General features: G+C 54.6%; 2 long non-coding RNA genes across 2 annotated transcripts; both read right to left on the bottom strand.

Moving 5' to 3' along the window:
• Nucleotides 1–5,712: 5,712 nt before the first annotated feature.
• Nucleotides 5,713–32,834, bottom strand: LOC149524327 (uncharacterized). Its single transcript, XR_016349652.1, has 6 exons — nt 32,679–32,834; nt 30,729–30,801; nt 22,185–22,271; nt 7,830–7,924; nt 6,839–6,954; nt 5,713–6,067 (listed from the first exon to the last, which is right to left on the bottom strand). It is a non-coding gene; the product is annotated as an uncharacterized LOC149524327 (long non-coding RNA).
• Nucleotides 32,835–40,470: 7,636 nt separating this feature from the next.
• Nucleotides 40,471–67,596, bottom strand: LOC149524326 (uncharacterized). The gene is made up of 6 exons (XR_016349651.1): nt 67,441–67,596; nt 65,492–65,564; nt 56,945–57,031; nt 42,588–42,682; nt 41,597–41,712; nt 40,471–40,825 (listed from the first exon to the last, which is right to left on the bottom strand). It is a non-coding gene; the product is annotated as an uncharacterized LOC149524326 (long non-coding RNA).
• Between the last annotated feature and the right edge of the window lie 823 nt (nt 67,597–68,419).

Here is a 68,419-nt window from a genome sequence, read left to right as displayed (position 1 = left end):
TGGGCTACATTGCTACTCCTGACCCTGAGACATTTCTGACCCCGAGTCATTTCTGCACATAGTGCCCGTTGGGCTGTACTGCTGTCCCGCTTGCCCAGCCGTTGCTCCTCTAGTGGCCATTGGGCTGTACTGCTCTCCCGGACTCCTTGTGATTGCTGCTACTTCTTGCGCCTCTTTAGGCTGCATTGCTGTTCGTGACCGGGACTCATTTCTCCTCCCAGTGCTCATTGGACTCTAATGCTGTCTCTGACCCCCAGCCCCTAGTGGCTCTTGGGTTGAATTGCTTTTTCTGACCCCGAGTCCTTTCTCTTCCTAGTGCCCCTTGGGCTGTACTGCTGTCCCGGCCCCCCATCCCTTTGTACCCCTAGCGTCCATTGCTATTCCTGAACCCGCATCATTGCTGCTGCCCTAGTGGGCATTGGGGCTCTACTGCTGTCCCGGACCCCGAGTGATTGCCGCTCCTCGTGCCTGTTTAGCCTGCGTTGCCATTCGTGACCCCGAGCCGTTGCTCCTCCTAGTGGCCATTGGGCTCTTAACGCTGTCTCTAAACCCCAGCCGCGATACCTCCTCGTGACCCTTGGGCTGCACTGCTATTCGTGACACGGAGTCATTGCGTCTCCTAGTGCTCATTGGAGTGTACTGCTGCCCCAGCCGCTTAGCCATTGCTCCTCGTGGTTCCCATTGGTCTGCACTGCTATTCCGGACCCCGATTCGTTTCTCCTCCTACTGCCATACGGGCTCTACTGCTCTCCCGATCACCCACCCGTTGCTCCCCCTCGTGCCCATTGAGCAGCATTGCTATTCCTGATCCCGAGTCGTGCTGCACCTAGTGCCTGTTTAGGCTGCATTGCTACCCGTGAGCCGGTGTCATTGCTCCTTGTCGTGCCCATTGATCTGTACTGCCGTCCCGGCGCCCAGTCGTTGCTCCCCCTAGTGGCCATTGGGCTGCACTGTAGTCCGGGAAGTCCAGCCGTTCCTCCCCCTAGTGGCCATTGGGCTGTACTGCTGTCCCGGAGCCCGAGTGATTGCCGCTTCTCGTGTCTGTTAAGGCTGCACTGCTATTCCTGACCCGGAATCATTGCTCTTGCTAGTGGACATTGGGCTCTAACGCTGTCCCTGACCCCCAGGCGTTACACCCCGTAGTGCCCCTGGGGCCGAATTGCTATTTCTGACCCCAGGTGATTGCTACTCCTTGCGCCTGTGTAGGCTTTATTGCTGTTCGTGTCCCGGACTCGTTTCTCTTCCAAGTGCTCTTTGGGCTCGAATGCTGTCCCTGACCCCCAGCGGTTCCACCCCCTAGTGGCTCTTGGGCTGAATTGCTTTTTCTGACCCCGAGTCCCTTCTCTTCCTAGTGCCCCTTGGGCTGTACTGCTGTTTCGGACCCCCCCCCCATCCCTTTGTACCCCTAATGTCCATTCCTCTTCCTGACCCCGCATTATTGCTGCTGCCCGTAGTGCCTATTGAGCTGAACTGCTGTCCCGGACCCCGAGTGACTGCCGCTTCTTGTGCCTGTTGAGGCAGCGTTGCTATTCCTGCCCCTCGACTCATTTCTCCCTCTCGTGTCCTTTGAGCTATACTGCTGTCCCGCCGACCTGTTGTTGCTGCCCCTAGCGGCCATTGGGCCGTAGTGCTTTCGCTTTCCCCGACCCCGAGTGATTGCCGCTCCTCGTGCCTATTTAGGCTGCATTGCTATTCCTGACCCGGAGACGTTGCTCCTGCCAGTGGACATTGGGCTCTAACGCTGTCCCTGACCGCTCAGCCGTTAAACCCTGTAGTGACCCTGGGGCTGAATTGCTATTCCTGACCCCGAGTCCTTTCTCTGTCTAGCGCCCCTTGGGCTGTACTGCTGTCCCGGACGCCCAGCCGTTGCTCCCCCTCGTGGCCATTGGGCTGTACTGCTGTCCCGGACCCCGAGTGACTGCCGCTTCTCGTGCCTGTTGAGGCTGCGTTGCTATTCGTGACCCGGAGTCATTTCTCCTCCTAGTGCCCTTTGTGCTGCGTTGCTCTTCCTGACCCCGAGTCCTTTCTCCTCCTAGTGCCCCTTGGGCTGTACTGCTGTCCCGGACTCACATCCCTTTGTACCCCTAGTATCCATTGCTCTTCCTGACTCCGAATCATTGCTGCTGCCCGTTGTGCCTATTGAGCTGTACTGCTGTCCGGGACTCCCAGCCGTTGCTCCCCCTCGTGGCCATTGGGCTGTAGTGCTGTCCCGGACCCGGAGTGACTGCCGCTCTTCGTCTAGGCTGCATTGCTCTTCCTGACCCGGAGTCATTGCTCCTCCTAGTGGCCATTGGGCTCTTAACGCTGTCCCTTAACCCCAGCCGCGATACCTCCTCGTGTCCCTTGGGCTGCACTGCTATTCGTGACACGGAGTCATTGCGTCTCCTAGTGCTCATTGGAGTGTACTGCTGCCCCAGCCGCTTAGCCATTGCTCCTCGTGGTTCCCATTGGTCTGCACTGCTATTCCGGACCCCGATTCGTTTCTCCTCCTACTGCCCTATGGGCTCTACTGCTCTCCCGATCTCCCACCCGTTGCTCCCCCTCGTGCCCATTGAGCAGCATTGCTATTCCTGATCCCGAGTCGTGCTGCACCTAGTGCCTGGTTATGCTGCATTGCTACCCGTGAGCCGGTGTCATTGCTCCTTGTCGTGCCCATTGATCTGTACTGCCGTCCCGGCGCCCAGTCGTTGCTCCCCCTAGTGGCCATTGGGCTGCACTGTAGTCCGGGAAGTCCAGCCGTTCCTCCCCCTAGTGGCCATTGGGCTGTACTGCTGTCCCGGAGCCCGAGTGACTGCCGCTTCTCGTGCCTGTTTAGGCTGCACTGCTATTCCTGACCCGGAGTCATTGCTCCTGCTAGTGGACATTGGGCTCTAACGCTCTCGCCGACCCCCAGGCGTTACACCCCGTAGTGCCCCTGGGGCCGAATTGCTATTTCTGACCCCAGGTGATTGCTACTCCTTGCGCCTGTGTAGGCTTTATTGCTGTTCGTGTCCCGGACTCGTTTCTCTTCCAAGTGCTCTTTGGGCTCGAATGCTGTCCCTGACCCCCAGCGGTTCCACCCCCTAGTGGCTCTTGGGCTGAATTGCTTTTTCTGACCCCGAGTCCCTTCTCTTCCTAGTGCCCCATGGGCTGTACTGCTGTCCCGGACCCCCATCCCTTTGTACCCCTAGTGTCCATTGCTCTTCCTGACCCCGCATCATTGCTGCTGCCCGTAGTGCCTGTTGAACTGTACTGCTGTCCCGGGCTCCAAGCCGCTCCTCCCCCTAGCGGCTATTGGGCTGTACTGCTGTCCCGGCCCCCGAGTGACTGCCGCTTCTTGTGCCTGTTGAGGCTGCGTTGCTATTCGTGACCCGGAGTCATTTCTCCTCCTAGTGCCCGTCGGGCTGCACCGCTGTCCCGAAACCGCAGCCCTTTCTCCGCCTAGTGCCCAGTGGTCTCTACTGCTGTCCCTGACCCTCAGCCGTTATACCCCCTTGGGCTGCATCGGTAGTCTTGGTCCCGAGTGATTGTGCCTGTTTGGGCTGCATCGAATTGCTATTGCTGACCGGGACTCGTTTCTCCTCCTAGCGGTCACTGGGTTCTACGTCTGTCCCTGACCCCCGGCCGTTACGCCCCCTACTGCCCCTTGGGCTGCATTGCTGTTCCCGACCTCCCCCAACCGTTGTTGCCCGTCGTGCCTGTTTAGGCTGCATTGCTGTTCCTGAGGAGGAGCCGGTGCTCTCCCTTGTGGCCATTGGGCTGTACTGCCGTCCCTGACCCCCGGCCCTCGGTTGCTTAGTGCCGGTAAACCTGCGGGAATGTCTCTTCCTCACCAATCTATTGTTTCCCCTAGCGCCCGTTGACGGGGTTTACGTGCTTCTTTTCACCCTTTCACCTCCTTTTCTCATCTATTTTTCTTTGTTTCCTCGTGGGTGCTGCTGTTTAGCCCTGTCAGCCATTTTGTTTGAAGTTCTTCTCCGACGCGCCCCAGTTTTCCAGCATCGTTAATAAAATGTGGTTGCCGAAAGTGGACGTGATCATAATAATCGCTCCAGGCTACAGCAGAATGATGGCAAGGCTACAACCTTTCACGCCTTCCCTCTGCTGCCAGTCGCTCTCTTGAATAGTCCCCCACACTTTTCCCGAGCAGGTGAAAGGGAGCTACAGTGAATAACCCCCCGTGTGATGGGTAGGGGTGGAAAGGGTGAGTCATTGCTCATAGCTGGCACTAGGAGAAGAAATGTCATAACGCTCTGCTGTCCCTAGCGTTCATTAGACAGTATCTGTCCCCTTCTCACACCCTGCTGCCCCTCGTGGCCCTCCGTGTGCCCACAGTGACCCTTGTGCATTACAACTGCCTCTTTCCTCCTTTCGAGCCTCCCTTGTTCCTGGTAGTAACGAAGCAGCGTTGCCCCTTTCTCCCTTCCCTGGCTGCGTCCTCCAGTGTCTATTGCGCTTCTATTGCCCACTTTGGGTGTGCGCTTAGCTAAGGGGTTCAAATCCCGCTTTATGTCTGCTGGGAAGGGATTTGAATCGTCATCTTTCACCTCTCAAGTGAATGGCCTAAGGTGCGAGTCTGACCTGGCCCCTGCCTTGCTCTTGTCCCCTGAAGCTGCTCCACTTTCGGTACGTATCCATCCTGCCAAAGCTCGAACAAACAGCCCTCTGTAGCTTCCTGCTTGCGTTTGTGCTCGCTGACTGGGAAGTTGAGGGTCCAGGTCTGCATCTTGCCTGCTGGTCTCTTGCCTCAGAGGTATTCCAACGTGCTGGCTGGCTCCTTCAGTGTTTCCTTTCCAGGGTGGGCCACCGTCATTAACGAGAGTCACACACATTTCCCTGTTGTGCAGTGGGGCTGAGTACGGGCCCCTTGGACGGTGCAAGTGTTGGTTCAAATCTCCTTCTCGCTCCCAGAGAAGGGATTGGAATGTTGATCTCTACACCACCGAGTGCTTTTGAAAATAACTGTCAAAATAAGCTTATTCCTCTTCACAGGCAGTTTTTATTCTAAAACAACAGGCGCGGCACCGGGGCTCCTCGCCTCTGTGGTATTGGGGTTAGGATGCACACCTGAGGAGGGTGCGTGCCTAGATCAAATCCCTGCTCTACCAGGCAGCAGCGTGCGGGGTGGGAGAGTACAGCCCCTGTAGCCTATCAAGAGGCCATTTGTGGCCCCCCTTTCTCTTTTAATTAAAGACTCACTTTTGTCCACCACGATCAAGAGACCGGCCCAGCTTGGGGGCAGCCCCCAGGGCACTCCCCTACTCTTTTGAGGCGTGTGAACTGGGGGCTCCAACCTGCTGGGGCGAGTCACTGGTGAGCCATCCCTGTCACAATCCCCTCCCCGCTCCAGGAAGACAGCAGCCTCTTGACAAAGAGCTCGAGTTTGTTCAAGGATGGCCCGCTGCAAAGGACGGTCCCCTAGGAGTAGGGCACAGGAGGGCTAAAGCCGAAATAAGCTACGCAACTTGAGCTCGTCGAAATAGCTTATTTCGCCTTTTGGCGCTGGCTACGCAGCAGCCAGCCCTTGTTGGAGCACTCTTCCTCCCACTTCCCTCACTCCTCGTAAAATGAGGGTTACAGGAGTCAGAGTAAGAAGTCCTCCAGCTCGACATTATTTCGACCTTCTGTTAAAATAACTGCTTGCTGTGTAGACATAGCCTAAGGATTTCCAGCAAGCACTGCACAGGGTCAACCTCCCCACAGTCAAGTCCCAAAACAAACTAAAACAACCAATTATTTAATTAAATGTATTTCTTGTTTCATCACCATAAGATTTCATCATCTAAATTTTACAACGTAACACAGCTATTTTGTAACCATACACTTGACAGTGACAATAAACGTAAGAAAGAGAAAACCCCAAGTAACATTCGAACGGTCCATTCCACAGAAAACACAGCAAGAAGAAAGTAGGAGATCCAAAAGCTTGGGTTTAGTTCTCCTAAGTCTCAGATCTGCACCATTTGCTGAGTCTGAAACATCATCCCTCCACCGGCTCGTAGAAATCCTCAAGGGGAATCCACGCAGACTCTTCCTCTGCTGGGCATCGCTGCTAGACACTCAGCTCCTTGACTGGTCAATCAGTTAGCTACGTCACAAATATACAGATGGAAAGAAAATCCCGTTAGAATACAAGAACAGGGAACAACAAAATAGAAATGACTCTTTTCCCATTGATACATTTAAGGAAAAGCTGATGACACGCACTAGCTGAGGAAGTTAACTAGAACAGCATGGCTAAAATCCAAACAACATTCCAAGTGTACACTTAAAACAGAACAAGTTATTTTTCCCTGTGTTATAATGAGCATTGCCCACATTCCCCGCTGGAGGGTTAACAGTATCATTAAGCTGCTGCAAAGTGCTTCAGCGTGAGGGACGACAGCCTGCTCTCTGCTCCTGAGCTCAGCTTCTCCCAGCTCACACAAGACTCGTGGCCCTTAGAAAAGCAGCTGTCCTGCCAGCTTGCCCTCACCTCACGGACTGTAACCCCACCAACCAAGATTGAACCAACTGGAGCAGAGCCCCAAACTCTACACCCGGAACCTTCTGGCACTGAACGTGGTGGTGTTAAATCTGCTCAGCAACAATGATTCAGACCAGGGGTGGGGGCAAGAGAGCCCCTGCGGGCCAGATCCAGACTGCAGAGGCCCTGCCGTCCCCAGGCCAATCAGGGCCCCTTCCCTGAGCCCCCTCATACACGCCAACCCTGACTTGCGCTGCTTGTGTATGTGGGGGTGCAGAAGTCCCATTAAATAAAGTCTGAAAGGACAAGGTTTCATTTCTGCTATTAATCATCTCATCAATTATCAATAATATTAAGCTGTGTATTTTCAGTCATGCAAACGTGCTTTCTTACACGGCTCTTGGTTGACCGCTTGCTCTGAATTTTGATGTTGTTTGAAAAGGTCGCCGACCCGCCGCCGTAAGCTGTTGGAGGGCTGTTCGGCGTTTGGACGCATCTCCTGAGGGGCCCTGAAACACCATTTCAGCATTGGCAGCAATGACTCTGAAGTCCAAGACACATTTCTACGTGGAAAGCTCACTAGTGCACACATGAAGGCAGCTGCTGGGGCCAAATGTCACCCTACAGCAACAACTAGTAGCAGGTAATGTTCTGATGGCTAAAAACAAAAATGGGTTTCGTTTGCTAAAATGGCACTACTACGAGAAAACCGTGGGCCGAGAGAAGAACTTATTTCAGGCAGGAAGTCACCCATATGCCTGGCTATTGTAGCTGCTCTGACAAAACTGGTTTGTTATAAGTAATTCTTCCACTCTGCTCAGCACTTAAGGGCCTCAGCTGAAGTACCGTGTCTACTTCTGGGCAGGGATGTAAATGGTTAACTGGTAAACCAGTAAGTATCACCCTTAGCAGATGATAACTTACAGGTTACGGTTAACAGGCAGACTGGAGCACTCCCAGCCAAAAGGGAGACTACGCCGCCTAACTGCCAAAAGGGGACGTAGAGGGAGAAACGAAGCAAGAAGCCGCTATCTTTTGTGAAGGTCAGGAGTGTGGGAAAACAGAAAAGGGGCGGCATTGCCTACAACAGGGAGACAAGAGAGTGCAAAGGGGAGGAAGGGTAGCAATACTGCAAAATGGGAACTAGCAGTAACAGAGGGAAAAAGCGGGGAAGAGATAGCTACAGCAGCAAAGGACAAAAGGGGCAAGGGGAAGCTATCGTGAGGAAGGGCATGAGGGGCAGCGCACAGAGGGAAGGCGGGAAAGAAAAGCTATACTGCATAACAAGCACAGTAGCAGACACGGAGGAGTGGAGGGGGGCAGCTGTACCTCCCAAAAGGCACCAATGGCAGAAGACGTATGCAGTGAAAACCAGCAGCCTTACCATAATTCTTCTATGCTAGTCCACACCGATTGGGGCATCAATTTCATCAAAGCATGCAGTCCCGGGCACCATGTGTCCTTAAAGATCCTGGACAACTGCAGAGTGCAACCAAACAAAAAAAAAGGCTGAAAATGTTGAATCCCCCACCTACAAGGGAAGACACCCTTGCTTTTGCTCTCTGCAACCAAAGCTGGGCATTATGCAGTAAGAGCTGTACTTTCCACCACCTCTCAGTCAACAAGCACAAGGGAACGCCAGCGGTCATGTTGGGTATCAGACTGCACAGTTGACGCAAGAGGGTGAAGAGGAGGAAGTGGTTGGACACGAGGAGGACAACAGGAAAAGAGGGGAAGACGGAAGGCTTTACTACAGTGACCACTAGGGTGCGGCTTTAAGAGAAACAGAACAGGAAAAGAAAGACAGTGAGAAGAGACAGAAATAAAGACAGGGGCACCTGTAAAATACACAAGAGACTGAGGGGAAGCAGAGAATGAGGTGGGTTGCTGCCTAAAGGGGCAGCCACGTTTACAAGAGGGAGAAAAGGGGTGTTACATGGGGTTCCTACCAAATACAGGGCACTGCGGACAGACGAATAACGGAGCCTAATTTGCCTAAAGGACAGGAGGAAGACAATAATAGGAAGAGAGGGGAAGAGGGAAGGCTTTACTTCAGTGGCTACTAGGGAGCGGCTCTAGGAGAGACAGAACAGGAAAACAAAGATAGTGAGGAAAGACAAAAAGGAAGACAGGGGCACTTGTAGCAGGTAAAGGGTTTGGGCAACTTGGCTCCCTGACTATATCGCAGCTTATAGTGGCCGTTAGGGAACATGGACACCCCTGCGGCGTCATCACCCTCTGTTGCCCCTAATCCCCGTTATGCAGCAGAGCTGCCCCGCCACTCCTCCTGCGCCTTCTCTTTCCCATACCGGGCGTCATGCAGTGTAGCTACCCTTTTCCCCTCTCAGTCTGCGGCCTCATAGACTTTAAGGTCAGAAGGGACCGATATGATCATCTAGTCTGACCCCCTGCACAGTGCAGGCCACAGAGTCTCACCTACGCCTCTTAGAATAATCCTCTCACCTATATCTCAGATATTGAAGCCTTCAAATACTTTGAAGGCCCCAACATGCAGAGAATCCTCCAGCTGTGATCTGTGCCCCATGCTACAGAGGAAGGCGAAAAACCTCCAGGGTCTCTGCCAATCTACCCTGGAGGAAAATTCCTTCCCGACCCCAAATATGGCGATCAGCTAAACCCTGAGCATGTGGGCAAGACTCATCAGCCAGACACCCAGAAAGTTCTCTCTAGTAACTCCTATCATCCCTCCAATGACCTATTTCCCACTGATAATGGCTCCCTGACTATATCGCAGCTTATAGTGGCCGTTAGGGAACATGGACACCTCTGCGGCGTCATCACCCTCTGTTGCCCCTAATCCCCGTTATGCAGCAGAGCTGCCCCGCCACTCCTCCTGCGCCTTCTCTTTCCCATACCGGGCGTCATGCAGTGTAGCTACCCTTTTCCCCTCTCAGTCTGCGGCCTCATAGACTTTAAGGTCAGAAGGGACCGATATGATCATCTAGTCTGACCCCCTGCACAGTGCAGGCCACAGAGTCTCACCTACGCCTCTTAGAATAATCCTCTCACCTAGATCTCAGATATTGAAGCCTTCAAATACTTTGAAGGCCCCAACATGCAGAGAATCCTCCAGCTGTGATCTGTGCCCCATGCTACAGAGGAAGGCGAAAAACCTCCAGGGTCTCTGCCAATCTACCCTGGAGGAAAATTCCTTCCCGACCCCAAATATGGCGATCAGCTAAACCCTGAGCATGTGGGCAAGACTCATCAGCCAGACACCCAGAAAGTTCTCTCTAGTAACTCCTATCATCCCTCCAATGACCTATTTCCCACTGATAATGGCTCCCTGACTATATCGCAGCTTATAGTGGCCGTTAGGGAACATGGACACCTCTGCGGCGTCATCACCCTCTGTTGCCCCTAATCCCCGTTATGCAGCAGAGCTGCCCCGCCACTCCTCCTGCGCCTTCTCTTTCCCATACCGGGCGTCATGCAGTGTAGCTACCCTTTTCCCCTCTCAGTCTGCGGCCTCATAGACTTTAAGGTCAGAAGGGACCGATATGATCATCTAGTCTGACCCCCTGCACAGTGCAGGCCACAGAGTCTCACCTACGCCTCTTAGAATAATCCTCTCACCTAGATCTCAGATATTGAAGCCTTCAAATACTTTGAAGGCCCCAACATGCAGAGAATCCTCCAGCTGTGATCTGTGCCCCATGCTACAGAGGAAGGCGAAAAACCTCCAGGGTCTCTGCCAATCTACCCTGGAGGAAAATTCCTTCCCGACCCCAAATATGGCGATCAGCTAAACCCTGAGCATGTGGGCAAGACTCATCAGCCAGACACCCAGAAAGTTCTCTATAGTAACTCCTATCATCCCTCCAATGACCTATTTCCCACAGATAATGGCCCCTACAGCCCGTTGACTCTGAGGAAGGGAAAGGGCAGCTATCCTGCGTAAAGCCCATTACAGGAAACAGAAGGCCCAAGGGGAGCTCGGGGCGGCAACGCTGAAGAGCGGGGAACAGGGCCAGCAGAGAGAAAAGAGGGGAAGGAAGTGGCCCATCTGGTTTAAAAAAAAAAAAAAGAGCTAAGGGGCCAGAGGTGGTGGCGGAAAGGTAGAGAGGGGCAGCTAGATAATACAGAACGAGCATGAGGGGAAAGAGGGACAGAGGGAAAAGAAGGCAGCAACGCCACCAAAGGGGCCGCCCGAGTCAAAGAGGGTTAAAACGGAGACAGAGTAAAGGAAAACAAAGACAAAGACAGAAAGACAGACAGGGGCACCTGTAAAATACACAAAGGCCTGAGGGGAAGCAGAGAGGGAGATGGCTTGCTGACTAAGGGGCAGCCACGTGTACAGATGGGAGGAAAGGGGTGGTACGTGGAATTTCTAACAAATACCGGGCACTGTGGACAGACGAATAACGGAGACTACTTTGCCTAAAGGACAGGAGGGGGACCACAATAGGGAAGAGGGAAGGCTTTACTTCAGTGGCTACTAGGGAGCGGCTCTAGGAGAGACAGAACAGGAAAACAAAGAGTGAGAAGAGTCAGAAAGACCAAAAGAAAGATAGGGGCACCTGTAGCAGGTTAAGGGTTTGGGCAACGTGGCTCCCTGAGTATATCGCAGCTTCTAGTGGCCGTTAGGGAACATGGACACCCCTGTGGCCTCACCACCCTCTGTTGCCTCTAATCCCCGTTATGCAGCAGAGCTGCCCCGCAACTCCTCCTGCGCCTTCTCTTTCCCATACCGCGAGTCGCGCAGTATAGCTACCCTTTTCCCCTCTCAGTCTGCGGCCCCTACAGCCCGTTGACTCTGAGGAAGGGAAAGGGCAGCTATACTGCGTAAAGCCCATTACAGGAGACAGAAGGCCCAAGGGGAGCTCGGGGCGGCAATGCTGAAGAGCGGGGAACAGGGCCAGCAGAGGGAGAAGAGGCAAAGGAAATGGCCAATCTGGTTAAAAAAAAAAGAGCTCAGGGGCCAAAGGTGGTGGCGGAGAGGTAGAGAGGGGCACCTACATAATGCAGAAAGGGCGTGAGGGGAAGGAGGGAGAGGGGGAAAAGAAGGAAACAAGTCCATCCAAAGGGCCGCCGGAGTGAAAGCGGGTTAAAGTGGAGACAGAGAACAGGAAAAGAAAGAAAGGCCTGAGGGGAAGCAGAGAAGGAGGTGGGTTGCTGCCTGAGGGGCAGCCAAGTGTACAGGAGGGAGAAGAGACGTGTTACATGGCGTTTCTACCAAATACAGGGCACTGTGGAAAGACCAATTACGAAGCCTATTTTGCCTAAGGGACAGGAGGAGGACGAGAACAGAAAGAGAGGGGAAGACGGAAGGCTTTACTACAGTGACCACTAGGGTGCGGCTTTAGGAGAAACAGAACAAGAAAAGAAAGACGGTGAGAAGAGACAGACAGAAAGACAGGGGCACCTGTAAAATACAGCTAGGCGTGAGGGGAGCAGAGAAGGAGGTGGGTTGGTGCCTAAGGGGCAGCCACGTGTACAGGTGGGAGGAAAGGGGTGATACGTGGAATTTCTACCAAATACTGGGTACTGTGGACAGACGAATAACGGAGATTACTTTGCCTGAAGGACAGGAGGAGGACCACAAGAGGAAGAGAGGGAAGAGGGAAGGCTTTACTTCAGTGGCCACTAGGGAGCGGCTCTAGGAGAGACGGAACAGGAAAACAAAGAGAGTGAGAAGAGACAAAAGGAAAGATAGGGGCACCTGTAGCAGGTAAAGGGTTTGGGCAACGTGGCTCCCTGACTATATCGCAGCTTCTAGTGGCCGTTAGGGAACATGGACACCCCTGTGGCCTCACCACCCTCTGTTGCCTCTAATCCCCGTTATGCAGCAGAGCTGCCCCGCAACTCCTCCTGCGCCTTCTCTTTCCCATACCACGAGTCGCGCAGTATAGCTACCCTTTTCCCCTCTCAGTCTGCGGCCCCTACAGCCCGTTGACTCTGAGGAAGGGAAAGGGCAGCTATACTGCGTAAAGCCCATTACAGGAGACAGAAGACCCAAGGGGAGCTCGAGGCGGCAATGCTGAAGAGCGGGGAACAGGACCAGCAGAGGGAGAAGAGGGGAAGGAAGTGGCCAATCTGGTTAAAAAAAATAGCTCAGGGGCCAGAGGTGGTGGCGGAGAGGTAGAGAGGGGCAGCTACATAATGCAGAAAGGGCGTGAGGGGAAGGAGGGAGAGGGGGAAAAGAAGGCAACAATTCCATCCAAAGGGGCGCCAGAGTGAAAGAGGGTTAAAGCGGAGACAGAGAACAGGAAAAGAAAGAAAGGCCTGAGACGAAGCAGAGAAGGAGGTGGGTTGCTACCTGAGGGGCAGCCACGTGTACAGGAGGGAGAAGAGAGGTGTTACATGGCGTTTCTACCAAATAAAGGGCACTGTGGAAAGACGAATTACGGAGCCTATTTTGCCTAAAGGACAGAAGGAGGACGAGCATAGAAAGAGAGGGGAAGACGGAAGGCTTTACTATAGTGACCACTAGGGTGCGGCTTTAAGAGAAACAGAACAGGAAAAGAAAGACAGTGAGAAGAGACAGAAATAAAGACAGGGGCACCTGTAAAATACACAAGAGACTGAGGGGAAGCAGAGAATGAGGTGGGTTGCTGCCTAAAGGGGCAGCCACGTTTACAAGAGGGAGAAAAGGGGTGTTACATGGGGTTCCTACCAAATACAGGGCACTGCGGACAGACGAATAACGGAGCCTAATTTGCCTAAAGGACAGGAGGAAGACAATAATAGGAAGAGAGGGGAAGTGGGAAGGCTTTACTTCAGTGGCTAGTAGGGAGCGGCTCTAGGAGAGACAGAACAGGAAAACAAAGATAGTGAGGAAAGACAAAAAGAAAGACAGGGGCACTTGTAGCAGGTAAAGGGTTTGGGCAACTTGGCTCCCTGACTATATCGCAGCTTGTAGTGGCCGTTAGGGAACATGGACACCCCTGCGGCGTCATCACCCTTTGTTGCCCCTAATCCCCGTTATGCAGCAGAGCTGCCCCGCCACTCCTCCTGCGCCTTCTCTTTCCCAACCCGGGCGTCATGCAGTGTAGCTACCCTTTTCCCCTCTCAGTCTGCGGCCTCATAGACTTTAAGGTCAGAAGGGACCGATGTGATCATCTAGTCTGACCCCCTGCACAGTGCAGGCCACAGAGTCTCACCTACACCTCTTAGAATAATCCTCTCACCTATATCTCAGATATTGAAGCCTTCAAATACTTTGAAGGCCCCAACATGCAGAGAATCCTCCAGCTGTGATCTGTGCCCTATGCTACAGAGGAAGGCGAAAAACCTCCAGGGTCTCTGCCAATCTACCCTGGAGGAAAATTCCTTCCCGACCCCAAATATGGCGATCAGCTAAACCCTGAGCATGTGGGCAAGACTCATCAGCCAGACACCCAGAAAGTTCTCTCTAGTAACTCCTATCATCCCTCCAATGACCTATTTCCCACTGATAATGGCCCCTACAGCCCGTTGACTCTGAGGAAGGGAAAGGGCAGCTATCCTGCGTAAAGCCCATTACAGGAGACAGAAGGCCCAAGGGGAGCTCGGGGCGGCAACGCTGAAGAGCGGGGAACAGGGCCAGCAGAGAGAAAAGAGGGGAAGGAAGTGGCCCATCTGGTTTAAAAAAAAAAAAAGAGCTAAGGGGCCAGAGGTGGTGGCGGAAAGGTAGAGAGGGGCAGCTAGATAATACAGAACGAGCGTGAGGGGAAAGAGGGACAGAGGGAAAAGAAGGCAGCAACGCCACCAAAGGGGCCGCCCGAGTCAAAGAGGGTTAAAACGGAGACAGAGTAAAGGAAAACAAAGACAAAGACAGAAAGACAGACAGGGGCACCTGTAAAATACACAAAGGCCTGAGGGGAAGCAGAGAGGGAGATGGCTTGCTGACTAAGGGGCAGCCACGTGTACAGATGGGAGGAAAGGGGTGGTACGTGGAATTTCTAACAAATACCGGGCACTGTGGACAGACGAATAACGGAGACTACTTTGCCTAAAGGACAGGAGGGGGACCACAATAGGGAAGAGGGAAGGCTTTACTTCAGTGGCTACTAGGGAGCGGCTCTAGGAGAGACAGAACAGGAAAACAAAGAGTGAGAAGAGTCAGAAAGACCAAAAGAAAGATAGGGGCACCTGTAGCAGGTTAAGGGTTTGGGCAACGTGGCTCCCTGAGTATATCGCAGCTTCTAGTGGCCGTTAGGGAACATGGACACCCCTGTGGCCTCACCACCCTCTGTTGCCTCTAATCCCCGTTATGCAACAGAGCTGCCCCGCAACTCCTCCTGCGCCTTCTCTTTCCCATACCGCGAGTCGCGCAGTATAGCTACCCTTTTCCCCTCTCAGTCTGCGGCCCCTACAGCCCGTTGACTCTGAGGAAGGGAAAGGGCAGCTATACTGCGTAAAGCCCATTACAGGAGACAGAAGGCCCAAGGGGAGCTCGGGGCGGCAATGCTGAAGAGCGGGGAACAGGGCCAGCAGAGGGAGAAGAGGCAAAGGAAATGGCCAATCTGGTTAAAAAAAAAAGAGCTCAGGGGCCAAAGGTGGTGGCGGAGAGGTAGAGAGGGGCACCTACATAATGCAGAAAGGGCGTGAGGGGAAGGAGGGAGAGGGGGAAAAGAAGGAAACAAGTCCATCCAAAGGGCCGCCGGAGTGAAAGCGGGTTAAAGTGGAGACAGAGAACAGGAAAAGAAAGAAAGGCCTGAGGGGAAGCAGAGAAGGAGGTGGGTTGCTGCCTGAGGGGCAGCCAAGTGTACAGGAGGGAGAAGAGAGGTGTTACATGGCGTTTCTACCAAATACAGGGCACTGTGGAAAGACCAATTACGAAGCCTATTTTGCCTAAGGGACAGGAGGAGGACGAGAACAGAAAGAGAGGGGAAGACGGAAGGCTTTACTACAGTGACCACTAGGGTGCGGCTTTAGGAGAAACAGAACAAGAAAAGAAAGACGGTGAGAAGAGACAGACAGAAAGACAGGGGCACCTGTAAAATACAGCTAGGCGTGAGGGGAGCAGAGAAGGAGGTGGGTTGGTGTCTAAGGGGCAGCCAAGTGTACAGGTGGGAGGAAAGGCGTGATACGTGGAATTTCTACCAAATACTGGGTACTGTGGACAGACGAATAACGGAGATTACTTTGCCTGAAGGACAGGAGGAGGACCACAAGAGGAAGAGAGGGAAGAGGGAAGGCTTTACTTCAGTGGCCACTGGGGAGCGGCTCTAGGAGAGACGGAACAGGAAAACAAAGAGAGTGAGAAGAGACAAAAGGAAAGATAGGGGCACCTGTAGCAGGTAAAGGGTTTGGGCAACGTGGCTCCCTGACTATATCACAGCTTCTAGTGGCCGTTAGGGAACATGGACACCCCTGTGGCCTCACCACCCTCTGTTGCCTCTAATCCCCGTTATGCAGCAGAGCTGCCCCGCAACTCCTCCTGCGCCTTCTCTTTCCCATACCACGAGTCGCGCAGTATAGCTACCCTTTTCCCCTCTCAGTCTGCGGCCCCTACAGCCCGTTGACTCTGAGGAAGGGAAAGGGCAGCTATACTGCGTAAAGCCCATTACAGGAGACAGAAGACCCAAGGGGAGCTCGAGGCGGCAATGCTGAAGAGCGGGGAACAGGACCAGCAGAGGGAGAAGAGGGGAAGGAAGTGGCCAATCTGGTTAAAAAAAATAGCTCAGGGGCCAGAGGTGGTGGCGGAGAGGTAGAGAGGGGCAGCTACATAATGCAGAAAGGGCGTGAGGGGAAGGAGGGAGAGGGGGAAAAGAAGGCAACAATTCCATCCAAAGGGGCGCCAGAGTGAAAGAGGGTTAAAGCGGAGACAGAGAACAGGAAAAGAAAGAAAGGCCTGAGACGAAGCAGAGAAGGAGGTGGGTTGCTACCTGAGGGGCAGCCACGTGTACAGGAGGGAGAAGAGAGGTGTTACATGGCGTTTCTACCAAATAAAGGGCACTGTGGAAAGACGAATTACGGAGCCTATTTTGCCTAAAGGACAGAAGGAGGACGAGCATAGAAAGAGAGGGGAAGACGGAAGGCTTTACTATAGTGACCACTAGGGTGCGGCTTTAAGAGAAACAGAACAGGAAAAGAAAGACAGTGAGAAGAGACAGAAATAAAGACAGGGGCACCCGTAAAATACACAAGAGACTGAGGGGAACCAGAGTATGAGGTGGGTTGCTGCCTAAAGGGGCAGCCACGTTTACAAGAGGGAGAAAAGGGGTGTTACATGGGGTTCCTACCAAATACAGGGCACTGCGGACAGACGAATAACGGAGCCTAATTTGCCTAAAGGACAGGAGGAAGACAATAATAGGAAGAGAGGGGAAGTGGGAAGGCTTTACTTCAGTGGCTACTAGGGAGCGGCTCTAGGAGACACACAACAGGAAAACAAAGATAGTGAGGAAAGACAAAAAGAAAGACAGAGGCACTTGTAGCAGGTAAAGGGTTTGGGCAACTTGGCTCCCTGACTATATCGCAGCTTGTAGTGGCCGTTAGGGAACATGGACACCCCTGCGGCGTCATCACCCTTTGTTGCCCCTAATCCCCGTTATGCAGCAGAGCTGCCCCGCCACTCCTCCTGTGCCTTCTCTTTCCCAACCTGGGCGTCATGCAGTGTAGCTACCCTTTTCCCCTCTCAGTCTGCGGCCTCATAGACTTTAAGGTCAGAAGGGACCGATATGATCATCTAGTCTGACCCCCTGCACAGTGCAGGCCACAGAGTCTCACCTACGCCTCTTAGAATAATCCTCTCACCTAGATCTCAGATATTGAAGCCTTCAAATACTTTGAAGGCCCCAACATGCAGAGAATCCTCCAGCTGTGATCTGTGCCCTATGCTACAGAGGAAGGCGAAAAACCTCCAGGGTCTCTGCCAATCTACCCTGGAGGAAAATTCCTTCCCGACCCCAAATATGGCGATCAGCTAAACCCTGAGCATGTGGGCAAGACTCATCAGCCAGACACCCAGAAAGTTCTCTATAGTAACTCCTATCATCCCTCCAATGACCTATTTCCCACAGATAATGGCCCCTACAGCCCGTTGACTCTGAGGAAGGGAAAGGGCAGCTATCCTGCGTAAAGCCCATTACAGGAGACAGAAAGCCCAAGGGGAGCTCGGGGCGGCAACGCTGAGGAGCGGGGAACAGGGCCAGCAGAGAGAAAAGAGGGTAAGGAAGTGGCCCATCTGGTTTTTAAAAAAAAAAAAGAGCTAAGGGGCCAGAGGTGGTGGCGGAAAGGTAGAGAGGGGCAGCTAGATAATACAGAAAGGGCGTGAGGGGAAAGAGGGACAGAGGGAAAGAAGGCAGCAACGCCACCAAAGGGGCCGCCCGAGTCAAAGAGGGTTAAAACGGAGACAGAGTAAAGGAAAACAAAGACAAAGACAGAAAGACAGACAGGGGCACCTGTAAAATACACAAAGGCCTGAGGGGAAGCAGAGAGGGAGATGGCTTGCTGACTAAGGGGCAGCCACGTGTACAGATGGGAGGAAAGGGGTGGTACGTGGAATTTCTACCAAATACCGGGCACTGTGGACAGACGAATAACGGAGACTACTTTGCCTAAAGGACAGGAGGGGGACCACAATAGGGAAGAGGGAAGGCATTACTTCAGTGGCTACTAGGGAGCGGCTCTAGGAGAGACAGAACAGTAAAAGAAAGAGTGAGAAGAGTCAGAAAGACCAAAAGAAAGATAGGGGCACCTGTAGCAGGTTAAGGGTTTGGGCAACGTGGCTCCCTGAGTGGCTCCCTGAGTATATCGCAGCTTCTAGTGGCCGTTAGGGAACATGGACACCCCTGTGGCCTCACCACCCTCTGTTGCCTCTAATCCCCGTTATGCAGCAGAGCTGCCCCGCAACTCCTCCTGCGCCTTCTCTTTCCCATACCACGAGTCGCGCAGTATAGCTACCCTTTTCCCCTCTCAGTCTGCGGCCCCTACAGCCCGTTGACTCTGAGGAAGGGAAAGGGCAGCTATACTGCGTAAAGCCCATTACAGGAGACAGAAGACCCAAGGGGAGCTCGAGGCGGCAATGCTGAAGAGCGGGGAACAGGACCAGCAGAGGGAGAAGAGGGGAAGGAAGTGGCCAATCTGGTTAAAAAAAATAGCTCAGGGGCCAGAGGTGGTGGCGGAGAGGTAGAGAGGGGCAGCTACATAATGCAGAAAGGGCGTGAGGGGAAGGAGGGAGAGGGGGAAAAGAAGGCAACAATTCCATCCAAAGGGGCGCCAGAGTGAAAGAGGGTTAAAGCGGAGACAGAGAACAGGAAAAGAAAGAAAGGCCTGAGACGAAGCAGAGAAGGAGGTGGGTTGCTACCTGAGGGGCAGCCACGTGTACAGGAGGGAGAAGAGAGGTGTTACATGGCGTTTCTACCAAATAAAGGGCACTGTGGAAAGACGAATTACGGAGCCTATTTTGCCTAAAGGACAGAAGGAGGACGAGCATAGAAAGAGAGGGGAAGACGGAAGGCTTTACTATAGTGACCACTAGGGTGCGGCTTTAAGAGAAACAGAACAGGAAAAGAAAGACAGTGAGAAGAGACAGAAATAAAGACAGGGGCACCTGTAAAATACACAAGAGACTGAGGGGAAGCAGAGAATGAGGTGGGTTGCTGCCTAAAGGGGCAGCCACGTTTACAAGAGGGAGAAAAGGGGTGTTACATGGGGTTCCTACCAAATACAGGGCACTGCGGACAGACGAATAACGGAGCCTAATTTGCCTAAGGGACAGGAGGAGGACGAGAAGAGAAAGAGAGGGGAAGACGGAAGGCTTTACTACAGTGACCACTAGGGTGCGGCTTTAGGAGAAACAGAACAAGAAAAGAAAGACGGTGAGAAGAGACAGACAGAAAGACAGGGGGGCACCTGTAAAATACAGCTAGGCGTGAGGGGAGCAGAGAAGGAGGTGGGTTGGTGCCTAAGGGGCAGCCACGTGTACAGGTGGGAGGAAAGGGGTGATACGTGGAATTTCTACCAAATACTGGGTACTGTGGACAGACGAATAACGGAGATTACTTTGCCTGAAGGACAGGAGGAGGACCACAAGAGGAAGAGAGGGAAGAGGGAAGGCTTTACTTCAGTGGCCACTAGGGAGCGGCTCTAGGAGAGACGGAACAGGAAAACAAAGAGAGTGAGAAGAGACAAAAGGAAAGATGGGGCACCTGTAGCAGGTAAAGGGTTTGGGCAACGTGGCTCCCTGACTATATCGCAGCTTCTAGTGGCCGTTAGGGAACATGGACACCCCTGTGGCCTCACCACCCTCTGTTGCCTCTAATCCCCGTTATGCAGCAGAGCTGCCCCGCAACTCCTCCTGCGCCTTCTCTTTCCCGTACCGCGAGTCGCGCACTATAGCTACCCTTTTCCCCTCTCAGTCTGCGGCCCCTACAGCCCGTTGACTCTGAGGAAGGGAAAGGGCAGCTATACTGCGTAAAGCCCATTACAGGAGACAGAAGGCCCAAGGGGAGCTCAGGGCGGCAATGCTGAAGAGCGGGGAACAGGGCCAGCAGAGGGAGAAGAGGGAAAGGAAGTGGCCAATCTGGTTAAAAAAAAGAGCTCAGGGGCCAGAGGTGGTGGCGGAGAGGTAGAGAGGGGCAGCTATGCAATGCAGAAGGAGTGTGAGGGAAAGGAGGGAGAGAGGGAAAAGAAGGCAGCAACGCCGCCAAAGGGGCCGCCGTAGTCAAAGAGGGTGAAAATGGGTGTTCTGCTGCTCTGGGGGTGCCATGGGCTATAAAAAGCGAAAGCAGGGACGGGCAATGTCCAGTACCTAAGTGGCACTGTGGACAGCACAATGTCAAAGACATTTTGCCTAATGGGCACTAGGAGGAGAATAGGAAAAGAGGGGAAGAGAGAAGAAGGCTGTTCTTCACAGTAGCCACTAGGGTGTGGCAGAGCGCAGGAAGCTGAGAGGAATCCTTAAATCTCCTCACACACAGGAAGCACGGGCGAGGTCAATGCCCTAAAAGGCCGTAGGGGAAGAGAAGAGTCAAGGGGTAAACGTGCTGGCTATGCAGGCTAATAGGCAACAGAGGCAGAGGGTGGCAAAGAAAGGCCGAGCAATGTGCTGGGCATTAGGTGCCGGAGAAGATGAAATGCTCAACGCCTCAAGATCCTGAGGTGGAGGAGAGAGATCAAGGGGGAAAAGGCACCAAGGCTGCCTCAGGGGCTCCAGGGGCACAAGAGGATTCCAGGGGGTTAAGCGGCCCTGGTGGGCGCTAGGGCAGCAGAGAGATAAAGCAGGGACAGGGCACTCCTAACACCTAAGAGGCGCTGTGGATAGACCAATAATGGTGCCCACTATGCCTAATGGGCACGAGGAGCTCAATAGGAAAAGAGGGGAAGAGGGAAGGCCGTACTTCTCTGTGGCCACGACGGAGCATCTCTAGGGGACAGAGTGGAGAAAGAGAAAGACAATGGGAAAAGACCAAAAAAGATAGGGGCAACCTGTAAATTGCACAAAGACCTGCGGGGAAGCAGAGAGGGAGGTGGGAGAAAAGGGAACAAGGCTGCCTAAGGGGCAGGCAAGGTGTAGAGGAGGGATTAGGGACATCAAGGAGCTCTGGGGTGGTTAACGACCGGAAAGGTCGTAGGGGGAGGAGTGGAAGAAAGGGTTGGCTATGGAGGCTAACGGGTAATAGATACAGAAGCAGGCAAAGAAAGAGCAACCGAGTGGCTGGGCTTTCTAATGGGGTCTATAGAGTAGGGAAGAGAGAGAGAAAGAAAGAGAAAAACACTTATATAATGTACGAAGGGCCTAAGGGGAAGCAGAGAGAGGGGGAAGGCGGCAGTAAAGCCGCGTAAGACGCCGCCAGGCTCCAAAGGTTATAATGGGTTTATGCTGACCTGGGGGCACTATGGGCCATGGAGAGTGAAAGCAGCAACAGAGCATGTCTAGTACTTTATTGACATTTTGTGGAGAACACCATGTGTAAGAGAAAAGGGCGTCCATTTTCCCTAATGGACAGTAGGAGGAGAAGAGAGGCTATGCTTCACTAGGGCCACTAGAGTGAAGCTGAGAGCAACAAGGCTACTGGGGTGCTTATATCATCTCAGAAAGACTAGAGAGCTGAGGATCAAGGACGGATGTGGCAGGAGAGGAGGCAAGTGTGGAGAGGAGAGGTTATGGAGCATAATGGGCAATACGGGCAGAAGAATGCGCAGAGAGGAACAAAATCCCTGACCTGTATAATAGGCACCAGAGAAATCGAAGGTATAGGGGGGAATCTAAGTAATTCAGGAAAGGCCTGAGGGAAAGGAGAGAGCAAAGGGGGAAAAGGACGCAATCTATAATACAGAGGGAGAAAGGAGGCGGAGGGGAAACGTGGCTGCCATATTTTATGAAAGGCATCAAGGTTAGCAAACAATCAAGGGGGAGAGCGGTGGCTAAACTGCTTCACATGCAATAAGTGTAAATAGAGACGGAAAAAGGGAAAATACAGCAATACTGCAAAATGAGCACTAAGAGTAAGGAATGGGGGAAGGAAGAGACATACCGAATAATGGGTGCTACGTGCTATAGAGGGAATAAAGTGGGAACATGGGGAAAGGGATGGCAGGAGCAGCAGAGGGTGGTTAAAAGGAATAAGCGGCAGTTACGCAGTGGAAGGGTATGAGAGCCAGCAAAAAGGGAAAATGGGAAAGGAGAAGCTACACTGCATGCCTGAATAAAGGGACAAGAGAGGAAGAGGGAAAGGGTGGCAACATCCTATTACAGACACTATAGGTAGCAAATGCCATAGAGTGGAAGGGGCATCAAATGGGCACAAATGGCAGGAAGAGTGAGGAAGGATAAGGGAAGCCTTACCACAATTCTTCTGCTGTTGTCCACAGTGATTATGCGCCAATTCCATTATCGCCTTAAGTTCTGGGAATCACGTTCCATCTTAAGAAACTGCAGGAAGCCCGGAGAAGAAGAAAACTGGCTGAAAATCTAGAAATGAGCACCTATGCAGAAAGAAGGGACTACAAGCACAATGGACACAAGGAGCAACAGACAGGCAAGGGGGAAAGAGACATCTACATTTTGTAAGAGGTAGCAGGGGCACGAGAGGATCACAAGAACCAATTATGCTGCCCTGATGGGCACTAGGAGCAGTGGAAAGTGAAAGAGGGGGAAAAGGCACTTCTATTGCATGAAAGGCACCTCTGAGGGCAGGAAAGGGAAAGGGAAAGGGTCGGCTATTCCCGCATAATGGACACTAGAGGGAGGACAGGGCAGAAGGAAGGTCATGCTTCACAATGGCCAGCAGGGGACAGCACTGTTTGAGAAGGGGAGGTTTCGCTAACACTGCCTAATGGCAAAGGGAGAAAATGGCGGCTACACTGAACAAAGTCCACTGAGGCAACAGAGGGCGAGGAGCTGAAAAGTAGGCTGTGCGGAATAATGCCCACTGGAGAAAGCAAAGGAAGAAAGGGGGCGGAGAGACAGGGAGAGACAGCTACATGGAAAGAAGGATATATGAGGACAGGCACAGTGTAAAGCGGAGAAGGCTAGGCTGCAAAACATGCACTAGGGATATGCAGACAGCGAGAAGGAGAGGAAGAGCCAGCAGACGGTAAAAGTACTGCGAATCCACACAATGGGCACTAGAAGTAGCTGACTCAGGAGGGGAAAGGATGCCTAAACTGCACAGTGAGGAAGAAAATGAGGAAGGAGGGAGTATATGTTCCATGGACACTAGGGGCAAGAGAGAGGAAAGGGGGAAAAGGATGTTTACGCTTCGAAAAAGGTACCGGAGACAGGAGAGGATTACTACAGAGATTTATGGTGACTTGGAGGACACTTGGGGACAACGGGGGCATTGGAGGAAGCATAGGAAGAAAGGAGCGGAGAGGCAGGGAGAGACACCTACAAGAGACGAAGGACACGAGGACAGGCACATAACGGGGAGGAGGAGCAAAGGACTGCAGAGACAGAAAGGGACGCTTATACAGTTCAAGGGGAAATCAAGGCCACAGAGGGGAAAGTGGGGAAAAGAGTTGCCAGAGTTTTTAACGGACACTAGAGAGAGCCAAGCGTGAAAGGGAGGAGAGGCAGGTAGACTGGACGAAGCACAGGAGGGCCAGGAGTTGGCCAAGGGAGAAAAGGGCGGATACAGGGAACAACATGCCCTGGAGGCAACAGAGGGGGAGGAGGGCAAAAGCTGGCTAGGCAGAGTAACGCCCATTGGAGGAAGCATAGGAAGAAAGGAGCGGAGGGACAGTGCAAGACAACTACAAGAGACGAAGGACACGAGGACAGGCACATAACGGGGAGGAGGAGCAAAGGACTGCAGAGACAGAAAGGGACGCTTATACAGTTCAAGGGGAAATCAAGGCAACAGAGGGGAAAGCGGGGAAAAGAACCGCCAGAGTTCGCGACGGACACTAGAGAGCGCCGAGTCGTGACGCACAGGAAGAAAGGGGGGGGGGGGTGAAGGGAAGGGCAAGGAGAGTCTATAGGGACCTTTATGCTGCCTTAAGGGGGCACTTGGGGCAGCCCTACGTGAGAAGTTCTGTTTCTAATGCCTAAGAGGTACCACTGAGGGCAGAGAAGTGCAAAAGGGAGGCCTACCCTGCATAATGGACACTAAAGAGGCTGGGGCAGGGATTTGGGGGGAGAGGAAGGGTTTACCTCACTCTGGCCACTAGGTGGGGCACCGCTGGAGAAGGGACGGGTCACTTACACTCCCCAATGGACACTAGGGGCAGCAGAGAGTTAAGAAGGGGAAAGTCTCCCACAGTACGCTGCTGCTCCCAGTGCCCACTAAGCTCCATCGCCCACCGCCTAAGTCCCTCTCCAGGGCATTCTGGCTGTTAGGCAGTACATCTGCCTTTTCCCCTCCTCAGAGCCAACGAGCATTAGAGCTAGCAGAGGGAGGAGGGGAAAGAAGCCGTTCTAATGCCTAAGAGGCACCACTCAGGGCAGAAAACTGAAAGGGGAACGGGCGTCATTCCCCCACAATGGGCGCTAGCAGAAGGAGGGGGGGGGCAGAAGGCCATGCGGCACAGCGGCCAGTAGGGGGCGGCACTGGTTGGAAAAGGCAAGGGGTCACTTATGCTATCTAATGGACAATAGAGGCAGCAGAGAATTCAAGAGGGAGAAGACTCCCCCTCCCACCTGCTTCTAGTGTCCCCTGGGCACAGAGACCCCTCCCTCCTCCTCCTCCTCCTCCCTTTCACCTTCTCCATGCTGTAGTGGGCGATATGCAGTACAGCTGCCCTGTCCCCTCCTCAGAGTCAACGGGCAGTAGGGGCGGCAGACTGAGGAGGCGAACAGGCCGCTAAACTACATTAGAACACCGACTAGGGCACGCAGAGGATCAAAGGGCAGCGAGGGAGGTTAGGCTGAATAACAGGCAACAGATTCTTAAGCGAGAAAAGAGGGAAAAGGAGGGCCCATATTTCATAACGGGCACAGGGGCAAAAAGGGGGCAGCTATATTGCAAAAAGGGCAGAGGGGCAGCAGAGAGTGAAGGGGGACAAAGGACGACTATACCACGCTACACCAACTAAAGGGAGAGGGAGAGCGGGAGGGAGAGGGAGAACAAGTGGAGACAGGGGACCTTATGTTACACCTCACCAAGTCTAAGTATGGCTCAAAGCAAAGTAGAAAAAAGGGGGGTTACAGGCCTAATGGATCATGAGGGCAGGAGAGGGAGAAAGGGGTGGCTATACTGACTAAGAGGATTTAGGGGCACCAGTAGAGGGAACAGGCAGCTTTCCTACATAACGGGGAGGAGGGGCAAAAACTGAGCAGACAGAAGGGGACGCTTATACAGTTCAAGGGGAAATCAAGGCCACAGAGGGGAAAGTGGGGAAAAGAGTTGCCAGAGTTTTTAACGGACACTAGAGAGAGCCAAGCGTGAAAGGGAGGAGAGGCAGGTAGACTGGACGAAGCACAGGAGGGCCAGGAGTTGGCCAAGGGAGAAAAGGGCGGATACAGGGAACAACATGCCCTGGAGGCAACAGAGGGGGAGGAGGGCAAAAGCTGGCTAGGCAGAGTAACGCCCATTGGAGGAAGCATAGGAAGAAAGGAGCGGAGGGACAGTGCAAGACAACTACAAGAGACGAAGGACACGAGGACAGGCACATAACGGGGAGGAGGAGCAAAGGACTGCAGAGACAGAAAGGGACGCTTATACAGTTCAAGGGGAAATCAAGGCAACAGAGGGGAAAGCGGGGAAAAGAACCGCCAGAGTTCGCGACGGACACTAGAGAGCGCCGAGTCGTGACGCACAGGAAGAAAGGGGGGGTGAAGGGAAGGGCAAGGAGAGTCTATAGGGACCTTTATGCTGCCTTAAGGGGGCACTTGGGGCAGCCCTACGTGAGAAGTTCTGTTTCTAATGCCTAAGAGGTACCACTGAGGGCAGAGAAGTGCAAAAGGGAGGCCTACCCTGCATAATGGACACTAAAGAGGCTGGGGCAGGGATTTGGGGGGAGAGGAAGGGTTTACCTCACTCTGGCCACTAGGTGGGGCACCGCTGGAGAAGGGACGGGTCACTTACACTCCCCAATGGACACTAGGGGCAGCAGAGAGTTAAGAAGGGGAAAGTCTCCCACAGTACGCTGCTGCTCCCAGTGCCCACTAAGCTCCATCGCCCACCGCCTAAGTCCCTCTCCAGGGCATTCTGGCTGTTAGGCAGTACATCTGCCTTTTCCCCTCCTCAGAGCCAACGAGCATTAGAGCTAGCAGAGGGAGGAGGGGAAAGAAGCCGTTCTAATGCCTAAGAGGCACCACTCAGGGCAGAAAACTGAAAGGGGAACGGGCGTCATTCCCCCACAATGGGCGCTAGCAGAAGGAGGGGGGGGGCAGAAGGCCATGCGGCACAGCGGCCAGTAGGGGGCGGCACTGGTTGGAAAAGGCAAGGGGTCACTTATGCTATCTAATGGACAATAGAGGCAGCAGAGAATTCAAGAGGGAGAAGACTCCCCCTCCCACCTGCTTCTAGTGTCCCCTGGGCACAGAGACCCCTCCCTCCTCCTCCTCCTCCTCCCTTTCACCCTCTCCATGCTGTAGTGGGCGATATGCAGTACAGCTGCCCTGTCCCCTCCTCAGAGTCAACGGGCAGTAGGGGCGGCAGACTGAGGAGGCGAACAGGCCGCTAAACTACATTAGAACACCGACTAGGGCACGCAGAGGATCAAAGGGCAGCGAGGGAGGTTAGGCTGAATAACAGGCAACAGATTCTTAAGCGAGAAAAGAGGGAAAAAGGAGGGCCCATATTTCATAACGGGCACAGGGGCAAAAAGGGGGCAGCTATATTGCAAAAAGGGCAGAGGGGCAGCAGAGAGTGAAGGGGGACAAAGGACGACTATACCACGCTACACCAACTAAAAGGAGAGGGAGAGCGGGAGGGAGAGGGAGAACAAGTGGAGACAGGGGACCTTATGTTACACCTCACCAAGTCTAAGTATGGCTCAAAGCAAAGTAGAAAAAAGGGGGGTTACAGGCCTAATGGATCATGAGGGCAGGAGAGGGAGAAAGGGGTGGCTATACTGACTAAGAGGATTTAGGGGCACCAGTAGAGGGAACAGGCAGCTTTCCTACATAACGGGGAGGAGGGGCAAAAACTGAGCAGACACAAGGGGACGCTTATACAGTTCAAGGGGAAATCAAGGCCACAGAGGGGAAAGTGGGGAAAAGAGTTGCCAGAGTTTTTAACGGACACTAGAGAGAGCCAAGCGTGAAAGGGAGGAGAGGCAGGTAGACTGGACGAAGCACAGGAGGGCCAGGAGTTGGCCAAGGGAGAAAAGGGCGGATACAGGGAACAACATGCCCTGGAGGCAACAGAGGGGGAGGAGGGCAAAAGCAGGCTAGGCAGAGTAACGCCCATTGGAGGAAGCATAGGAAGAAAGGAGCGGAGGGACAGTGCAAGACAACTACAAGAGACGAAGGACACGAGGACAGGCACATAACGGGGAGGAGGAGCAAAGGACTGCAGACACAGAAAGGGACGCTTATACAGTTCAAGGGGAAATCAAGGCAACAGAGGGGAAAGCGGGGAAAAGAACCGCCAGAGTTCGCGACGGACATTAGAGAGCGCCGAGTCGTGACGCACAGGAACGGGGGGATGGGGGGGGTGAAGAGAAGGGCAAGGAGGGTCTATAGGGACCTTTATGCTGCCTTAAGGGGGCACTTGGGGCAGCCCTACATGAGAAGTTCTGTTTCTAATGCCTAAGAGGTACCACTGAGGGCAGAGAAGTGCAAAAGGGAGGCCTACCCTGCATAATGGACACTAAAGAGGCTGGGGCAGGGATTTGGGGGGAGAGGAAGGGTTTACCTCACTCTGGCCACTAGGTGGGGCACCGCTGGAGAAGGGACGGGTCACTTACACTCCCCAATGGACACTAGGGGCAGCAGAGAGTTAAGAAGGGGAAAGTCTCCCACAGTACGCTGCTGCTCCCAGTGCCCACTAAGCTCCATCGCCCACCGCCTAAGTCCCTCTCCAGGGCATTCTGGCTGTTAGGCAGTACATCTGCCTTTTCCCCTCCTCAGAGCCAACGAGCATTAGAGCTAGCAGAGGGAGGAGGGGAAAGAAGCCGTTCTAATGCCTAAGAGGCACCACTCAGGGCAGAAAACTGAAAGGGGAACGGGCGTCATTCCCCCACAATGGGCGCTAGCAGAAGGAGGGGGGGGGGCAGAAGGCCATGCGGCACAGCGGCCAGTAGGGGGCGGCACTGGTTGGAAAAGGCAAGGGGTCACTTATGCTATCTAATGGACAATAGAGGCAGCAGAGAATTCAAGAGGGAGAAGACTCCCCCTCCCACCTGCTTCTAGTGTCCCCTGGGCACAGAGACCCCTCCCTCCTCCTCCTCCTCCTCCCTTTCACCCTCTCCATGCTGTAGTGGGCGATATGCAGTACAGCTGCCCTGTCCCCTCCTCAGAGTCAACGGGCAGTAGGGGCGGCAGACTGAGGAGGCGAACAGGCCGCTAAACTACATTAGAACACCGACTAGGGCACGCAGAGGATCAAAGGGCAGCGAGGGAGGTTAGGCTGAATAACAGGCAACAGATTCTTAAGCGAGACAAGAGGGAAAAGGAGGGCCCATATTTCATAACGGGCACAGGGGCAAAAAGGGGGCAGCTATATTGCAAAAAGGGCAGAGGGGCAGCAGAGAGTGAAGGGGGACAAAGGACGACTATACCACGCTACACCAACTAAAGGGAGAGGGAGAGCGGGAGGGAGAGGGAGAACAAGTGGAGACAGGGGACCTTACGTTACACCTCACCAAGTCTAAGTATGGCTCAAAGCAAAGTAGAAAAAAGGGGGGTTACAGGCCTAATGGATCATGAGGGCAGGAGAGGGAGAAAGGGGTGGCTATACTGACTAAGAGGATTTAGGGGCACCAGTAGAGGAAACAGGCAGCTTTCCTACATAACGGGGAGGAGGGGCAAAAACTGAGCAGACAGAAGGGGACGCTTATACAGTTCAAGGGGAAATCAAGGCCACAGAGGGGAAAGTGGGGAAAAGAGTTGCCAGAGTTTTTAACGGACACTAGAGAGAGCCAAGCGTGAAAGGGAGGAGAGGCAGGTAGACTGGACGAAGCACAGGAGGGCCAGGAGTTGGCCAAGGGAGAAAAGGGCGGATACAGGGAACAACATGCCCTGGAGGCAACAGAGGGGGAGGAGGGCAAAAGCAGGCTAGGCAGAGTAACGCCCATTGGAGGAAGCATAGGAAGAAAGGAGCGGAGGGACAGTGCAAGACAACTACAAGAGACGAAGGACACGAGGACAGGCACATAACGGGGAGGAGGAGCAAAGGACTGCAGAGACAGAAAGGGACGCTTATACAGTTCAAGGGGAAATCAAGGCAACAGAGGGGAAAGCGGGGAAAAGAACCGCCAGAGTTCGCGACGGACACTAGAGAGCGCCGAGTCGTGACGCACAGGAAGAAGGGGGGGGGTGAAGGGAAGGGCAAGGAGAGTCTATAGGGACCTTTATGCTGCCTTAAGGGGGCACTTGGGGCAGCCCTACGTGAGAAGTTCTGTTTCTAATGCCTAAGAGGTACCACTGAGGGCAGAGAAGAGCAAAAGGGAGGCCTACCCTGCATAATGGACACTAAAGAGGCTGGGGCAGGGATTTGGGGGGAGAGGAAGGGTTTACCTCACTCTGGCCACTAGGTGGGGCACCGCTGGAGAAGGGACGGGTCACTTACACTCCCCAATGGACACTAGGGGCAGCAGAGAGTTAAGAAGGGGAAAGTCTCCCACAGTACGCTGCTGCTCCCAGTGCCCACTAAGCTCCATCGCCCACCGCCTAAGTCCCTCTCCAGGGCATTCTGGCTGTTAGGCAGTACATCTGCCTTTTCCCCTCCTCAGAGCCAACGAGCATTAGAGCTAGCAGTGGGAGGAGGGGAAAGAAGCCGTTCTAATGCCTAAGAGGCACCACTCAGGGCAGAAAACTGAAAGGGGAACGGGCGTCATTCCCCCACAATGGGCGCTAGGAGAAGGGGGGGGGGGCAGAAGGCCATGCGGCACAGCGGCCAGTAGGGGGCGGCACTGGTTGGAAAAGGCAAGGGGTCACTTATGCTACCTAATGGACACTAGAGGCAGCAGAGAGTTCAAGAGGGAGAAGACTCCCCCTCCCACCTGCTTCTAGTGTCCCCTGGGCACAGAGACCCCTCCCCTCCTCCTCCTCCCTTTCACCCTCTCCATGCTGTCGTGGGCGATATGCAGTACAGCTGCCCTGTCCCCTCCTCAGAGTCAACGGGCAGTAGGGGCGGCAGACTGAGGAGGAGAACAGGACGCTAAACTACATTAGTGAGACAAGCAGCAAATATGCTGCACAGCCTGCACTAACTAGAAAGCAGAGACTGAGGCGCTCCAAAGTCAGGCTACGCTGCCTAACACCCAATGCAGCATGAAAACGGTGAAAGGGGGGGAAGTGACAGTTAGGTTTGCGAAGAGCATGAAGATCAGCCAATGGGAACATAATAAAGGGGTTGCTAAATTGCCTAATGTGCTATAGGAAGAAGCAGAGACGGAAAAGTGCGGAAAGGGTAGCAATACTGCAAAACAGTCATAGAGTGAAAGGAAGGAAAGGTCCTACTAACAGGCACTGTAGGAGATAAATGGAAAAGGCGAGGAAAGGGGTGGCTACAGCTCCTAACGACACAAACAGTAGGAAAGGGTTAAAGGTGCAAGGGACAGCTATACTGAAGAAGGACGTGAGAAGTAGAAAGGGAAGGTGGCAAAGGAGCAGTTAAACCGCATAATGAGCGAGAGGGAATGAAAGGGGGAACAGAGTGGCTACATCCTATAACAGCGGCATCAGGGACAGCAGACATTGAGGAGCGGAAAGGAGAAGCTATACCTTCTGAAGGTCATAAATGGCAGAAGATATAAGGGAAGACAAGCAGCGCCTTACCCATAATTCTTCAGTTCGAGACCACAGTGATCCAGGGTCAGAAGATCTAGAAAACAGCACCTGGGAGAAAACACTGGGGAAAAAACTGGGTTAGTAACTCTGTAGAACAAATACTGAAAAGATGGCTAATGAGAGGTATTCTGCATTAACAGGCACTAGGAGGAGCAATGGCTAGCGGCCAGTGACACCAATATGGCTTAACAGTCACAGGCCCGCAGGGTAAGGAGGAGCAGAGGGACGCCGCAGTCTCCCCCCCCACCAACCTCCAGGCCCGCCGGGTAAGGAGGAGCAGAGGGACGCCGCAGGCCCCCCCCCCACCAACCTCCAGGCCCGCCGGGTAAGGAGGAGCAGAGGGACGCCCGCAGGCCCCCCCCCACCAACCTCCAGGCCCGCCGGGTAAGGAGGAGCAGAGGGACGCCCGCAGGCCCCCCCCCCACCAACCTCCAGGCCCGCCGGGTAAGGAGGAGCAGAGGGACGCCCGCAGGCCCCCCCCACCACCCTCCAGGCCCGCCGGGTAAGAAGGAGCAGAGGGACGCCCGCAGGCCCCCCCCCACCAACCTCCAGGCCCGCCGGGTAAGGAGGAGCAGAGGGATGCCCGCAGGCCCCCCCCCACCAACCTCCAGGCCCGCCGGGTAAGGAGGAGCAGAGGGACGCCGCAGGCCCCCCCCCACCAGCCTCCAGGCCCGCCGGGTAAGGAGGAGCAGAGGGACGCCGCAGGCCCCCCCCCACCAGCCTCCAGGCCCACCGGGTAAGGAGGAGCAGAGGGATGCCCGCAGGCTCCCCCCCACCAACCTCCAGGCCCGCCGGGTAAGGAGGAGCAGAGGGACGCCGCAGGCCCCCCCCCACCAGCCTCCAGGCCCGCCGGGTAAGGAGGAGCAGAGGGATGCCCGCAGGCTCCCCCCCACCAACCTCCAGGCCCGCCGGGTAAGGAGGAGCAGAGGGACGCCGCAGGCCCCCCCCCACCAGCCTCCAGGCCCGCCCGGTAAGGAGGAGCAGAGGGACGCCCGCAGGCCCCCCCCCACCACCCTCCAGGCCCGCCAGGTAAGAAGGAGCAGAGGGACACCCGCAGCCCCCCCCCCCCACCAACCTCCAGGCCGCCGGGTAAGGAGGAGCAGAGGGACACCCGCAGCCCCCCCCCCCCCCAACCTCTAGGCCGCCGGGTAAGGAGGAGCAGAGGGACACCCGCGGCCCCCCCCCCGCCCCCCCAAGCTCCAGGCCGCCGGGTAAGGAGGAGCAGAGGGACACCCGCAGCCCCCCCCCCCCAACCTCCAGGCCGCCGGGTAAGGAGGAGCAGAGGGACGCCCGCAGGCCCCCCCCCCACCAACCTCCAGGCCGCCGGGTAAGGAGGAGCAGAGGGACGCCCGCAGCCCCCCCCCCCCACCAACCTCCAGGCCGCCGGGTAAGGAGGAGCAGAGGGACACCCGCAGCCCCCCCCCCCCCAACCTCCAGGCCGCCGGGTAAGGAGGAGCAGAGGGACACCCGCAGCCCCCCCCCCCCACCAACCTCCAGGCCGCCGGGTAAGGAGGAGCAGAGGGACACCCACAGCCCCCCCCCCCAACCTCCAGGCCGCCGGGTAAGGAGGAGCAGAGGGACGCCCGCAGCCCGCCCCCCCCTCCAGGCCCGCCGGATAAGGAGGAGCAGAGGGACGCTGTAGACCCCCCCCTCCACCCAATGTCCAGTCCCAGGGCTGGCCAGGATCCGGGGCGGAGCGTGGCCGAGCCAGGCCTGGGGCGGGGCCGGGATCCGGGGCGAAGCGGGGCGTGTCGGAGGCAGGCCCCGGGCGGGGCCGGGATCCGGGCCGGGGCGTGGCGGGGCGGGGCCGGGATCCGGGCCGGGGCGCGGCCTGACCCGGATCCGGGCCGGGGCGCGGCCTGACCCCGGGCGGGGCCGGGATCCGGGCCGGGGCGTGGCGGGGCGGGGCGAAGCCAGGGTCGGGCTGGGAATACTCACGGAACAGCTGTGTGGGAATGGCAGCTTCGGAGTCTCCGCTACTTTCCAGAAAGTTTTCACCTTTCGGACCTCTCCAGTCGCCGTCCTTCCGCTTCTGGATCCCACCGGCAAATGGCGGGCTGGGCGTCTTCGGCCTCTTTTTATATGGACGTTCTACGCTCTGATTGGCTACTTTTCCCGGAAGTGTGTCTCTCTTTGGATGACTATCCCTCTGCCTCTTTCTGATTGGCTGATTCGCACAAACATGCTTCGGGCACGCGGAGAGCACGTGCCCTTTTAATTGGTATTGCCAGCCCTTGGTTTCCGGCGTGGAGTCGGTTCCCGTGTCAAGCCGCAGGAGTCTTTCGAACTTTAAATGTTCTACACTCTGGTGTAAATCGGAACTAGTTCATCTGATTTGGAGTAGTTATATGAGTGTAACTAAACGCCGTTTGTTCCTTGCTGTCGATGATAAATTATTTAAGAGATTAATCACGTGTCAGGTTCTGGATCTCCCTCCGAGATTATATCCGACAATTGTACATTTCATTGGCATGCTCTGCAGTTTCGCCTTCAACTCTACAACGATTTACGGCAATTGCTGATATCCCAGCTTGCGTTCATCTCTGTGGGAGATTCCTGCAGGGAATTCTCTTGCCCGTATACCCTAAATTTCAACACATGCCGCTTTCCACGCTGAGAAGTTTTCTCGCTCAAAATGCACCTTCTCCTTTTAGTCTTCATCCTTTTTTCTTCTCCCGGCAGGTTTCTTTTTTTCTTTCGCTCCCCTCTCTCTTATTTTCAGGGAAACACACGGACCAAGCAATACACTTCTGCAACGGGGGAGTGGGGGGAAACACATGTCTGTTGACAGGGTCTCCCCGACGCGGCTGATGGAACTTGCGGTAGCAGGCAATAAGTAAGCGTATCGGTTTCATAACAGACCACCTCACAGACGGACTGGTGGGATTACATAGAGCAGAAAACTATCGGCGCAGGACCTTCCAGTGTGCCCTGGTACCACCAGGGCATGGCATCCCACACACTTCTGCCCTTCCTTCCCTTAGTGCTACATAGACACCTCTTCACCCATTCTCACCCCTACGCCCGCCCGTTAGTGAGTGCAGTCTTGCTGCAATGTCTTGCCTCCGCACAGGCATTGATTGCTGCCCCTGATGTCCTTTAGGCTTTATTGCTGTGTGTGTTTTCCACAGCCCTTGTTTCCTGACCGGAGTCTTTGCTCCCCCTTGTGTTCATTGGGCTATAATGCAGTCCCTGAGCCACAGCCCGTTCCTCTCCCTGGTGCCGATTGGGCTGTACTGCTGTCCCTGACCGCCCAGCCGTTGCTCCCCCTAGTGCCATTTGTCCTGCATTGCTATTCCTGACCCGAGTCGTTGCTGCCCCTTCTGCCTGTTCAGGCTGATTTAGTATTCCTGAACCCCGAGCCATTTCTCTTCCTAGTGCCCACTGAGCTGTACTGCATGTCCAACCGTTGTTCCCCTTAGTGGCCTTTGGGCTGCACTGCTATCCCTGACCCCAAGTCCAAGTGATTGCTACTCCTTGTCCCTGTGTAGGACGTACTGCTGTTCGTGACCCGGACTCATTTCTCCTCCTAGTGCCCATTGGGCTGTACTGCTGTCCCGGACCCCGAGTGACTGCCGCTTCTCGTGCCTGTTGAGGCTGCGTTGCTATTCGTGACCCGGACTCATTTCTCCTCCTAGTGCCCATTGAGCTGTACTGCTGTCCCGCCGCCCAGTCGTTGCTCCCCCTAGTGGCCATTGGGCTGTATTGCTATGCCTGACCCCGAGTACTTGCTCTCCTTTGTGCCTGTTTAGGCTTCATTGATATTCTTGACCCCCCCAGTCATTTCTCCCCGCAGTGCTCATTGGGCTGAATTGCTAATCCTGACCCCCTCCCCGCAGCGTTATTGCTCATTGTGCTCGTTTAGGCTGCATGGGTATTCCCGAGCCCGGGTTATTGCTGCCACTTGTGCCTCTTTAGGTTTCATTGCTGTGACTGACCACCAGCCATTTCGCCTCCTAGTGCCCATCGCGCTGTATTGCTGTCCCGAACCCACAGCCCTTTTCCCCCCACGTCTCCATTGGGCTACATTGCTACTCCTGACCCTGAGACATTTCTGACCCCGAGTCATTTCTGCACATAGTGCCCGTTGGGCTGTACTGCTGTCCCGCTTGCCCAGCCGTTGCTCCTCTAGTGGCCATTGGGCTGTACTGCTCTCCCGGACTCCTTGTGATTGCTGCTACTTCTTGCGCCTCTTTAGGCTGCATTGCTGTTCGTGACCGGGACTCATTTCTCCTCCCAGTGCTCATTGGACTCTAATGCTGTCTCTGACCCCCAGCCCCTAGTGGCTCTTGGGTTGAATTGCTTTTTCTGACCCCGAGTCCTTTCTCTTCCTAGTGCCCCTTGGGCTGTACTGCTGTCCCGGCCCCCCATCCCTTTGTACCCCTAGCGTCCATTGCTATTCCTGAACCCGCATCATTGCTGCTGCCCTAGTGGGCATTGGGGCTCTACTGCTGTCCCGGACCCCGAGTGATTGCCGCTCCTCGTGCCTGTTTAGCCTGCGTTGCCATTCGTGACCCCGAGCCGTTGCTCCTCCTAGTGGCCATTGGGCTCTTAACGCTGTCTCTAAACCCCAGCCGCGATACCTCCTCGTGACCCTTGGGCTGCACTGCTATTCGTGACACGGAGTCATTGCGTCTCCTAGTGCTCATTGGAGTGTACTGCTGCCCCAGCCGCTTAGCCATTGCTCCTCGTGGTTCCCATTGGTCTGCACTGCTATTCCGGACCCCGATTCGTTTCTCCTCCTACTGCCATACGGGCTCTACTGCTCTCCCGATCACCCACCCGTTGCTCCCCCTCGTGCCCATTGAGCAGCATTGCTATTCCTGATCCCGAGTCGTGCTGCACCTAGTGCCTGTTTAGGCTGCATTGCTACCCGTGAGCCGGTGTCATTGCTCCTTGTCGTGCCCATTGATCTGTACTGCCGTCCCGGCGCCCAGTCGTTGCTCCCCCTAGTGGCCATTGGGCTGCACTGTAGTCCGGGAAGTCCAGCCGTTCCTCCCCCTAGTGGCCATTGGGCTGTACTGCTGTCCCGGAGCCCGAGTGATTGCCGCTTCTCGTGTCTGTTAAGGCTGCACTGCTATTCCTGACCCGGAATCATTGCTCTTGCTAGTGGACATTGGGCTCTAACGCTGTCCCTGACCCCCAGGCGTTACACCCCGTAGTGCCCCTGGGGCCGAATTGCTATTTCTGACCCCAGGTGATTGCTACTCCTTGCGCCTGTGTAGGCTTTATTGCTGTTCGTGTCCCGGACTCGTTTCTCTTCCAAGTGCTCTTTGGGCTCGAATGCTGTCCCTGACCCCCAGCGGTTCCACCCCCTAGTGGCTCTTGGGCTGAATTGCTTTTTCTGACCCCGAGTCCCTTCTCTTCCTAGTGCCCCTTGGGCTGTACTGCTGTTTCGGACCCCCCCCCATCCCTTTGTACCCCTAATGTCCATTCCTCTTCCTGACCCCGCATTATTGCTGCTGCCCGTAGTGCCTATTGAGCTGAACTGCTGTCCCGGACCCCGAGTGACTGCCGCTTCTTGTGCCTGTTGAGGCAGCGTTGCTATTCCTGCCCCTCGACTCATTTCTCCCTCTCGTGTCCTTTGAGCTATACTGCTGTCCCGCCGACCTGTTGTTGCTGCCCCTAGCGGCCATTGGGCCGTAGTGCTTTCGCTTTCCCCGACCCCGAGTGATTGCCGCTCCTCGTGCCTATTTAGGCTGCATTGCTATTCCTGACCCGGAGACGTTGCTCCTGCCAGTGGACATTGGGCTCTAACGCTGTCCCTGACCGCTCAGCCGTTAAACCCTGTAGTGACCCTGGGGCTGAATTGCTATTCCTGACCCCGAGTCCTTTCTCTGTCTAGCGCCCCTTGGGCTGTACTGCTGTCCCGGACGCCCAGCCGTTGCTCCCCCTCGTGGCCATTGGGCTGTACTGCTGTCCCGGACCCCGAGTGACTGCCGCTTCTCGTGCCTGTTGAGGCTGCGTTGCTATTCGTGACCCGGAGTCATTTCTCCTCCTAGTGCCCTTTGTGCTGCGTTGCTCTTCCTGACCCCGAGTCCTTTCTCCTCCTAGTGCCCCTTGGGCTGTACTGCTGTCCCGGACTCACATCCCTTTGTACCCCTAGTATCCATTGCTCTTCCTGACTCCGAATCATTGCTGCTGCCCGTTGTGCCTATTGAGCTGTACTGCTGTCCGGGACTCCCAGCCGTTGCTCCCCCTCGTGGCCATTGGGCTGTAGTGCTGTCCCGGACCCGGAGTGACTGCCGCTCTTCGTCTAGGCTGCATTGCTCTTCCTGACCCGGAGTCATTGCTCCTCCTAGTGGCCATTGGGCTCTTAACGCTGTCCCTTAACCCCAGCCGCGATACCTCCTCGTGTCCCTTGGGCTGCACTGCTATTCGTGACACGGAGTCATTGCGTCTCCTAGTGCTCATTGGAGTGTACTGCTGCCCCAGCCGCTTAGCCATTGCTCCTCGTGGTTCCCATTGGTCTGCACTGCTATTCCGGACCCCGATTCGTTTCTCCTCCTACTGCCCTATGGGCTCTACTGCTCTCCCGATCTCCCACCCGTTGCTCCCCCTCGTGCCCATTGAGCAGCATTGCTATTCCTGATCCCGAGTCGTGCTGCACCTAGTGCCTGGTTATGCTGCATTGCTACCCGTGAGCCGGTGTCATTGCTCCTTGTCGTGCCCATTGATCTGTACTGCCGTCCCGGCGCCCAGTCGTTGCTCCCCCTAGTGGCCATTGGGCTGCACTGTAGTCCGGGAAGTCCAGCCGTTCCTCCCCCTAGTGGCCATTGGGCTGTACTGCTGTCCCGGAGCCCGAGTGACTGCCGCTTCTCGTGCCTGTTTAGGCTGCACTGCTATTCCTGACCCGGAGTCATTGCTCCTGCTAGTGGACATTGGGCTCTAACGCTCTCGCCGACCCCCAGGCGTTACACCCCGTAGTGCCCCTGGGGCCGAATTGCTATTTCTGACCCCAGGTGATTGCTACTCCTTGCGCCTGTGTAGGCTTTATTGCTGTTCGTGTCCCGGACTCGTTTCTCTTCCAAGTGCTCTTTGGGCTCGAATGCTGTCCCTGACCCCCAGCGGTTCCACCCCCTAGTGGCTCTTGGGCTGAATTGCTTTTTCTGACCCCGAGTCCCTTCTCTTCCTAGTGCCCCATGGGCTGTACTGCTGTCCCGGACCCCCATCCCTTTGTACCCCTAGTGTCCATTGCTCTTCCTGACCCCGCATCATTGCTGCTGCCCGTAGTGCCTGTTGAACTGTACTGCTGTCCCGGGCTCCAAGCCGCTCCTCCCCCTAGCGGCTATTGGGCTGTACTGCTGTCCCGGCCCCCGAGTGACTGCCGCTTCTTGTGCCTGTTGAGGCTGCGTTGCTATTCGTGACCCGGAGTCATTTCTCCTCCTAGTGCCCGTCGGGCTGCACCGCTGTCCCGAAACCGCAGCCCTTTCTCCGCCTAGTGCCCAGTGGTCTCTACTGCTGTCCCTGACCCTCAGCCGTTATACCCCCTTGGGCTGCATCGGTAGTCTTGGTCCCGAGTGATTGTGCCTGTTTGGGCTGCATCGAATTGCTATTGCTGACCGGGACTCGTTTCTCCTCCTAGCGGTCACTGGGTTCTACGTCTGTCCCTGACCCCCGGCCGTTACGCCCCCTACTGCCCCTTGGGCTGCATTGCTGTTCCCGACCTCCCCCAACCGTTGTTGCCCGTCGTGCCTGTTTAGGCTGCATTGCTGTTCCTGAGGAGGAGCCGGTGCTCTCCCTTGTGGCCATTGGGCTGTACTGCCGTCCCTGACCCCCGGCCCTCGGTTGCTTAGTGCCGGTAAACCTGCGGGAATGTCTCTTCCTCACCAATCTATTGTTTCCCCTAGCGCCCGTTGACGGGGTTTACGTGCTTCTTTTCACCCTTTCACCTCCTTTTCTCATCTATTTTTCTTTGTTTCCTCGTGGGTGCTGCTGTTTAGCCCTGTCAGCCATTTTGTTTGAAGTTCTTCTCCGACGCGCCCCAGTTTTCCAGCATCGTTAATAAAATGTGGTTGCCGAAAGTGGACGTGATCATAATAATCGCTCCAGGCTACAGCAGAATGATGGCAAGGCTACAACCTTTCACGCCTTCCCTCTGCTGCCAGTCGCTCTCTTGAATAGTCCCCCACACTTTTCCCGAGCAGGTGAAAGGGAGCTACAGTGAATAACCCCCCGTGTGATGGGTAGGGGTGGAAAGGGTGAGTCATTGCTCATAGCTGGCACTAGGAGAAGAAATGTCATAACGCTCTGCTGTCCCTAGCGTTCATTAGACAGTATCTGTCCCCTTCTCACACCCTGCTGCCCCTCGTGGCCCTCCGTGTGCCCACAGTGACCCTTGTGCATTACAACTGCCTCTTTCCTCCTTTCGAGCCTCCCTTGTTCCTGGTAGTAACGAAGCAGCGTTGCCCCTTTCTCCCTTCCCTGGCTGCGTCCTCCAGTGTCTATTGCGCTTCTATTGCCCACTTTGGGTGTGCGCTTAGCTAAGGGGTTCAAATCCCGCTTTATGTCTGCTGGGAAGGGATTTGAATCGTCATCTTTCACCTCTCAAGTGAATGGCCTAAGGTGCGAGTCTGACCTGGCCCCTGCCTTGCTCTTGTCCCCTGAAGCTGCTCCACTTTCGGTACGTATCCATCCTGCCAAAGCTCGAACAAACAGCCCTCTGTAGCTTCCTGCTTGCGTTTGTGCTCGCTGACTGGGAAGTTGAGGGTCCAGGTCTGCATCTTGCCTGCTGGTCTCTTGCCTCAGAGGTATTCCAACGTGCTGGCTGGCTCCTTCAGTGTTTCCTTTCCAGGGTGGGCCACCGTCATTAACGAGAGTCACACACATTTCCCTGTTGTGCAGTGGGGCTGAGTACGGGCCCCTTGGACGGTGCAAGTGTTGGTTCAAATCTCCTTCTCGCTCCCAGAGAAGGGATTGGAATGTTGATCTCTACACCACCGAGTGCTTTTGAAAATAACTGTCAAAATAAGCTTATTCCTCTTCACAGGCAGTTTTTATTCTAAAACAACAGGCGCGGCACCGGGGCTCCTCGCCTCTGTGGTATTGGGGTTAGGATGCACACCTGAGGAGGGTGCGTGCCTAGATCAAATCCCTGCTCTACCAGGCAGCAGCGTGCGGGGTGGGAGAGTACAGCCCCTGTAGCCTATCAAGAGGCCATTTGTGGCCCCCCTTTCTCTTTTAATTAAAGACTCACTTTTGTCCACCACGATCAAGAGACCGGCCCAGCTTGGGGGCAGCCCCCAGGGCACTCCCCTACTCTTTTGAGGCGTGTGAACTGGGGGCTCCAACCTGCTGGGGCGAGTCACTGGTGAGCCATCCCTGTCACAATCCCCTCCCCGCTCCAGGAAGACAGCAGCCTCTTGACAAAGAGCTCGAGTTTGTTCAAGGATGGCCCGCTGCAAAGGACGGTCCCCTAGGAGTAGGGCACAGGAGGGCTAAAGCCGAAATAAGCTACGCAACTTGAGCTCGTCGAAATAGCTTATTTCGCCTTTTGGCGCTGGCTACGCAGCAGCCAGCCCTTGTTGGAGCACTCTTCCTCCCACTTCCCTCACTCCTCGTAAAATGAGGGTTACAGGAGTCAGAGTAAGAAGTCCTCCAGCTCGACATTATTTCGACCTTCTGTTAAAATAACTGCTTGCTGTGTAGACATAGCCTAAGGATTTCCAGCAAGCACTGCACAGGGTCAACCTCCCCACAGTCAAGTCCCAAAACAAACTAAAACAACCAATTATTTAATTAAATGTATTTCTTGTTTCATCACCATAAGATTTCATCATCTAAATTTTACAACGTAACACAGCTATTTTGTAACCATACACTTGACAGTGACAATAAACGTAAGAAAGAGAAAACCCCAAGTAACATTCGAACGGTCCATTCCACAGAAAACACAGCAAGAAGAAAGTAGGAGATCCAAAAGCTTGGGTTTAGTTCTCCTAAGTCTCAGATCTGCACCATTTGCTGAGTCTGAAACATCATCCCTCCACCGGCTCGTAGAAATCCTCAAGGGGAATCCACGCAGACTCTTCCTCTGCTGGGCATCGCTGCTAGACACTCAGCTCCTTGACTGGTCAATCAGTTAGCTACGTCACAAATATACAGATGGAAAGAAAATCCCGTTAGAATACAAGAACAGGGAACAACAAAATAGAAATGACTCTTTTCCCATTGATACATTTAAGGAAAAGCTGATGACACGCACTAGCTGAGGAAGTTAACTAGAACAGCATGGCTAAAATCCAAACAACATTCCAAGTGTACACTTAAAACAGAACAAGTTATTTTTCCCTGTGTTATAATGAGCATTGCCCACATTCCCCGCTGGAGGGTTAACAGTATCATTAAGCTGCTGCAAAGTGCTTCAGCGTGAGGGACGACAGCCTGCTCTCTGCTCCTGAGCTCAGCTTCTCCCAGCTCACACAAGACTCGTGGCCCTTAGAAAAGCAGCTGTCCTGCCAGCTTGCCCTCACCTCACGGACTGTAACCCCACCAACCAAGATTGAACCAACTGGAGCAGAGCCCCAAACTCTACACCCGGAACCTTCTGGCACTGAACGTGGTGGTGTTAAATCTGCTCAGCAACAATGATTCAGACCAGGGGTGGGGGCAAGAGAGCCCCTGCGGGCCAGATCCAGACTGCAGAGGCCCTGCCGTCCCCAGGCCAATCAGGGCCCCTTCCCTGAGCCCCCTCATACACGCCAACCCTGACTTGCGCTGCTTGTGTATGTGGGGGTGCAGAAGTCCCATTAAATAAAGTCTGAAAGGACAAGGTTTCATTTCTGCTATTAATCATCTCATCAATTATCAATAATATTAAGCTGTGTATTTTCAGTCATGCAAACGTGCTTTCTTACACGGCTCTTGGTTGACCGCTTGCTCTGAATTTTGATGTTGTTTGAAAAGGTCGCCGACCCGCCGCCGTAAGCTGTTGGAGGGCTGTTCGGCGTTTGGACGCATCTCCTGAGGGGCCCTGAAACACCATTTCAGCATTGGCAGCAATGACTCTGAAGTCCAAGACACATTTCTACGTGGAAAGCTCACTAGTGCACACATGAAGGCAGCTGCTGGGGCCAAATGTCACCCTACAGCAACAACTAGTAGCAGGTAATGTTCTGATGGCTAAAAACAAAAATGGGTTTCGTTTGCTAAAATGGCACTACTACGAGAAAACCGTGGGCCGAGAGAAGAACTTATTTCAGGCAGGAAGTCACCCATATGCCTGGCTATTGTAGCTGCTCTGACAAAACTGGTTTGTTATAAGTAATTCTTCCACTCTGCTCAGCACTTAAGGGCCTCAGCTGAAGTACCGTGTCTACTTCTGGGCAGGGATGTAAATGGTTAACTGGTAAACCAGTAAGTATCACCCTTAGCAGATGATAACTTACAGGTTACGGTTAACAGGCAGACTGGAGCACTCCCAGCCAAAAGGGAGACTACGCCGCCTAACTGCCAAAAGGGGACGTAGAGGGAGAAACGAAGCAAGAAGCCGCTATCTTTTGTGAAGGTCAGGAGTGTGGGAAAACAGAAAAGGGGCGGCATTGCCTACAACAGGGAGACAAGAGAGTGCAAAGGGGAGGAAGGGTAGCAATACTGCAAAATGGGAACTAGCAGTAACAGAGGGAAAAAGCGGGGAAGAGATAGCTACAGCAGCAAAGGACAAAAGGGGCAAGGGGAAGCTATCGTGAGGAAGGGCATGAGGGGCAGCGCACAGAGGGAAGGCGGGAAAGAAAAGCTATACTGCATAACAAGCACAGTAGCAGACACGGAGGAGTGGAGGGGGGCAGCTGTACCTCCCAAAAGGCACCAATGGCAGAAGACGTATGCAGTGAAAACCAGCAGCCTTACCATAATTCTTCTATGCTAGTCCACACCGATTGGGGCATCAATTTCATCAAAGCATGCAGTCCCGGGCACCATGTGTCCTTAAAGATCCTGGACAACTGCAGAGTGCAACCAAACAAAAAAAAAGGCTGAAAATGTTGAATCCCCCACCTACAAGGGAAGACACCCTTGCTTTTGCTCTCTGCAACCAAAGCTGGGCATTATGCAGTAAGAGCTGTACTTTCCACCACCTCTCAGTCAACAAGCACAAGGGAACGCCAGCGGTCATGTTGGGTATCAGACTGCACAGTTGACGCAAGAGGGTGAAGAGGAGGAAGTGGTTGGACACGAGGAGGACAACAGGAAAAGAGGGGAAGACGGAAGGCTTTACTACAGTGACCACTAGGGTGCGGCTTTAAGAGAAACAGAACAGGAAAAGAAAGACAGTGAGAAGAGACAGAAATAAAGACAGGGGCACCTGTAAAATACACAAGAGACTGAGGGGAAGCAGAGAATGAGGTGGGTTGCTGCCTAAAGGGGCAGCCACGTTTACAAGAGGGAGAAAAGGGGTGTTACATGGGGTTCCTACCAAATACAGGGCACTGCGGACAGACGAATAACGGAGCCTAATTTGCCTAAAGGACAGGAGGAAGACAATAATAGGAAGAGAGGGGAAGAGGGAAGGCTTTACTTCAGTGGCTACTAGGGAGCGGCTCTAGGAGAGACAGAACAGGAAAACAAAGATAGTGAGGAAAGACAAAAAGGAAGACAGGGGCACTTGTAGCAGGTAAAGGGTTTGGGCAACTTGGCTCCCTGACTATATCGCAGCTTATAGTGGCCGTTAGGGAACATGGACACCCCTGCGGCGTCATCACCCTCTGTTGCCCCTAATCCCCGTTATGCAGCAGAGCTGCCCCGCCACTCCTCCTGCGCCTTCTCTTTCCCATACCGGGCGTCATGCAGTGTAGCTACCCTTTTCCCCTCTCAGTCTGCGGCCTCATAGACTTTAAGGTCAGAAGGGACCGATATGATCATCTAGTCTGACCCCCTGCACAGTGCAGGCCACAGAGTCTCACCTACGCCTCTTAGAATAATCCTCTCACCTATATCTCAGATATTGAAGCCTTCAAATACTTTGAAGGCCCCAACATGCAGAGAATCCTCCAGCTGTGATCTGTGCCCCATGCTACAGAGGAAGGCGAAAAACCTCCAGGGTCTCTGCCAATCTACCCTGGAGGAAAATTCCTTCCCGACCCCAAATATGGCGATCAGCTAAACCCTGAGCATGTGGGCAAGACTCATCAGCCAGACACCCAGAAAGTTCTCTCTAGTAACTCCTATCATCCCTCCAATGACCTATTTCCCACTGATAATGGCTCCCTGACTATATCGCAGCTTATAGTGGCCGTTAGGGAACATGGACACCTCTGCGGCGTCATCACCCTCTGTTGCCCCTAATCCCCGTTATGCAGCAGAGCTGCCCCGCCACTCCTCCTGCGCCTTCTCTTTCCCATACCGGGCGTCATGCAGTGTAGCTACCCTTTTCCCCTCTCAGTCTGCGGCCTCATAGACTTTAAGGTCAGAAGGGACCGATATGATCATCTAGTCTGACCCCCTGCACAGTGCAGGCCACAGAGTCTCACCTACGCCTCTTAGAATAATCCTCTCACCTAGATCTCAGATATTGAAGCCTTCAAATACTTTGAAGGCCCCAACATGCAGAGAATCCTCCAGCTGTGATCTGTGCCCCATGCTACAGAGGAAGGCGAAAAACCTCCAGGGTCTCTGCCAATCTACCCTGGAGGAAAATTCCTTCCCGACCCCAAATATGGCGATCAGCTAAACCCTGAGCATGTGGGCAAGACTCATCAGCCAGACACCCAGAAAGTTCTCTCTAGTAACTCCTATCATCCCTCCAATGACCTATTTCCCACTGATAATGGCTCCCTGACTATATCGCAGCTTATAGTGGCCGTTAGGGAACATGGACACCTCTGCGGCGTCATCACCCTCTGTTGCCCCTAATCCCCGTTATGCAGCAGAGCTGCCCCGCCACTCCTCCTGCGCCTTCTCTTTCCCATACCGGGCGTCATGCAGTGTAGCTACCCTTTTCCCCTCTCAGTCTGCGGCCTCATAGACTTTAAGGTCAGAAGGGACCGATATGATCATCTAGTCTGACCCCCTGCACAGTGCAGGCCACAGAGTCTCACCTACGCCTCTTAGAATAATCCTCTCACCTAGATCTCAGATATTGAAGCCTTCAAATACTTTGAAGGCCCCAACATGCAGAGAATCCTCCAGCTGTGATCTGTGCCCCATGCTACAGAGGAAGGCGAAAAACCTCCAGGGTCTCTGCCAATCTACCCTGGAGGAAAATTCCTTCCCGACCCCAAATATGGCGATCAGCTAAACCCTGAGCATGTGGGCAAGACTCATCAGCCAGACACCCAGAAAGTTCTCTATAGTAACTCCTATCATCCCTCCAATGACCTATTTCCCACAGATAATGGCCCCTACAGCCCGTTGACTCTGAGGAAGGGAAAGGGCAGCTATCCTGCGTAAAGCCCATTACAGGAAACAGAAGGCCCAAGGGGAGCTCGGGGCGGCAACGCTGAAGAGCGGGGAACAGGGCCAGCAGAGAGAAAAGAGGGGAAGGAAGTGGCCCATCTGGTTTAAAAAAAAAAAAAAGAGCTAAGGGGCCAGAGGTGGTGGCGGAAAGGTAGAGAGGGGCAGCTAGATAATACAGAACGAGCATGAGGGGAAAGAGGGACAGAGGGAAAAGAAGGCAGCAACGCCACCAAAGGGGCCGCCCGAGTCAAAGAGGGTTAAAACGGAGACAGAGTAAAGGAAAACAAAGACAAAGACAGAAAGACAGACAGGGGCACCTGTAAAATACACAAAGGCCTGAGGGGAAGCAGAGAGGGAGATGGCTTGCTGACTAAGGGGCAGCCACGTGTACAGATGGGAGGAAAGGGGTGGTACGTGGAATTTCTAACAAATACCGGGCACTGTGGACAGACGAATAACGGAGACTACTTTGCCTAAAGGACAGGAGGGGGACCACAATAGGGAAGAGGGAAGGCTTTACTTCAGTGGCTACTAGGGAGCGGCTCTAGGAGAGACAGAACAGGAAAACAAAGAGTGAGAAGAGTCAGAAAGACCAAAAGAAAGATAGGGGCACCTGTAGCAGGTTAAGGGTTTGGGCAACGTGGCTCCCTGAGTATATCGCAGCTTCTAGTGGCCGTTAGGGAACATGGACACCCCTGTGGCCTCACCACCCTCTGTTGCCTCTAATCCCCGTTATGCAGCAGAGCTGCCCCGCAACTCCTCCTGCGCCTTCTCTTTCCCATACCGCGAGTCGCGCAGTATAGCTACCCTTTTCCCCTCTCAGTCTGCGGCCCCTACAGCCCGTTGACTCTGAGGAAGGGAAAGGGCAGCTATACTGCGTAAAGCCCATTACAGGAGACAGAAGGCCCAAGGGGAGCTCGGGGCGGCAATGCTGAAGAGCGGGGAACAGGGCCAGCAGAGGGAGAAGAGGCAAAGGAAATGGCCAATCTGGTTAAAAAAAAAAGAGCTCAGGGGCCAAAGGTGGTGGCGGAGAGGTAGAGAGGGGCACCTACATAATGCAGAAAGGGCGTGAGGGGAAGGAGGGAGAGGGGGAAAAGAAGGAAACAAGTCCATCCAAAGGGCCGCCGGAGTGAAAGCGGGTTAAAGTGGAGACAGAGAACAGGAAAAGAAAGAAAGGCCTGAGGGGAAGCAGAGAAGGAGGTGGGTTGCTGCCTGAGGGGCAGCCAAGTGTACAGGAGGGAGAAGAGACGTGTTACATGGCGTTTCTACCAAATACAGGGCACTGTGGAAAGACCAATTACGAAGCCTATTTTGCCTAAGGGACAGGAGGAGGACGAGAACAGAAAGAGAGGGGAAGACGGAAGGCTTTACTACAGTGACCACTAGGGTGCGGCTTTAGGAGAAACAGAACAAGAAAAGAAAGACGGTGAGAAGAGACAGACAGAAAGACAGGGGCACCTGTAAAATACAGCTAGGCGTGAGGGGAGCAGAGAAGGAGGTGGGTTGGTGCCTAAGGGGCAGCCACGTGTACAGGTGGGAGGAAAGGGGTGATACGTGGAATTTCTACCAAATACTGGGTACTGTGGACAGACGAATAACGGAGATTACTTTGCCTGAAGGACAGGAGGAGGACCACAAGAGGAAGAGAGGGAAGAGGGAAGGCTTTACTTCAGTGGCCACTAGGGAGCGGCTCTAGGAGAGACGGAACAGGAAAACAAAGAGAGTGAGAAGAGACAAAAGGAAAGATAGGGGCACCTGTAGCAGGTAAAGGGTTTGGGCAACGTGGCTCCCTGACTATATCGCAGCTTCTAGTGGCCGTTAGGGAACATGGACACCCCTGTGGCCTCACCACCCTCTGTTGCCTCTAATCCCCGTTATGCAGCAGAGCTGCCCCGCAACTCCTCCTGCGCCTTCTCTTTCCCATACCACGAGTCGCGCAGTATAGCTACCCTTTTCCCCTCTCAGTCTGCGGCCCCTACAGCCCGTTGACTCTGAGGAAGGGAAAGGGCAGCTATACTGCGTAAAGCCCATTACAGGAGACAGAAGACCCAAGGGGAGCTCGAGGCGGCAATGCTGAAGAGCGGGGAACAGGACCAGCAGAGGGAGAAGAGGGGAAGGAAGTGGCCAATCTGGTTAAAAAAAATAGCTCAGGGGCCAGAGGTGGTGGCGGAGAGGTAGAGAGGGGCAGCTACATAATGCAGAAAGGGCGTGAGGGGAAGGAGGGAGAGGGGGAAAAGAAGGCAACAATTCCATCCAAAGGGGCGCCAGAGTGAAAGAGGGTTAAAGCGGAGACAGAGAACAGGAAAAGAAAGAAAGGCCTGAGACGAAGCAGAGAAGGAGGTGGGTTGCTACCTGAGGGGCAGCCACGTGTACAGGAGGGAGAAGAGAGGTGTTACATGGCGTTTCTACCAAATAAAGGGCACTGTGGAAAGACGAATTACGGAGCCTATTTTGCCTAAAGGACAGAAGGAGGACGAGCATAGAAAGAGAGGGGAAGACGGAAGGCTTTACTATAGTGACCACTAGGGTGCGGCTTTAAGAGAAACAGAACAGGAAAAGAAAGACAGTGAGAAGAGACAGAAATAAAGACAGGGGCACCTGTAAAATACACAAGAGACTGAGGGGAAGCAGAGAATGAGGTGGGTTGCTGCCTAAAGGGGCAGCCACGTTTACAAGAGGGAGAAAAGGGGTGTTACATGGGGTTCCTACCAAATACAGGGCACTGCGGACAGACGAATAACGGAGCCTAATTTGCCTAAAGGACAGGAGGAAGACAATAATAGGAAGAGAGGGGAAGTGGGAAGGCTTTACTTCAGTGGCTAGTAGGGAGCGGCTCTAGGAGAGACAGAACAGGAAAACAAAGATAGTGAGGAAAGACAAAAAGAAAGACAGGGGCACTTGTAGCAGGTAAAGGGTTTGGGCAACTTGGCTCCCTGACTATATCGCAGCTTGTAGTGGCCGTTAGGGAACATGGACACCCCTGCGGCGTCATCACCCTTTGTTGCCCCTAATCCCCGTTATGCAGCAGAGCTGCCCCGCCACTCCTCCTGCGCCTTCTCTTTCCCAACCCGGGCGTCATGCAGTGTAGCTACCCTTTTCCCCTCTCAGTCTGCGGCCTCATAGACTTTAAGGTCAGAAGGGACCGATGTGATCATCTAGTCTGACCCCCTGCACAGTGCAGGCCACAGAGTCTCACCTACACCTCTTAGAATAATCCTCTCACCTATATCTCAGATATTGAAGCCTTCAAATACTTTGAAGGCCCCAACATGCAGAGAATCCTCCAGCTGTGATCTGTGCCCTATGCTACAGAGGAAGGCGAAAAACCTCCAGGGTCTCTGCCAATCTACCCTGGAGGAAAATTCCTTCCCGACCCCAAATATGGCGATCAGCTAAACCCTGAGCATGTGGGCAAGACTCATCAGCCAGACACCCAGAAAGTTCTCTCTAGTAACTCCTATCATCCCTCCAATGACCTATTTCCCACTGATAATGGCCCCTACAGCCCGTTGACTCTGAGGAAGGGAAAGGGCAGCTATCCTGCGTAAAGCCCATTACAGGAGACAGAAGGCCCAAGGGGAGCTCGGGGCGGCAACGCTGAAGAGCGGGGAACAGGGCCAGCAGAGAGAAAAGAGGGGAAGGAAGTGGCCCATCTGGTTTAAAAAAAAAAAAAGAGCTAAGGGGCCAGAGGTGGTGGCGGAAAGGTAGAGAGGGGCAGCTAGATAATACAGAACGAGCGTGAGGGGAAAGAGGGACAGAGGGAAAAGAAGGCAGCAACGCCACCAAAGGGGCCGCCCGAGTCAAAGAGGGTTAAAACGGAGACAGAGTAAAGGAAAACAAAGACAAAGACAGAAAGACAGACAGGGGCACCTGTAAAATACACAAAGGCCTGAGGGGAAGCAGAGAGGGAGATGGCTTGCTGACTAAGGGGCAGCCACGTGTACAGATGGGAGGAAAGGGGTGGTACGTGGAATTTCTAACAAATACCGGGCACTGTGGACAGACGAATAACGGAGACTACTTTGCCTAAAGGACAGGAGGGGGACCACAATAGGGAAGAGGGAAGGCTTTACTTCAGTGGCTACTAGGGAGCGGCTCTAGGAGAGACAGAACAGGAAAACAAAGAGTGAGAAGAGTCAGAAAGACCAAAAGAAAGATAGGGGCACCTGTAGCAGGTTAAGGGTTTGGGCAACGTGGCTCCCTGAGTATATCGCAGCTTCTAGTGGCCGTTAGGGAACATGGACACCCCTGTGGCCTCACCACCCTCTGTTGCCTCTAATCCCCGTTATGCAACAGAGCTGCCCCGCAACTCCTCCTGCGCCTTCTCTTTCCCATACCGCGAGTCGCGCAGTATAGCTACCCTTTTCCCCTCTCAGTCTGCGGCCCCTACAGCCCGTTGACTCTGAGGAAGGGAAAGGGCAGCTATACTGCGTAAAGCCCATTACAGGAGACAGAAGGCCCAAGGGGAGCTCGGGGCGGCAATGCTGAAGAGCGGGGAACAGGGCCAGCAGAGGGAGAAGAGGCAAAGGAAATGGCCAATCTGGTTAAAAAAAAAAGAGCTCAGGGGCCAAAGGTGGTGGCGGAGAGGTAGAGAGGGGCACCTACATAATGCAGAAAGGGCGTGAGGGGAAGGAGGGAGAGGGGGAAAAGAAGGAAACAAGTCCATCCAAAGGGCCGCCGGAGTGAAAGCGGGTTAAAGTGGAGACAGAGAACAGGAAAAGAAAGAAAGGCCTGAGGGGAAGCAGAGAAGGAGGTGGGTTGCTGCCTGAGGGGCAGCCAAGTGTACAGGAGGGAGAAGAGAGGTGTTACATGGCGTTTCTACCAAATACAGGGCACTGTGGAAAGACCAATTACGAAGCCTATTTTGCCTAAGGGACAGGAGGAGGACGAGAACAGAAAGAGAGGGGAAGACGGAAGGCTTTACTACAGTGACCACTAGGGTGCGGCTTTAGGAGAAACAGAACAAGAAAAGAAAGACGGTGAGAAGAGACAGACAGAAAGACAGGGGCACCTGTAAAATACAGCTAGGCGTGAGGGGAGCAGAGAAGGAGGTGGGTTGGTGTCTAAGGGGCAGCCAAGTGTACAGGTGGGAGGAAAGGCGTGATACGTGGAATTTCTACCAAATACTGGGTACTGTGGACAGACGAATAACGGAGATTACTTTGCCTGAAGGACAGGAGGAGGACCACAAGAGGAAGAGAGGGAAGAGGGAAGGCTTTACTTCAGTGGCCACTGGGGAGCGGCTCTAGGAGAGACGGAACAGGAAAACAAAGAGAGTGAGAAGAGACAAAAGGAAAGATAGGGGCACCTGTAGCAGGTAAAGGGTTTGGGCAACGTGGCTCCCTGACTATATCACAGCTTCTAGTGGCCGTTAGGGAACATGGACACCCCTGTGGCCTCACCACCCTCTGTTGCCTCTAATCCCCGTTATGCAGCAGAGCTGCCCCGCAACTCCTCCTGCGCCTTCTCTTTCCCATACCACGAGTCGCGCAGTATAGCTACCCTTTTCCCCTCTCAGTCTGCGGCCCCTACAGCCCGTTGACTCTGAGGAAGGGAAAGGGCAGCTATACTGCGTAAAGCCCATTACAGGAGACAGAAGACCCAAGGGGAGCTCGAGGCGGCAATGCTGAAGAGCGGGGAACAGGACCAGCAGAGGGAGAAGAGGGGAAGGAAGTGGCCAATCTGGTTAAAAAAAATAGCTCAGGGGCCAGAGGTGGTGGCGGAGAGGTAGAGAGGGGCAGCTACATAATGCAGAAAGGGCGTGAGGGGAAGGAGGGAGAGGGGGAAAAGAAGGCAACAATTCCATCCAAAGGGGCGCCAGAGTGAAAGAGGGTTAAAGCGGAGACAGAGAACAGGAAAAGAAAGAAAGGCCTGAGACGAAGCAGAGAAGGAGGTGGGTTGCTACCTGAGGGGCAGCCACGTGTACAGGAGGGAGAAGAGAGGTGTTACATGGCGTTTCTACCAAATAAAGGGCACTGTGGAAAGACGAATTACGGAGCCTATTTTGCCTAAAGGACAGAAGGAGGACGAGCATAGAAAGAGAGGGGAAGACGGAAGGCTTTACTATAGTGACCACTAGGGTGCGGCTTTAAGAGAAACAGAACAGGAAAAGAAAGACAGTGAGAAGAGACAGAAATAAAGACAGGGGCACCCGTAAAATACACAAGAGACTGAGGGGAACCAGAGTATGAGGTGGGTTGCTGCCTAAAGGGGCAGCCACGTTTACAAGAGGGAGAAAAGGGGTGTTACATGGGGTTCCTACCAAATACAGGGCACTGCGGACAGACGAATAACGGAGCCTAATTTGCCTAAAGGACAGGAGGAAGACAATAATAGGAAGAGAGGGGAAGTGGGAAGGCTTTACTTCAGTGGCTACTAGGGAGCGGCTCTAGGAGACACACAACAGGAAAACAAAGATAGTGAGGAAAGACAAAAAGAAAGACAGAGGCACTTGTAGCAGGTAAAGGGTTTGGGCAACTTGGCTCCCTGACTATATCGCAGCTTGTAGTGGCCGTTAGGGAACATGGACACCCCTGCGGCGTCATCACCCTTTGTTGCCCCTAATCCCCGTTATGCAGCAGAGCTGCCCCGCCACTCCTCCTGTGCCTTCTCTTTCCCAACCTGGGCGTCATGCAGTGTAGCTACCCTTTTCCCCTCTCAGTCTGCGGCCTCATAGACTTTAAGGTCAGAAGGGACCGATATGATCATCTAGTCTGACCCCCTGCACAGTGCAGGCCACAGAGTCTCACCTACGCCTCTTAGAATAATCCTCTCACCTAGATCTCAGATATTGAAGCCTTCAAATACTTTGAAGGCCCCAACATGCAGAGAATCCTCCAGCTGTGATCTGTGCCCTATGCTACAGAGGAAGGCGAAAAACCTCCAGGGTCTCTGCCAATCTACCCTGGAGGAAAATTCCTTCCCGACCCCAAATATGGCGATCAGCTAAACCCTGAGCATGTGGGCAAGACTCATCAGCCAGACACCCAGAAAGTTCTCTATAGTAACTCCTATCATCCCTCCAATGACCTATTTCCCACAGATAATGGCCCCTACAGCCCGTTGACTCTGAGGAAGGGAAAGGGCAGCTATCCTGCGTAAAGCCCATTACAGGAGACAGAAAGCCCAAGGGGAGCTCGGGGCGGCAACGCTGAGGAGCGGGGAACAGGGCCAGCAGAGAGAAAAGAGGGTAAGGAAGTGGCCCATCTGGTTTTTAAAAAAAAAAAAGAGCTAAGGGGCCAGAGGTGGTGGCGGAAAGGTAGAGAGGGGCAGCTAGATAATACAGAAAGGGCGTGAGGGGAAAGAGGGACAGAGGGAAAAGAAGGCAGCAACGCCACCAAAGGGGCCGCCCGAGTCAAAGAGGGTTAAAACGGAGACAGAGTAAAGGAAAACAAAGACAAAGACAGAAAGACAGACAGGGGCACCTGTAAAATACACAAAGGCCTGAGGGGAAGCAGAGAGGGAGATGGCTTGCTGACTAAGGGGCAGCCACGTGTACAGATGGGAGGAAAGGGGTGGTACGTGGAATTTCTACCAAATACCGGGCACTGTGGACAGACGAATAACGGAGACTACTTTGCCTAAAGGACAGGAGGGGGACCACAATAGGGAAGAGGGAAGGCATTACTTCAGTGGCTACTAGGGAGCGGCTCTAGGAGAGACAGAACAGTAAAAGAAAGAGTGAGAAGAGTCAGAAAGACCAAAAGAAAGATAGGGGCACCTGTAGCAGGTTAAGGGTTTGGGCAACGTGGCTCCCTGAGTGGCTCCCTGAGTATATCGCAGCTTCTAGTGGCCGTTAGGGAACATGGACACCCCTGTGGCCTCACCACCCTCTGTTGCCTCTAATCCCCGTTATGCAGCAGAGCTGCCCCGCAACTCCTCCTGCGCCTTCTCTTTCCCATACCACGAGTCGCGCAGTATAGCTACCCTTTTCCCCTCTCAGTCTGCGGCCCCTACAGCCCGTTGACTCTGAGGAAGGGAAAGGGCAGCTATACTGCGTAAAGCCCATTACAGGAGACAGAAGACCCAAGGGGAGCTCGAGGCGGCAATGCTGAAGAGCGGGGAACAGGACCAGCAGAGGGAGAAGAGGGGAAGGAAGTGGCCAATCTGGTTAAAAAAAATAGCTCAGGGGCCAGAGGTGGTGGCGGAGAGGTAGAGAGGGGCAGCTACATAATGCAGAAAGGGCGTGAGGGGAAGGAGGGAGAGGGGGAAAAGAAGGCAACAATTCCATCCAAAGGGGCGCCAGAGTGAAAGAGGGTTAAAGCGGAGACAGAGAACAGGAAAAGAAAGAAAGGCCTGAGACGAAGCAGAGAAGGAGGTGGGTTGCTACCTGAGGGGCAGCCACGTGTACAGGAGGGAGAAGAGAGGTGTTACATGGCGTTTCTACCAAATAAAGGGCACTGTGGAAAGACGAATTACGGAGCCTATTTTGCCTAAAGGACAGAAGGAGGACGAGCATAGAAAGAGAGGGGAAGACGGAAGGCTTTACTATAGTGACCACTAGGGTGCGGCTTTAAGAGAAACAGAACAGGAAAAGAAAGACAGTGAGAAGAGACAGAAATAAAGACAGGGGCACCTGTAAAATACACAAGAGACTGAGGGGAAGCAGAGAATGAGGTGGGTTGCTGCCTAAAGGGGCAGCCACGTTTACAAGAGGGAGAAAAGGGGTGTTACATGGGGTTCCTACCAAATACAGGGCACTGCGGACAGACGAATAACGGAGCCTAATTTGCCTAAGGGACAGGAGGAGGACGAGAAGAGAAAGAGAGGGGAAGACGGAAGGCTTTACTACAGTGACCACTAGGGTGCGGCTTTAGGAGAAACAGAACAAGAAAAGAAAGACGGTGAGAAGAGACAGACAGAAAGACAGGGGGGCACCTGTAAAATACAGCTAGGCGTGAGGGGAGCAGAGAAGGAGGTGGGTTGGTGCCTAAGGGGCAGCCACGTGTACAGGTGGGAGGAAAGGGGTGATACGTGGAATTTCTACCAAATACTGGGTACTGTGGACAGACGAATAACGGAGATTACTTTGCCTGAAGGACAGGAGGAGGACCACAAGAGGAAGAGAGGGAAGAGGGAAGGCTTTACTTCAGTGGCCACTAGGGAGCGGCTCTAGGAGAGACGGAACAGGAAAACAAAGAGAGTGAGAAGAGACAAAAGGAAAGATGGGGCACCTGTAGCAGGTAAAGGGTTTGGGCAACGTGGCTCCCTGACTATATCGCAGCTTCTAGTGGCCGTTAGGGAACATGGACACCCCTGTGGCCTCACCACCCTCTGTTGCCTCTAATCCCCGTTATGCAGCAGAGCTGCCCCGCAACTCCTCCTGCGCCTTCTCTTTCCCGTACCGCGAGTCGCGCACTATAGCTACCCTTTTCCCCTCTCAGTCTGCGGCCCCTACAGCCCGTTGACTCTGAGGAAGGGAAAGGGCAGCTATACTGCGTAAAGCCCATTACAGGAGACAGAAGGCCCAAGGGGAGCTCAGGGCGGCAATGCTGAAGAGCGGGGAACAGGGCCAGCAGAGGGAGAAGAGGGAAAGGAAGTGGCCAATCTGGTTAAAAAAAAGAGCTCAGGGGCCAGAGGTGGTGGCGGAGAGGTAGAGAGGGGCAGCTATGCAATGCAGAAGGAGTGTGAGGGAAAGGAGGGAGAGAGGGAAAAGAAGGCAGCAACGCCGCCAAAGGGGCCGCCGTAGTCAAAGAGGGTGAAAATGGGTGTTCTGCTGCTCTGGGGGTGCCATGGGCTATAAAAAGCGAAAGCAGGGACGGGCAATGTCCAGTACCTAAGTGGCACTGTGGACAGCACAATGTCAAAGACATTTTGCCTAATGGGCACTAGGAGGAGAATAGGAAAAGAGGGGAAGAGAGAAGAAGGCTGTTCTTCACAGTAGCCACTAGGGTGTGGCAGAGCGCAGGAAGCTGAGAGGAATCCTTAAATCTCCTCACACACAGGAAGCACGGGCGAGGTCAATGCCCTAAAAGGCCGTAGGGGAAGAGAAGAGTCAAGGGGTAAACGTGCTGGCTATGCAGGCTAATAGGCAACAGAGGCAGAGGGTGGCAAAGAAAGGCCGAGCAATGTGCTGGGCATTAGGTGCCGGAGAAGATGAAATGCTCAACGCCTCAAGATCCTGAGGTGGAGGAGAGAGATCAAGGGGGAAAAGGCACCAAGGCTGCCTCAGGGGCTCCAGGGGCACAAGAGGATTCCAGGGGGTTAAGCGGCCCTGGTGGGCGCTAGGGCAGCAGAGAGATAAAGCAGGGACAGGGCACTCCTAACACCTAAGAGGCGCTGTGGATAGACCAATAATGGTGCCCACTATGCCTAATGGGCACGAGGAGCTCAATAGGAAAAGAGGGGAAGAGGGAAGGCCGTACTTCTCTGTGGCCACGACGGAGCATCTCTAGGGGACAGAGTGGAGAAAGAGAAAGACAATGGGAAAAGACCAAAAAAGATAGGGGCAACCTGTAAATTGCACAAAGACCTGCGGGGAAGCAGAGAGGGAGGTGGGAGAAAAGGGAACAAGGCTGCCTAAGGGGCAGGCAAGGTGTAGAGGAGGGATTAGGGACATCAAGGAGCTCTGGGGTGGTTAACGACCGGAAAGGTCGTAGGGGGAGGAGTGGAAGAAAGGGTTGGCTATGGAGGCTAACGGGTAATAGATACAGAAGCAGGCAAAGAAAGAGCAACCGAGTGGCTGGGCTTTCTAATGGGGTCTATAGAGTAGGGAAGAGAGAGAGAAAGAAAGAGAAAAACACTTATATAATGTACGAAGGGCCTAAGGGGAAGCAGAGAGAGGGGGAAGGCGGCAGTAAAGCCGCGTAAGACGTCGCCAGGCTCCAAAGGTTATAATGGGTTTATGCTGACCTGGGGGGCACTATGGGCCATGGAGAGTGAAAGCAGCAACAGAGCATGTCTAGTACTTTATTGACATTTTGTGGAGAACACCATGTGTAAGAGAAAAGGGCGTCCATTTTCCCTAATGGACAGTAGGAGGAGAAGAGAGGCTATGCTTCACTAGGGCCACTAGAGTGAAGCTGAGAGCAACAAGGCTACTGGGGTGCTTATATCATCTCAGAAAGACTAGAGAGCTGAGGATCAAGGACGGATGTGGCAGGAGAGGAGGCAAGTGTGGAGAGGAGAGGTTATGGAGCATAATGGGCAATACGGGCAGAAGAATGCGCAGAGAGGAACAAAATCCCTGACCTGTATAATAGGCACCAGAGAAATCGAAGGTATAGGGGGGAATCTAAGTAATTCAGGAAAGGCCTGAGGGAAAGGAGAGAGCAAAGGGGGAAAAGGACGCAATCTATAATACAGAGGGAGAAAGGAGGCGGAGGGGAAACGTGGCTGCCATATTTTATGAAAGGCATCAAGGTTAGCAAACAATCAAGGGGGAGAGCGGTGGCTAAACTGCTTCACATGCAATAAGTGTAAATAGAGACGGAAAAAGGGAAAATACAGCAATACTGCAAAATGAGCACTAAGAGTAAGGAATGGGGGAAGGAAGAGACATACCGAATAATGGGTGCTACGTGCTATAGAGGGAATAAAGTGGGAACATGGGGAAAGGGATGGCAGGAGCAGCAGAGGGTGGTTAAAAGGAATAAGCGGCAGTTACGCAGTGGAAGGGTATGAGAGCCAGCAAAAAGGGAAAATGGGAAAGGAGAAGCTACACTGCATGCCTGAATAAAGGGACAAGAGAGGAAGAGGGAAAGGGTGGCAACATCCTATTACAGACACTATAGGTAGCAAATGCCATAGAGTGGAAGGGGCATCAAATGGGCACAAATGGCAGGAAGAGTGAGGAAGGATAAGGGAAGCCTTACCACAATTCTTCTGCTGTTGTCCACAGTGATTATGCGCCAATTCCATTATCGCCTTAAGTTCTGGGAATCACGTTCCATCTTAAGAAACTGCAGGAAGCCCGGAGAAGAAGAAAACTGGCTGAAAATCTAGAAATGAGCACCTATGCAGAAAGAAGGGACTACAAGCACAATGGACACAAGGAGCAACAGACAGGCAAGGGGGAAAGAGACATCTACATTTTGTAAGAGGTAGCAGGGGCACGAGAGGATCACAAGAACCAATTATGCTGCCCTGATGGGCACTAGGAGCAGTGGAAAGTGAAAGAGGGGGAAAAGGCACTTCTATTGCATGAAAGGCACCTCTGAGGGCAGGAAAGGGAAAGGGAAAGGGTCGGCTATTCCCGCATAATGGACACTAGAGGGAGGACAGGGCAGAAGGAAGGTCATGCTTCACAATGGCCAGCAGGGGACAGCACTGTTTGAGAAGGGGAGGTTTCGCTAACACTGCCTAATGGCAAAGGGAGAAAATGGCGGCTACACTGAACAAAGTCCACTGAGGCAACAGAGGGCGAGGAGCTGAAAAGTAGGCTGTGCGGAATAATGCCCACTGGAGAAAGCAAAGGAAGAAAGGGGGCGGAGAGACAGGGAGAGACAGCTACATGGAAAGAAGGATATATGAGGACAGGCACAGTGTAAAGCGGAGAAGGCTAGGCTGCAAAACATGCACTAGGGATATGCAGACAGCGAGAAGGAGAGGAAGAGCCAGCAGACGGTAAAAGTACTGCGAATCCACACAATGGGCACTAGAAGTAGCTGACTCAGGAGGGGAAAGGATGCCTAAACTGCACAGTGAGGAAGAAAATGAGGAAGGAGGGAGTATATGTTCCATGGACACTAGGGGCAAGAGAGAGGAAAGGGGGAAAAGGATGTTTACGCTTCGAAAAAGGTACCGGAGACAGGAGAGGATTACTACAGAGATTTATGGTGACTTGGAGGACACTTGGGGACAACGGGGGCATTGGAGGAAGCATAGGAAGAAAGGAGCGGAGAGGCAGGGAGAGACACCTACAAGAGACGAAGGACACGAGGACAGGCACATAACGGGGAGGAGGAGCAAAGGACTGCAGAGACAGAAAGGGACGCTTATACAGTTCAAGGGGAAATCAAGGCCACAGAGGGGAAAGTGGGGAAAAGAGTTGCCAGAGTTTTTAACGGACACTAGAGAGAGCCAAGCGTGAAAGGGAGGAGAGGCAGGTAGACTGGACGAAGCACAGGAGGGCCAGGAGTTGGCCAAGGGAGAAAAGGGCGGATACAGGGAACAACATGCCCTGGAGGCAACAGAGGGGGAGGAGGGCAAAAGCTGGCTAGGCAGAGTAACGCCCATTGGAGGAAGCATAGGAAGAAAGGAGCGGAGGGACAGTGCAAGACAACTACAAGAGACGAAGGACACGAGGACAGGCACATAACGGGGAGGAGGAGCAAAGGACTGCAGAGACAGAAAGGGACGCTTATACAGTTCAAGGGGAAATCAAGGCAACAGAGGGGAAAGCGGGGAAAAGAACCGCCAGAGTTCGCGACGGACACTAGAGAGCGCCGAGTCGTGACGCACAGGAAGAAAGGGGGGGGGGGGTGAAGGGAAGGGCAAGGAGAGTCTATAGGGACCTTTATGCTGCCTTAAGGGGGCACTTGGGGCAGCCCTACGTGAGAAGTTCTGTTTCTAATGCCTAAGAGGTACCACTGAGGGCAGAGAAGTGCAAAAGGGAGGCCTACCCTGCATAATGGACACTAAAGAGGCTGGGGCAGGGATTTGGGGGGAGAGGAAGGGTTTACCTCACTCTGGCCACTAGGTGGGGCACCGCTGGAGAAGGGACGGGTCACTTACACTCCCCAATGGACACTAGGGGCAGCAGAGAGTTAAGAAGGGGAAAGTCTCCCACAGTACGCTGCTGCTCCCAGTGCCCACTAAGCTCCATCGCCCACCGCCTAAGTCCCTCTCCAGGGCATTCTGGCTGTTAGGCAGTACATCTGCCTTTTCCCCTCCTCAGAGCCAACGAGCATTAGAGCTAGCAGAGGGAGGAGGGGAAAGAAGCCGTTCTAATGCCTAAGAGGCACCACTCAGGGCAGAAAACTGAAAGGGGAACGGGCGTCATTCCCCCACAATGGGCGCTAGCAGAAGGAGGGGGGGGCAGAAGGCCATGCGGCACAGCGGCCAGTAGGGGGCGGCACTGGTTGGAAAAGGCAAGGGGTCACTTATGCTATCTAATGGACAATAGAGGCAGCAGAGAATTCAAGAGGGAGAAGACTCCCCCTCCCACCTGCTTCTAGTGTCCCCTGGGCACAGAGACCCCTCCCTCCTCCTCCTCCTCCTCCCTTTCACCTTCTCCATGCTGTAGTGGGCGATATGCAGTACAGCTGCCCTGTCCCCTCCTCAGAGTCAACGGGCAGTAGGGGCGGCAGACTGAGGAGGCGAACAGGCCGCTAAACTACATTAGAACACCGACTAGGGCACGCAGAGGATCAAAGGGCAGCGAGGGAGGTTAGGCTGAATAACAGGCAACAGATTCTTAAGCGAGAAAAGAGGGAAAAGGAGGGCCCATATTTCATAACGGGCACAGGGGCAAAAAGGGGGCAGCTATATTGCAAAAAGGGCAGAGGGGCAGCAGAGAGTGAAGGGGGACAAAGGACGACTATACCACGCTACACCAACTAAAGGGAGAGGGAGAGCGGGAGGGAGAGGGAGAACAAGTGGAGACAGGGGACCTTATGTTACACCTCACCAAGTCTAAGTATGGCTCAAAGCAAAGTAGAAAAAAGGGGGGTTACAGGCCTAATGGATCATGAGGGCAGGAGAGGGAGAAAGGGGTGGCTATACTGACTAAGAGGATTTAGGGGCACCAGTAGAGGGAACAGGCAGCTTTCCTACATAACGGGGAGGAGGGGCAAAAACTGAGCAGACAGAAGGGGACGCTTATACAGTTCAAGGGGAAATCAAGGCCACAGAGGGGAAAGTGGGGAAAAGAGTTGCCAGAGTTTTTAACGGACACTAGAGAGAGCCAAGCGTGAAAGGGAGGAGAGGCAGGTAGACTGGACGAAGCACAGGAGGGCCAGGAGTTGGCCAAGGGAGAAAAGGGCGGATACAGGGAACAACATGCCCTGGAGGCAACAGAGGGGGAGGAGGGCAAAAGCTGGCTAGGCAGAGTAACGCCCATTGGAGGAAGCATAGGAAGAAAGGAGCGGAGGGACAGTGCAAGACAACTACAAGAGACGAAGGACACGAGGACAGGCACATAACGGGGAGGAGGAGCAAAGGACTGCAGAGACAGAAAGGGACGCTTATACAGTTCAAGGGGAAATCAAGGCAACAGAGGGGAAAGCGGGGAAAAGAACCGCCAGAGTTCGCGACGGACACTAGAGAGCGCCGAGTCGTGACGCACAGGAAGAAAGGGGGGGGGGGGTGAAGGGAAGGGCAAGGAGAGTCTATAGGGACCTTTATGCTGCCTTAAGGGGGCACTTGGGGCAGCCCTACGTGAGAAGTTCTGTTTCTAATGCCTAAGAGGTACCACTGAGGGCAGAGAAGTGCAAAAGGGAGGCCTACCCTGCATAATGGACACTAAAGAGGCTGGGGCAGGGATTTGGGGGGAGAGGAAGGGTTTACCTCACTCTGGCCACTAGGTGGGGCACCGCTGGAGAAGGGACGGGTCACTTACACTCCCCAATGGACACTAGGGGCAGCAGAGAGTTAAGAAGGGGAAAGTCTCCCACAGTACGCTGCTGCTCCCAGTGCCCACTAAGCTCCATCGCCCACCGCCTAAGTCCCTCTCCAGGGCATTCTGGCTGTTAGGCAGTACATCTGCCTTTTCCCCTCCTCAGAGCCAACGAGCATTAGAGCTAGCAGAGGGAGGAGGGGAAAGAAGCCGTTCTAATGCCTAAGAGGCACCACTCAGGGCAGAAAACTGAAAGGGGAACGGGCGTCATTCCCCCACAATGGGCGCTAGCAGAAGGAGGGGGGGGGCAGAAGGCCATGCGGCACAGCGGCCAGTAGGGGGCGGCACTGGTTGGAAAAGGCAAGGGGTCACTTATGCTATCTAATGGACAATAGAGGCAGCAGAGAATTCAAGAGGGAGAAGACTCCCCCTCCCACCTGCTTCTAGTGTCCCCTGGGCACAGAGACCCCTCCCTCCTCCTCCTCCTCCTCCCTTTCACCCTCTCCATGCTGTAGTGGGCGATATGCAGTACAGCTGCCCTGTCCCCTCCTCAGAGTCAACGGGCAGTAGGGGCGGCAGACTGAGGAGGCGAACAGGCCGCTAAACTACATTAGAACACCGACTAGGGCACGCAGAGGATCAAAGGGCAGCGAGGGAGGTTAGGCTGAATAACAGGCAACAGATTCTTAAGCGAGAAAAGAGGGAAAAAGGAGGGCCCATATTTCATAACGGGCACAGGGGCAAAAAGGGGGCAGCTATATTGCAAAAAGGGCAGAGGGGCAGCAGAGAGTGAAGGGGGACAAAGGACGACTATACCACGCTACACCAACTAAAAGGAGAGGGAGAGCGGGAGGGAGAGGGAGAACAAGTGGAGACAGGGGACCTTATGTTACACCTCACCAAGTCTAAGTATGGCTCAAAGCAAAGTAGAAAAAAGGGGGGTTACAGGCCTAATGGATCATGAGGGCAGGAGAGGGAGAAAGGGGTGGCTATACTGACTAAGAGGATTTAGGGGCACCAGTAGAGGGAACAGGCAGCTTTCCTACATAACGGGGAGGAGGGGCAAAAACTGAGCAGACACAAGGGGACGCTTATACAGTTCAAGGGGAAATCAAGGCCACAGAGGGGAAAGTGGGGAAAAGAGTTGCCAGAGTTTTTAACGGACACTAGAGAGAGCCAAGCGTGAAAGGGAGGAGAGGCAGGTAGACTGGACGAAGCACAGGAGGGCCAGGAGTTGGCCAAGGGAGAAAAGGGCGGATACAGGGAACAACATGCCCTGGAGGCAACAGAGGGGGAGGAGGGCAAAAGCAGGCTAGGCAGAGTAACGCCCATTGGAGGAAGCATAGGAAGAAAGGAGCGGAGGGACAGTGCAAGACAACTACAAGAGACGAAGGACACGAGGACAGGCACATAACGGGGAGGAGGAGCAAAGGACTGCAGACACAGAAAGGGACGCTTATACAGTTCAAGGGGAAATCAAGGCAACAGAGGGGAAAGCGGGGAAAAGAACCGCCAGAGTTCGCGACGGACATTAGAGAGCGCCGAGTCGTGACGCACAGGAACGGGGGGATGGGGGGGTGAAGAGAAGGGCAAGGAGGGTCTATAGGGACCTTTATGCTGCCTTAAGGGGGCACTTGGGGCAGCCCTACATGAGAAGTTCTGTTTCTAATGCCTAAGAGGTACCACTGAGGGCAGAGAAGTGCAAAAGGGAGGCCTACCCTGCATAATGGACACTAAAGAGGCTGGGGCAGGGATTTGGGGGGAGAGGAAGGGTTTACCTCACTCTGGCCACTAGGTGGGGCACCGCTGGAGAAGGGACGGGTCACTTACACTCCCCAATGGACACTAGGGGCAGCAGAGAGTTAAGAAGGGGAAAGTCTCCCACAGTACGCTGCTGCTCCCAGTGCCCACTAAGCTCCATCGCCCACCGCCTAAGTCCCTCTCCAGGGCATTCTGGCTGTTAGGCAGTACATCTGCCTTTTCCCCTCCTCAGAGCCAACGAGCATTAGAGCTAGCAGAGGGAGGAGGGGAAAGAAGCCGTTCTAATGCCTAAGAGGCACCACTCAGGGCAGAAAACTGAAAGGGGAACGGGCGTCATTCCCCCACAATGGGCGCTAGCAGAAGGAGGGGGGGGGGCAGAAGGCCATGCGGCACAGCGGCCAGTAGGGGGCGGCACTGGTTGGAAAAGGCAAGGGGTCACTTATGCTATCTAATGGACAATAGAGGCAGCAGAGAATTCAAGAGGGAGAAGACTCCCCCTCCCACCTGCTTCTAGTGTCCCCTGGGCACAGAGACCCCTCCCTCCTCCTCCTCCTCCTCCCTTTCACCCTCTCCATGCTGTAGTGGGCGATATGCAGTACAGCTGCCCTGTCCCCTCCTCAGAGTCAACGGGCAGTAGGGGCGGCAGACTGAGGAGGCGAACAGGCCGCTAAACTACATTAGAACACCGACTAGGGCACGCAGAGGATCAAAGGGCAGCGAGGGAGGTTAGGCTGAATAACAGGCAACAGATTCTTAAGCGAGACAAGAGGGAAAAGGAGGGCCCATATTTCATAACGGGCACAGGGGCAAAAAGGGGGCAGCTATATTGCAAAAAGGGCAGAGGGGCAGCAGAGAGTGAAGGGGGACAAAGGACGACTATACCACGCTACACCAACTAAAGGGAGAGGGAGAGCGGGAGGGAGAGGGAGAACAAGTGGAGACAGGGGACCTTACGTTACACCTCACCAAGTCTAAGTATGGCTCAAAGCAAAGTAGAAAAAAGGGGGGTTACAGGCCTAATGGATCATGAGGGCAGGAGAGGGAGAAAGGGGTGGCTATACTGACTAAGAGGATTTAGGGGCACCAGTAGAGGAAACAGGCAGCTTTCCTACATAACGGGGAGGAGGGGCAAAAACTGAGCAGACAGAAGGGGACGCTTATACAGTTCAAGGGGAAATCAAGGCCACAGAGGGGAAAGTGGGGAAAAGAGTTGCCAGAGTTTTTAACGGACACTAGAGAGAGCCAAGCGTGAAAGGGAGGAGAGGCAGGTAGACTGGACGAAGCACAGGAGGGCCAGGAGTTGGCCAAGGGAGAAAAGGGCGGATACAGGGAACAACATGCCCTGGAGGCAACAGAGGGGGAGGAGGGCAAAAGCAGGCTAGGCAGAGTAACGCCCATTGGAGGAAGCATAGGAAGAAAGGAGCGGAGGGACAGTGCAAGACAACTACAAGAGACGAAGGACACGAGGACAGGCACATAACGGGGAGGAGGAGCAAAGGACTGCAGAGACAGAAAGGGACGCTTATACAGTTCAAGGGGAAATCAAGGCAACAGAGGGGAAAGCGGGGAAAAGAACCGCCAGAGTTCGCGACGGACACTAGAGAGCGCCGAGTCGTGACGCACAGGAAGAAGGGGGGGGGTGAAGGGAAGGGCAAGGAGAGTCTATAGGGACCTTTATGCTGCCTTAAGGGGGCACTTGGGGCAGCCCTACGTGAGAAGTTCTGTTTCTAATGCCTAAGAGGTACCACTGAGGGCAGAGAAGAGCAAAAGGGAGGCCTACCCTGCATAATGGACACTAAAGAGGCTGGGGCAGGGATTTGGGGGGAGAGGAAGGGTTTACCTCACTCTGGCCACTAGGTGGGGCACCGCTGGAGAAGGGACGGGTCACTTACACTCCCCAATGGACACTAGGGGCAGCAGAGAGTTAAGAAGGGGAAAGTCTCCCACAGTACGCTGCTGCTCCCAGTGCCCACTAAGCTCCATCGCCCACCGCCTAAGTCCCTCTCCAGGGCATTCTGGCTGTTAGGCAGTACATCTGCCTTTTCCCCTCCTCAGAGCCAACGAGCATTAGAGCTAGCAGTGGGAGGAGGGGAAAGAAGCCGTTCTAATGCCTAAGAGGCACCACTCAGGGCAGAAAACTGAAAGGGGAACGGGCGTCATTCCCCCACAATGGGCGCTAGGAGAAGGGGGGGGGGGCAGAAGGCCATGCGGCACAGCGGCCAGTAGGGGGCGGCACTGGTTGGAAAAGGCAAGGGGTCACTTATGCTACCTAATGGACACTAGAGGCAGCAGAGAGTTCAAGAGGGAGAAGACTCCCCCTCCCACCTGCTTCTAGTGTCCCCTGGGCACAGAGACCCCTCCCCTCCTCCTCCTCCCTTTCACCCTCTCCATGCTGTCGTGGGCGATATGCAGTACAGCTGCCCTGTCCCCTCCTCAGAGTCAACGGGCAGTAGGGGCGGCAGACTGAGGAGGAGAACAGGACGCTAAACTACATTAGTGAGACAAGCAGCAAATATGCTGCACAGCCTGCACTAACTAGAAAGCAGAGACTGAGGCGCTCCAAAGTCAGGCTACGCTGCCTAACACCCAATGCAGCATGAAAACGGTGAAAGGGGGGGAAGTGACAGTTAGGTTTGCGAAGAGCATGAAGATCAGCCAATGGGAACATAATAAAGGGGTTGCTAAATTGCCTAATGTGCTATAGGAAGAAGCAGAGACGGAAAAGTGCGGAAAGGGTAGCAATACTGCAAAACAGTCATAGAGTGAAAGGAAGGAAAGGTCCTACTAACAGGCACTGTAGGAGATAAATGGAAAAGGCGAGGAAAGGGGTGGCTACAGCTCCTAACGACACAAACAGTAGGAAAGGGTTAAAGGTGCAAGGGACAGCTATACTGAAGAAGGACGTGAGAAGTAGAAAGGGAAGGTGGCAAAGGAGCAGTTAAACCGCATAATGAGCGAGAGGGAATGAAAGGGGGAACAGAGTGGCTACATCCTATAACAGCGGCATCAGGGACAGCAGACATTGAGGAGCGGAAAGGAGAAGCTATACCTTCTGAAGGTCATAAATGGCAGAAGATATAAGGGAAGACAAGCAGCGCCTTACCCATAATTCTTCAGTTCGAGACCACAGTGATCCAGGGTCAGAAGATCTAGAAAACAGCACCTGGGAGAAAACACTGGGGAAAAAACTGGGTTAGTAACTCTGTAGAACAAATACTGAAAAGATGGCTAATGAGAGGTATTCTGCATTAACAGGCACTAGGAGGAGCAATGGCTAGCGGCCAGTGACACCAATATGGCTTAACAGTCACAGGCCCGCAGGGTAAGGAGGAGCAGAGGGACGCCGCAGTCTCCCCCCCCACCAACCTCCAGGCCCGCCGGGTAAGGAGGAGCAGAGGGACGCCGCAGGCCCCCCCACCAACCTCCAGGCCCGCCGGGTAAGGAGGAGCAGAGGGACGCCCGCAGGCCCCCCCCCACCAACCTCCAGGCCCGCCGGGTAAGGAGGAGCAGAGGGACGCCCGCAGGCCCCCCCCCCACCAACCTCCAGGCCCGCCGGGTAAGGAGGAGCAGAGGGGCGCCCGCAGGCCCCCCCCCCACCACCCTCCAGGCCCGCCGGGTAAGAAGGAGCAGAGGGACGCCCGCAGGCCCCCCCCCACCAACCTCCAGGCCCGCCGGGTAAGGAGGAGCAGAGGGATGCCCGCAGGCCCCCCCCCACCAACCTCCAGGCCCGCCGGGTAAGGAGGAGCAGAGGGACGCCGCAGGCCCCCCCCCACCAGCCTCCAGGCCCGCCGGGTAAGGAGGAGCAGAGGGACGCCGCAGGCCCCCCCCCACCAGCCTCCAGGCCCACCGGGTAAGGAGGAGCAGAGGGATGCCCGCAGGCTCCCCCCCACCAACCTCCAGGCCCGCCGGGTAAGGAGGAGCAGAGGGACGCCGCAGGCCCCCCCCCACCAGCCTCCAGGCCCGCCGGGTAAGGAGGAGCAGAGGGATGCCCGCAGGCTCCCCCCCACCAACCTCCAGGCCCGCCGGGTAAGGAGGAGCAGAGGGACGCCGCAGGCCCCCCCCCACCAGCCTCCAGGCCCGCCCGGTAAGGAGGAGCAGAGGGACGCCCGCAGGCCCCCCCCCACCACCCTCCAGGCCCGCCAGGTAAGAAGGAGCAGAGGGACACCCGCAGCCCCCCCCCCCCACCAACCTCCAGGCCGCCGGGTAAGGAGGAGCAGAGGGACACCCGCAGCCCCCCCCCCCCCCAACCTCTAGGCCGCCGGGTAAGGAGGAGCAGAGGGACACCCGCGGCCCCCCCCCCGCCCCCCCAAGCTCCAGGCCGCCGGGTAAGGAGGAGCAGAGGGACACCCGCAGCCCCCCCCCCCCAACCTCCAGGCCGCCGGGTAAGGAGGAGCAGAGGGACGCCCGCAGGCCCCCCCCCCACCAACCTCCAGGCCGCCGGGTAAGGAGGAGCAGAGGGACGCCCGCAGCCCCCCCCCCCCACCAACCTCCAGGCCGCCGGGTAAGGAGGAGCAGAGGGACACCCGCAGCCCCCCCCCCCCCAACCTCCAGGCCGCCGGGTAAGGAGGAGCAGAGGGACACCCGCAGCCCCCCCCCCCCACCAACCTCCAGGCCGCCGGGTAAGGAGGAGCAGAGGGACACCCACAGCCCCCCCCCCCAACCTCCAGGCCGCCGGGTAAGGAGGAGCAGAGGGACGCCCGCAGCCCGCCCCCCCCTCCAGGCCCGCCGGATAAGGAGGAGCAGAGGGACGCTGTAGACCCCCCCCTCCACCCAATGTCCAGTCCCAGGGCTGGCCAGGATCCGGGGCGGAGCGTGGCCGAGCCAGGCCTGGGGCGGGGCCGGGATCCGGGGCGAAGCGGGGCGTGTCGGAGGCAGGCCCCGGGCGGGGCCGGGATCCGGGCCGGGGCGTGGCGGGGCGGGGCCGGGATCCGGGCCGGGGCGCGGCCTGACCCGGATCCGGGCCGGGGCGCGGCCTGACCCCGGGCGGGGCCGGGATCCGGGCCGGGGCGTGGCGGGGCGGGGCGAAGCCAGGGTCGGGCTGGGAATACTCACGGAACAGCTGTGTGGGAATGGCAGCTTCGGAGTCTCCGCTACTTTCCAGAAAGTTTTCACCTTTCGGACCTCTCCAGTCGCCGTCCTTCCGCTTCTGGATCCCACCGGCAAATGGCGGGCTGGGCGTCTTCGGCCTCTTTTTATATGGACGTTCTACGCTCTGATTGGCTACTTTTCCCGGAAGTGTGTCTCTCTTTGGATGACTATCCCTCTGCCTCTTTCTGATTGGCTGATTCGCACAAACATGCTTCGGGCACGCGGAGAGCACGTGCCCTTTTAATTGGTATTGCCAGCCCTTGGTTTCCGGCGTGGAGTCGGTTCCCGTGTCAAGCCGCAGGAGTCTTTCGAACTTTAAATGTTCTACACTCTGGTGTAAATCGGAACTAGTTCATCTGATTTGGAGTAGTTATATGAGTGTAACTAAACGCCGTTTGTTCCTTGCTGTCGATGATAAATTATTTAAGAGATTAATCACGTGTCAGGTTCTGGATCTCCCTCCGAGATTATATCCGACAATTGTACATTTCATTGGCATGCTCTGCAGTTTCGCCTTCAACTCTACAACGATTTACGGCAATTGCTGATATCCCAGCTTGCGTTCATCTCTGTGGGAGATTCCTGCAGGGAATTCTCTTGCCCGTATACCCTAAATTTCAACACATGCCGCTTTCCACGCTGAGAAGTTTTCTCGCTCAAAATGCACCTTCTCCTTTTAGTCTTCATCCTTTTTTCTTCTCCCGGCAGGTTTCTTTTTTTCTTTCGCTCCCCTCTCTCTTATTTTCAGGGAAACACACGGACCAAGCAATACACTTCTGCAACGGGGGAGTGGGGGGAAACACATGTCTGTTGACAGGGTCTCCCCGACGCGGCTGATGGAACTTGCGGTAGCAGGCAATAAGTAAGCGTATCGGTTTCATAACAGACCACCTCACAGACGGACTGGTGGGATTACATAGAGCAGAAAACTATCGGCGCAGGA

Source organism: Pelodiscus sinensis, chromosome 5, assembly GCF_052426305.1.
Source record: "Pelodiscus sinensis isolate ZL-2025 chromosome 5, ASM5242630v1, whole genome shotgun sequence".
In the NCBI taxonomy this organism is placed as follows: Eukaryota; Metazoa; Chordata; order Testudines; family Trionychidae; genus Pelodiscus; species Pelodiscus sinensis.
The sequence above is the reverse complement of the archived record's forward strand: the minus strand, read 5'-3'. Positions and strand labels throughout refer to the sequence as shown.